Consider the following 72,089-nt stretch of genomic DNA (forward strand, 5'->3'; position numbering starts at 1 on the left):
CTCTTCCATTGCGCTAAGCTCCATTCAGTACTCATGATTCTCTATTAAGTATTAGGTATAAAAAAATGTAGTCCAATTGTGAATTTACAAAGAGAAAGGAAATAACATGAACACGTACCTGAAATAGTCTCCGTCAGCAGAATAATTTGTCTCCTGTGTTCACTCAGACTATGGATCCTACGGTGGCAGAACTCATGCAGTGCATAGTTATTCCGTCGAGAGTTCGGAACCACTGCCACCGCAGATGGTTCTCAAACGAATGAAACAAAGGTAATGCGACGATGCAAGGTTTGAGGAATATGGGGCATACACTACCTTTACCAGACCAAGTCTGATGATGTTAGTAGTATTGGCCTCTCCGGAGAACATTCGGCTTCTATTAACTGTCTACAAATGACGTTTCTACAACGGGTTGGACCAAATTTCTTACATTCATTACAACAGTCAATGGTGATAAATCGTTTCAAGTTGAGCTCATCATTTGTAAAATTACCTGGTAGTGCTGTCGAGACAGGCCAAGCAAAGCTGAATAAAATGTTCGATGAGTTATGTGCGACGCAACAGGATGGATACATACAAGGTCAGGATGAAGTTTATGTTTAGACTCTAACTACAAATTACAAACGAATATTGACTTTATACGAGCTTATCGGGTCCCAACTGATCTAATCTGTATCTACCCAACTGATCAGTAACATAAAACAAGCTATTTTGAATATAAAGAACCGTCAAATGTCTCCTCTCATGGATTCCAGCAGACTTTTAATGCAACTTCTCGAGATCTTCATCTTAATGAAATATACCATTAATATATTTTGATGCCATTTAGCCAGAGTTTCCAAAACATCCTGTTTCTCGTATCACTTAACAGATTGTAACAAAATTCATCGCGAGACGAATTCTGACCCGGGCCAAATGAGCAAAGGATAACAAACACCCAAATGCCCATTACACAATTGTTAATTAATACTCTCAGGCATAGTTTAACTAATTCCAATAAAAGTGAAATTAGAAGGTAGGAGGAATGCTAGTAAAATATTTTACTTCATGTAAGTTGTTTAAATTTTGTGTTAAATCAAAGACTTCCATATAAGTAAGGAATACGAATTATTTCCCATAGCTAATATTCCTCAAACTCTATATAAGTAACCTGGGGTTATGTACGGCAGGCATAAATGAAAATTTATGAATTTAAAAGGAATCGTCTTTATAATGAAGAATTTTCTCAGATGAATACAAACAATATACAATAATTCCCAATAATAATTTTAAAAATACAAAGAACAAATAGGGAAATTATGGAAAACCAAACTGTGTTTCAGCTATTATTCTTACGTTAGGTCTTTTGATTTCAAAGTGAACTCACAACATACAAGGATTTGCTTCCTATGTAGCATATCCTCAGTATTTTGACAAAATAATAATAATAATAATAGAATTTCTCTTATTGAGAAAATGATATACAATATTACAAAGTAAATCAAGAACTTACCTAATATAGGGCATAGATTAATTTATGAACAGCAACTCCTCGCGTTATATATATATGACTCCACAATTCAGCCTAGGTGCTTATTAAAATAGTATAGCAGGCACACGAAGTGTGAGATAACTAACCCTACTTAGCTTTGTAGATTGTTGAATATAATAGTTGAAGAAACAATTTCGAATAATTTACTTAATTTATACATTTCCACTCGATCACCCACACGAACAATCCACTCGTGGAAAATTCCATACTACCAACAGAAAATCAAAATGGTAATATGTATGATCACTCCATTAAAATTACATTATAGTAGACATTCTGTGGAAATTATTTCTTTAAACACCATCTTATGCATTGGATTGCACTATTAAGCGGAGAATCACTGCCACAAACTCTACTCCTTTCATATCTAACAAAACTTTTTGGTACGCTAGTATATATATATATATATATATATATATATATGAATCGTAACAGACCTCTTCTGAAAAGTGTTGCCCGTTACTAATTTCACACTTATTATGCCAGTGCCTACTGTAGCGTGCTTTTTCTCTCCAGCCATACTTCGGCATTCCACCACCCAAACCAAGTGGCGCTCTCAGTAATATTATCATGTATAGCGCGCTGGTCTTCCAATAATGTCGAAATACAAAAAAAAAAAAAAAAAAAAAAAAGGAGGTCAGATAGATCCCACTCTACATAAATTGTCTTTTTTATTATTATTATTAAATTACCATATACTCGATTAACGAGAAATAGTTACAAGATGTAAAGGTCAAACAGAAATACACTCGAGTTCATCATACCGCTGCATGGAAGAGGGAGACATACGATGTACTAATCCTATTGACCTCCTGTACGTACCTAAGAGTTCCAAAATTCCCACTACTGTTTAATCACCTGTTACGTTTTGTTAGAAAACAAACGACTAGGCATCGTGGTACCATATATATTTGTAGACGAAGCTTATGATTTTACACTAATTCCAAGCTAAAAGAACTAAGATATATAGACTGAAATAGTGTGACGTCATATCCTTTTCGTTGCCATGGTGATCGCCATTTTATTTTCTATACAAACACGAGCGAAGGCTGAGAAATAACGCATAAATGATGATATGTTATGTATTTGATTGTAAGCATTAATGTAATTGAGCAGAAATGGAACAAGCAATATCCTAGAATTCTTTACTAAAGAGTTTCGATATCCTGTAGGCAACATAAAATTCTTAATCGTAAACGTAAAATTACTAAGGCAAAATAAATGAGCAAATATGATTAAATCAGAACACACAATTGTAATATTACATGATACAGACAAATCAACACGATCTTTACATAAGGTTTGTTCCCCTTCTGTGCAATACATCGAGGCATTTATATTAACAAATAATGGATACAAACTTACCTCAACTTCAGTACTTTATGTTTGCCTCCACTCTGCCTTTTAAATATTTAAATTCACCATCATACATTACGGAAGACACGTGCTTCGATTCAAGAGCATTTTTGCCTTTTTCCACCAAATTCACTTCGTTCTCAAAGTATTTAAAAATTCTAAATAATTTCACAGCCATTGTTTACTCAACAACTCATTTACACACTCACGTTTGTATAGAAAACAAAATGGCAATCACCATGGTAACGGAGAGGAAATGACGTCACCACTATTCCAGTCTATTTACACAACATTAGCGTATTACACATCATTATGCCTGTGTCAGGAGAACGAATCAAATTTAGCAATTACAAAGCCTTGTTAAAAGCTGATGTAATAGTTGATTTCGAGTACTTTCTTAAACCCATAAGTGGTTATGAAGCTGATCCGAGCACTTTATTTACACTTAAGATAAGATTCAACATCACGAACCATGTAGTTTTGCATTTGTGATTTATTGTACTAACAAAGATCCCAAATTGCGTAGACTTGTCTGGTATAGATAAATCTTGTGAAGGAGTGGAAGTCTGATGAAGACACAGTTATTGTGTTCAAACTGTTACGTAATTGTGTGCTTTATATAATCACATAGCCTTACTCAGTGTGTTGTTGTGGTTTGTTAATTCGTTCCTAAGTTATTCACAAAATATGTATCAGAAAAATATACGTTCGGTGGTTTCATTACAACTATGCACAAAATGAAGAAGTTCAAAGGTATGTTGATGGCGTAATGGCAACATTTCCTGAGGAACTGTTCTGTAAGTTATAAGTGTGACGAACTATGCATCTATGAAATACACTAACAGATCTTTCTTCTCAAATTTTTATTAGCATCATAAAATATATATAATATGTATATAAAATTCTATAAAATACAAAAATGATTTAACAATGATTTACAGTCTTCATTATTAACAATATTCACAAATAAATGTTAAAACTGAGTGAAATTTTTACGTTCTTTGACGATCCCCTCAAATCTCGTTTGAGAAGGTGAAACGAGAGAAATGGCAATTCTGAGATGATATACTATTTTTAAAACTACATTTCTCATCTTTATACAGAAGATAAGCCACCATTCAAGTATTAATGTTCATACGATTAAACAATGCGTAACAATACGTGACTAATGTTTTCAATTTTTTAAAAAGCGTATTTTATAAGAAATGTTCTTCTGTTTTATTCTTTTTACCCCTCCTAGTTTTCGTCTCTACCTACTTTTCCTGAAAACACTACGCGCGTGTCTCGGTGAAAATTTGGAGAGAGATTCCACAGGATTTCAAACAATTCGAAGAGGGTTCACAAGGCACGTAGAAATTTCACTTCTATTAATCCTCACCGCTTGTTCATTCTATAATGACGATATACGTGGACTGTGTCGTGTTTATCACCTCAGTCAAATAACCCATCTCCCAACACAACAACAGAAAGGAACACATGCGCAGTGACAAAGCGAACGATTGATCTGAGTATTAGAAACATACTGCTTTCATTTACAATCACAACACAAGCGGAAATTTAATGTATGTAAAGTACAATGTTTGGTTATTTGATTGTATGCAGGGAACCAGAAAGAAAAAGGAAATAATTTGTTCCTCACTTATCTTTTCCTTTATCATTTCTATTTCGACAAATTATCCTCCTCTGACTTTCTGCAACTTGTGTATTCGTTTGTGAAAATCTATGAATATCTAACTTCTACATTATTATTTTTCTCTTGTTTTAGCTCAGAATATCTGACTTCATATTTTCCATATAGGCAGGTTCCCATTTGTAGCTATTCCTTCCGCTGCATTTATTTTAACTTTCCCTTTACACTCTTGAAATTATAAGAAATTAAAGAACATTACTTTTATTAAGACAGATTTCAATCAAATTTAAAACTCAAATTTTCAGTAATAGCACAGCGGAACTAATTGAGTGTCCCCCGCTAGAAAAGGAGCTCAAATGTTGAGATAATAAAGATGTGTCGATCCTACATACATACCCTCACAAAGACTATCAATACATTTACACAGGATGACACGAGCTAAGAGTTCATCAGCAGCAAACGAACTGAATCTGCGGGCGTCCCATTCAGCAGAACGTAGTAATAGAACAACCCAAACGCAATGTATTCCTTTCTCTTTAGTGTGTATACCTGGATTTAATTACATGATAAATCTATTTTACTTGCTGCAACAGTCAACAGTTGAACCAATATACAAAGGAATCCATTGGGACATTCCCGGTAGAAATCCCTCTCTGAATGCATCAGTCTGGCGCTGCTACAACTTAGACTTCAACTGTTTCATCAGCTTTTCCAAATGCATTGCTTTCTGAAGATTGCCACTGATTTTCAACCTTCCAGTCATGAATGCGTGAGTTGTTTTCAGTTTCCCTGCAGAAGAAATATCCAAATATTTAGATAAAACGGAAAATGTCTAAGAAGAAGCTAAGGCCATCACCTTGTACAGCAAAGAAGTAACAACGAAATTCCACAATAAGTAACGTAATCAACTAATGACGGAGACATTTCTAAGGTTTTTCTGAACAATTATTGACGGAAATATTCTGTTTTAATTATAACAATACTAAGTTCCAAATATCTAAAATAGCTTAGCACTGTTTGGAATTTGAAACTAGGCAACAATCAACACAAACGCTTAACTGTGGAAGTAGCAAAATAGTCTAAAATATCTTCAATCCGATTTTTGAAAAATCTTTAAATTCTTCTTATATGATAATGACACATGTACTAGAAAATGCAATTTACTAAGAGTTCTCAACAAACAATATTTTACCCATTGCAGTATCCATTTACAGAGATCGTTTTGTTCTAATTTTTCACCTCCTTTGGAAAGCTGTAAGATGAAATATTTTTATGCTGGCCACCGAGTTTTAGCCTTTCAGCAGTTGGAATCAGGTCAACCACAATGTTTCAACAAAAATGTAGCGTAAACTCCCTGAAAATATTACTTCCTTTGTGTGTGTGTGTGTGTGTGTGTAAGGGGAGGGGGTGAAACACGTGACTTATTTTAAAAAATAGAAAAGTATGACTGCTTGAATCTCTGACTTATGTAAAATTTCTAATTAGTTTACAAGTTAGTCTGAAAAAAATGTCAAACAGATATTAAGCAGCAGTTGGTTATTATTTGCAAACTGAGTTTAGAAAATGAGTTAAGATGTAAGCTTTTGTTTTAATAAACAATTTGTTTTCTCTTTTATCTGTACATTTTCTGTAGAACATTCTGGCACAAATTCCTAGTTCTAATTACTGTATTATAGTGAATGATATTACCTGCGAACATATCGAAGAAGTCTTTGCTGTTCATAGTAAGAGTGGCGTCAGGCGTATTAGGAGGTTCCCCGCGGCCAACCGCTCCTTTACCACTCTTCAAATCCAAGTACCACGTTCCGGCCTCTGGACCTACACAAACAAAGAACATCGCTGCTATCATACATATAAACATACACATTTCTTTCTTTTGCTTTCCAAGATAATAAATGGAACTTAACACTACTGCAACAACAAAAGAATACAGGCTTCTTATATTAAAACCACACAGGAGGGTCATGGAAGTATCCTAATTAGTGCTTAGCTGGTATAGCTTAGCTCACGAATCTCTGCCGCGATTCTAATACGTTTATGCCATCAGCCGCGGCAGAGATTCGTGAGCTAAGCTATACACCTCAAACTTTTGCCAACTCCAACAATATCCCTTTTTTAAATCTTCCCTGGTAGGTGTCTAGTATTGTCAAGGGCGAAAGATAAATGTAAAGATGGAACAAGATTCGATACATGGCATCATTTAGGATCATCTCTATAACTACAATTCCTAGAAATCTTCCACGTGCATGTATAGTTGCTCTTAATCGTGTCCGGTTTTTCTTTCTTTGCTTTCCACACGCAAGTGTTATGCCTAGTTGTTCAAAATTTCCGGAAAAATCTGAATCAACAATTTTCTTTTTTTTTTTTTTTTTTCTTCAGGAAAAATTGGAAAAGAGTGTGGTCAACAAAGCATTAGCCTTTAGTCCCAATTTCATCTCTTCATTAATTTGCTCGAACTTGAGTGCAAGCGATAGTGTCAATGCATAGAACACGACTCTGAAGGAATCAGAGTGGTCATATGCACAGTTCCTGCGATATCGTCTTCCAAAGGTGTGGGATGCCACGAGATGGTGCCAGTATAGACGCGCAGCTACTAGATCACCTCTTCACGCCCCAAGGATATTTGTATAAAGTGTGAAGCTAACACATTACAGTTGTCACAGACATAACTCCGTATCGTATTAAACTCGTTGCTTCTATCTTGGCATTCAGATTGATTTCAGGACTTCCATTCTCGTTAAGGCAAAAATGAAGTCGAGATTTCGCAATCGAACCGAGCACTACATATTTGTGTTGACGGACAAGGCGAAGGCAGGTCGAGCGGCAATCATTGCCTACTACAGTACGTGCGAGTCTGGTGCTTCATACGTGGCCACCATTATTTGGTACTTCTCTTATGGCCACAACCGTGAGTTTGTTGTGCCCGTCATCGATTGTCCAACGTTTCTCTTTGCATTGAAAGTGCTTCCGATAATGTTGTTTATGAGTGAAAAAAAATGAAATCTTTAAGTTTTACGTCCCACGGTTATGCCGGTTAGGCTAAAGGAGACTGTGATGATGAGAGATGAGTGAAATGGTGGAATGAAGAAAGTGGGAGGAAACGGGAGAACCCCGAGAAAATCCACGAGCAGGGCGTTTGTCCACCACAAATTCCACACGGCGCGAGCTAGGATCGAACCAGGGACTCCAAGCACCGGAGGTGAACGCGTTTATGAGTGAGTTTCATAAACTGAAGTGCCATGTCGATCTCACCCTCGATGCTGGCGCCATCTAGTGACATCCCACACTTTTGGAACGCGATAACGCAGGAACGATGCATCTGACCACTCTGGTTCCTTCACAGTCGTGTTCTACGCATCGGAAGCTATCGATTGCAATCACGTTGTACGCATATTGTATATACAGTAAGACGGGTGTTAGCTAAATTTGACTCCTAAAGGGAGAAGGGGGAGGGAAGTAGACTAGTTTCTTCTGACTCCGAAACTATTACGAATAGAACCACGAGATTTCGAAGAAATTATATTCTCATACACTAGGTTGCAGAAAACAGTATGTTGCGAGATACAACCCCTAACGCAGCGTTTCCCAACCTTTTTCAATTTGCGGCACACTACGGGTATAACTTGAATTCTCGCGGCACATTTATAGATATTATTATTTGTAAATATAAAATACCGTGGTATTTTTTTTCTCCGATTATTGATCTCATTCTCACAGAGAAGAAAGCTCGATCACTGATTTTCTCCTGTGGTAAATCATTATGCTTATTTATCATTCTAATTTAAAAACAGAAAACAACTGCAATGAAATATAGGACTCAGGTTATTAAAAATACACTTTTTCAAAAACTTATCCAACTTTTGACTAGGAAGGAAGATCACTAAATAACGAAAGAGCAAACAAATCTCTTGTACTTTTAAAACATAAATGTAGGTAACTTGTATGCATGTTTACTTTGTCGAAAGGAATTAGTGAATGATATCTTAAAACTTCAAGTTACGAAATAGTCTGCAACAATAAAGAAGCAATAATGGTCAAAATGATAACAAATACCTTTTTCAAATTAAAAATGTACAGAAAAGTAACACAGTATGAAACTTATAAATTATTAACATGGTTAGTATACGTTACAATTTTTAAATATTATATGAAGATTAGAATTCTTCAATAATATCTATTGGAGGTTACAATTGTTTAATATATGAAGGTTATAGTTTTTTAAAAGTAAGTAAAACAAGTTGGTGCAAGAAGGAAAATTAATGTGCAACTTGAGTTTGATGTTCTTTCATAATCATCTTCAATTGTGGATGAATAGTTGATAAACAGATCCTTATATCGTGTTCCGGAGTTAACAGTTGTGGTCTGTTCTTACACTTGATTGTGTTCATTGCAGAAAATCCTACTTCACTTAAGTAGGATATAGAAAACGGAATGAAAAGTTTCACAGCCTTTGTAGAAATAGCTGGATATTCTCTTCGGAGAGAAATCCAGAATGATACCATGTCTTGCTATGAGTGCTGGAGCTTCTTCAAACCTCGATTATTCCTCACACCAACAGGTTCATAGTAATGTGAATACAAATATACATTTTTCCTAGGTCTTGCAATTTGGTTGATACAGAATTAATAATTTTGTTTTGATTTCCTCGCGGCACATCAGCGGCCAATTCGCGGTACACTGGTTGAGAAACGCTGTCCTAGTGGTTAAAAAGGAAGTTTTGAAAGTTCTGTTCTGTTCTTCAGATTTCCGAAACTATCGGTGCAGAACTTAGAAATTTTGTGTATAAATATTCCCCTTGCAATCCAAGCTGACGATCAGATGTTTTATGAAATGTGATCCTTAAAGGAGGACGTAACTTCAATGAAACTGAACTATTTTGAAACTGCAAAATAATGTATCTGTCAAATGCTTCCCATAAACCTTATTCTTTCCGCACAAAGAATATTTTATAATTGGTATAAATGTAAACATAAATATTGTTTCTCATAAATCAAAGTATTTTCATTATTTGCCATAGTCTAAATAACGAATTTTCTGTATTCTATTGTCCTTCATTTGAATTCAGTTTTAAACTAGTTGAGAATGCTCCAAGATCATTGCCACAACGAACTTAAAAAGAATTAATTTTTCTTATTAACTTCTACAGACTTTATACCAATTGTTCTATGTATTTTATTATTATACTCATTAAACAATTCTTGTAATATATCTATCCACTTATAATTATCCTTGAGTACTAATTTTTCGCACATGTTTTGTTTAAGAGTTTTGTTAAAACGCTCTACGATATGTTGTTTTTCGAAGACACATGCTCAAAATTGAAATACTTGCAGAATATCATCTGTCTATGACTGACGGTTCTCGAGATATGGCTCCTTAAATCTCCCGAAATCGGAACTTTTTGGCTAATATCTGCGGAACGGTGGGCACCGGTTACTATTTGGTTCCAAAATGTTCACCATCCTCTTACGTATTGATCAACACCAATATCATCTCTCTATGACTTACAGTTTCCGAGATATGGCTCCTTATCTAGCGAAATCGGAATTTTTTGGCCAATATCTCGGGAACGGTAAAAGTGACGCGAAATATTCCATCACTTCTTACAGATAGTTTTTGATGCTCTATCGAATGAAGGATTCAAAATTGGAAAAATTGTCAAATAGACATAAGCATAGACACACACACACACACACACACAGACATAGAAAATTCAGTAACGAACTTTTTAAGTTCGCTGAAAATCAATCATGGTATATGGTGTACGGGATCTACACAATTTATTTGATCTGTACCAAACTTGGCATTAAGGTTGATCTTAACCTGCTTACTAAGGATGTAAAATATTTTCCTGTGAAATCCTATGGTTCCTGAGGTATTTGCCATCCAAGCTGAAGTTTGGACTTCATCAAATTATCGCACAGAAATCTGAGGAACGTAAGTTACTTTAGGAATAGTTGGTGATATTTATGCTAAGATCTATTGAAATTCATAATACACACACTGATTATAATTGAGATAGTATGTTTTTATATCCGAAATTTGAGTATTAAATATAGTTGGTTAGGTGCTTGTTGAAATTGTAATATTGTCAGGATTTCTATGGTTGACTAATATAAAAGAAAAAAAAAAAAAGTAAAAATACGGAATATTTATTAAAACGATTCGATGTTTGAATAATGTTCACTATTCTGATTTTGTGTAGAATATTAATGCTTTAAAGAAGATTTTATTACTAGTTTCTAAAATAAATTAACTAATGCTTTTAGGGAATACTCTTTGTAGTTTTAAACACGAAGGTGTGAAAATCGATCTCCCTTACATCAAAATAAGGGAATAAGTATTTTAGTGTCCACGAAAATTCCGATTCTGTAGCGGCAAGAGGGACTATTTGTATAACATTAGTGAGAAATGCTTAATTAAAGATTCCTTTAAGGTGGGGATGTGAAATTTCTAATGTAAACTCCTCCTTAGAATTGAGTGGACACGTGTCCTAGCGTTTTTCGAAACTCCAGAGTCAAGGGTAAAGGACATTTTCTACTTTTCCTTCTCCGCATTAAAAGCGACATTGTATGTTGTTTCTGACCGCATCACGGAGAACGGCTTAGTCCTTTGAAATGCACTACTTATCGCAAGCGTTTTTATTATGTCACATTGATCAATGGGCGTTTACTACAGTGGTTGAGGAATTCAAGATTTATACCGAAAGTAGAGTATCTTATGAGATTTTATAGTTGCACTGGCGTTGAAATGCGAATCCTAAGGTTGGGGAAGGGGTTCAAATAGTTTCCATAAATATTTTCTTTCCTGTACAAAGAACCGCCGCTTCAGCTGGTATTTTATGAGTGAACATTTCACCAACAATTGTAGCATGTGATGTCAGTGTCCTCTCAAAAAATAAATAAATAAATAAATAAATAAATAAAAAATAAAATAAAATAAATAAATAAATAAATTAAATAAATACAGAACTGGTAGTTTACTCTAGGGGAGAGGGAGCGGTTCAGTTTCCTTTAGGACTACTTTGATAAACTACTCAGGCGGTTTTGTTCATATTTCTTAAAAATTTCGTTAATAACCGTATAATGTTATATAAAACACTTGAAATGAAAAATTTTAGAAGCCAGTAAGTGTACTTCGGACAAAGTTTTCCGAAAACTTCTTATAATTTTGTTTCTATTTAACAAATACAAGTTTCAGTAATAACTGCAGCGTAATAGGAAATACAAAATTGGAACGAGAAAGCTTTCTATTAGATTTTCTGTTATGTTTCTTTAATTTACTGTAATGATAATCTCTTGTTTTCGAAAAACAGAGACGATGCAGCATCCTATTTATTCTGTTTTTATTCTTTACACTTTCTCATGCTGTAAAGCACGCTGTTCTTCACATTTTAAGAGTCCCATTTTAGAGTTAAAGGGAAAATACACATTGGACTGAAAATAGGTAGAAACTAATTCTATTTGCATAAACGTAATCGTTACCTTTGACTACGAACTGATAGACTGCTTGCACTTTGGTGACAAGCTCTGGACTCAGGCTGTTCTCGATTGTCTTGAACAGCTGAGCTATTCGGCCGTCGTCAGTGGCTGCTGCTGTTGATGATGCCTTCGGTGCTGGTTGATCATTACTCGCTACTTTCATCTCATTTTGGAGAAATTCTTCATCCAGAAAGAAATCAAGTATCAAAGGCTCCTTACTTCCTGCAATTATATGAAAAATACTAACATTATACACGCATGTACAAAGTAAAATTAATCAAATAAATATTTTCAGTTATCAGTATGAAGAGATTTACATGTGTGTTAACTAATGTTAACATCATTAATTATATAATTGAAATACGGTATTAAAAACTTCTGTACATGACTGTACCTGAGATCAAGGTGCTTAAAAGTGAAGAAAACCGATTTCATTTTAACCCTACATTACTAAACTTATTTTTTGGTCTTCTAATACTAGACTGGGTAAAAATCACCCAGATTTTTTGTTTACCGTTTCTCTCTAGGTATCATTTACTTTATTTGAAGCAAATAATTATATTTTTTTGATAGATATATTTATGCTACTTACGGACCTTTTTTGGTAAATAATGTCAAAGGAAACCTGTTTAAAACATATATAAACTAAAATCCTACTTTCACCACAAACACATTAGTCAGCATTTGTCTGATCACTAATAATAAGACTTTTATGCTTTACCCAAAATGTTTATAAAACTGAAACAAATATTTTAATAATTTATCATTGTATGTATTTTATTTTTTTCGACATATATTCAAATACATTTTTTTTTTTTTTTTTTTTTTTTAAGAATACGAGAAAAGGTGCGTTTGACAAAACAGAGAGATTTTCTTTATATTCAATACTAGACTGGATGAAAATTCACCCAGTTTCTTCTTTAAAAGTGTGAAGTGTATATTAAGAAAATATTTATTTCTTGAGCACTTGTTACTATTACAGAATACGACTGGTGACTACGTGTTATCCAGTCATTGAAATGTGTGATTAATACAAATTTTTTAAGGCAGAGTTGTTTAATCAAAAGTAACGCAAACACTAGACTGGATGAAAAATCACCCACCCACCTGTATTTGACGCTGAACTAAATCTCAAAACACTCGGCCACATACTGGATAGGAAGAAAGGAAAATATCACAGGAGCTACATGAAACTACATGATGACATCCTCTAGTAACACGCTACGGAAGCAAAAACTCTGGGTGAATTTTCACCCAGTCTGATAATCTAGAAGGCTAAATTGTGTGCCACTTGTTTACGGATTTCACGCGAGTGAAAGTGTTTAGAAACAGCATATAAATAATACTTCCGAAAAAAGTGACAGTGATCAGACAAAAAAGAAGACAGAGCAGAAGAACAAACTCATACATCGAAACAAACTACGTTGATATGAGTCTAAACTTTCGAGACATGAGAATGCTACCGCTTCTCCTGATTCATGTAAGTTTTACCTTTCTTAAATTATTGAATTTGTCTTGAACTGAGTACGTATTTTGAACAATACTCATGGAGATCTCTCGAGAAGCCCAAATTTTAATAACTCCATTTTGTTTAATGTTCTCTTCTCAAGTATTCAGAAATCATGAATATTCAGTGTAGCAGATTTCTAAAGTGCACTTACTCAATATTCGGTTATAAATATGTCTGCTGAGATTTTGTAATTATTTGTTTCAACAAACTAACTTTTATATTGCAATAAACACACATTAATTGAATTCTAATTCTTTGACAATTATTCGTAACTTAGAATTCATGTAAGAATAAATTAAAACAAAGGATACTTCTACTATTACTACCTCACATATTTAATTACCCAATTTACTTAATAAATTACCCAAATTAAACTTTCTAATTATTGTAACTTCCATGTTAGTAACTAAAACATATGGGTGGCAGGGAAAAGCTTAGACACACACTTCTATACTGGAAAAACACAGATCCGGAGGTTTTCCTGTTTCCTCCCACTTTCATGATTTCACTATTATCATCTACTTATCACAGTCTTCTTTAGCCTTGGTGGAACGATAAACTAGAAAAAAATCCTTTACAATGGTATTATACACAGAAATTATGAACACAGCATTCAGATACTCCTGTTTTCTATACACAGTGTGTGTAACAAATTCCAAAATGAAATTTCCTGACTTTTTCGTGATCTTTTCTTTACCAAACCATAAAATTTCGTAACATTCCAAAGCTAATAACAGTACCTATATGCTTTAGCACTTATCTCTACTTTCAAAGTCTGATCCCTGAAGCGATAAAAACTTGGTATCTTCTCACATCACTTTCAGTATATTCACTGTATATAATCTGTTTTGTTCGGTAACTGACCAACAACACTTACAAATCCAATAGTCTTAAAATTATATATCTAAATACACACAAATTGACAAATCCTTACCAATCCATTAAAAATGTCACACTGATTGTAAACAGTTGTACTGATGGATTCTATCTCTGTTTTAACTTGGTTAATATTGTTTTATTCTTTTTTAGGCCTAATTTTCATGCATGCGATAGAAGCGTATTTTACTTGCGATTTGGTAGCGTCTAAAGCCGACCATAGATATTTTTGGCGGTGAATTTTCACGTTTTATGGAACAACATATTCCAGTCTCTACTTATATTTGTACAGATAAAAATCCCGACCCAAAAGTTATATAACAAATCGTTTTCATTCATTGTGTTTTAACGCTGTAGCCAATTATAAACAACACCATCTCAGGGTATTGAAAAAAAAAAATCAAGGTTATATTAGACTTAATGTTCAGGTTGCATTAGCTTTAGCAAAAGAGAAGGAAGACACAACAACAAAGTTATTATTTATCATCAGAAGATTTCCAAATTCTTGTTTTGTGGCCAACCAAGAATAAGAGTCAACATTGTTCAGCTTAATTAGTACATTTAAAAAAAAATTAGAATTGCATAAATTCTAGTTTATAGATTATATTTGAAATCATAAAGTTAAATTTTTCGTGATTAGTTTATTCGTGCCATTTGTTAACATTTACATTATAACAGATTAAAAAAAAAATATTATTAAACATTTGCCTCCATCGTGGTATCTCAAAGATACTTTATCAACATTTTATGAAATTACGTTATCATAGTGGTTTAACATATTCAGATTATCAAACATGATTCTCATCGTTGATACATATAGGAAATTCTTAATACTAAAACAAAATTTGGCGATCCATCCTCTCTACTTCTATATTTATAAATAAACGTTTTAATCGGGCGTTCGTTCTTTATGATATCCCTGTCGTTTATCAAAGGAAATACAAACGTAGGCCGTATCATTGCTACTACAATGACATTCTTTTAACTTACAGTAAATAAGTAGCATCATTACTTTATATTAGCCTACTCATCATTCTCATAATATCTCTAATATGAAAGCACTACTATTAATGGAAAAGGATATATTTACAAATGTCTAGCGAGAACGAAAAAAAAAAAAAAAAAAAAAAATGAAATCTACATATACTCGACAGGGTCCAATTACCGAAACGCCTTTTAAAGAATTATTATCATTTTTAACTTATTATCTTTGTTTGCAACTAATTAACTTAAAGAGGGATGGATATGCATAAGAGCGAAGCAAGTTGAGACATATTTTAATGTTATCTGTTTCGATGAGGCAAAATATATGTTCGACAAGCAGGCACGCAACTGCAATCATGGCACGTTCAGAGTACTATAACAAAACAATATCGCACGAAATGGTAATTCTAGGACTAATAATAATATTAAATCCGGAGGTACACTATGAAAGGGCACATGACAACATATCAAAAGGCACGCTCAAAATATAATTTAATTTACTGATTTTATACGTACTGAGCATATCGAAACACGTGACAAAGTAATATCAAAGGGACACACGACAGAATATAAAACACACGTTTAAAATACAATTTTACCGGCTCTACACGTATAAAACTAGAAATTTTACTAAATGAAAATGTATCACAAGGTAATGTCACAGAGCACACAACAAAATATGGCAATCACGGATACAAAATACATCACAAATTAATATCAGAGGGACACACGACAAAATATGGAAAAACACGCTCGACTTACAATTGTTATCGGCTCTACACGTAAGAAATGGAAATCTTATCTAACCTACACGCATGTATTACAAATACGACTAAAAGGGACACATTAATATATTATGGCACTCTCAAAGAAATTTCATCATAATATTTACAGTTTGATATACATCACGGAGCAATATTAAATCAAATGACAAGGAGTACGGAACACTTAAATTCTCGGATACAAAATATTCGTGGGTGCGTTCATAGTAAAGGTTCACCTAACAAAATAACATATATCCTATTGCGATATATAAGAGGCACATATTAAATTTAGAAACACGGATACACAAAAAAAAAAAAAAAAATCTCCTAACCTAACCTACATAAATACTATGGATCACACATTTACAATTTAGACCTAACCTAACCTACAACAAATATTTCACGAAATAAAACATCATTATGACATATAATTCAGCAAGGTGTTTAACATAACCCTATCTAACCTAGACATTTAAAATTCTCAAGGTACATTGTTATCGAAAGGTGCGTATAAAGTAAAGTATTACCCTAATATTAACATACACATTTTCAAATTCACGTAGAGACACACATAAGATTTAGTAATTCAATTATACATGCTTGTATATGAGTGGACGACGATTGATAAGTTCAGAGACGCGTAACGCCCCTTTAATTTAGTTACACATACTACTTCTTAAAGATGCCATTTGTTGAACTTTTCTATACTGTTTATAAAAAATAAGAAATGATGTTACCCGGTTTGGTCAGAGTCCCTGTTTAATCCTCAGGTTCGGCTAGACTATCCAACCTGTTTAAGTGAAGAGTTGACACTAATATCCCCGGATTGTTGGCTCCACATACTACCATAGTAGGATGTCGTTCCACAAATCGATGAGATTAATCTCAACCATTTATACCTCCTGACCCATCATTTTAGATTCCTAATGATGGCGGAGGTAACACTCGATGGTCTTTGTCCGAACAAAGGTTTTACTGAATTTTGACTTCGGTCAGACTCCTCAGTATCTATTTCCTCCAAATAATATCGCAGGTTATCCTAAATCATAATTTTTAACTAGGTTGCAGGTCGAATTTGCACTTTTAGTTGCGAAATTTCTAAATTTTTAAGGAGCTAACCTAGACCATCGTTCTTATATACTGAAAACCCTAAATTCACTGCGTCATCATACACTCGTAGCCAGGCCTCGATAAACGCGGTTTTTAATATTATATCTTCGACTATAATTATCACAGTTTTACCATAAATACATATCGATACAAGAATCTAACCGTAAAAATCATGAATCTCTATATCTATTTTTAATATCTAACTTACCACAAATCCTATCTAATAATTTATAAAGAGTCGTTAATTTCTTCAGGCACTTGTTTATTTTTTACTATAGCAACGAGAGAATTATGATTACTCTTAAACCGCCATATTTGAAACTATTAGTTTCACGTATAGCGATTCGAACGCCCTCTTGCGGCAATAACCAGAACATCCGCCATGACATAAACAACAGCCAAAGCACAAGCAACACAGTGAGTAAATATTTTAAGTAAAAATTTAGTATTACTTGGTTTTATTTATATTAATTGTTCTAAAATACTGTATAGACTGTAAAGAAACAGTTACATGGGTTGAAGTGAATCGGTAAGAACTAGATTTAAAGGAAATACTCAAAATTTTAGACTAAATTTCCGGATGTGTTTACGTGCGTATCTCATATCAAGATTGAGTACATGTATTCTTTTGTGCCATCCTTTGTACTAACAATACAAAACGAATTAACATTAAATTAGTGTAAAATTACACGTAACCAAAACTGTGCACAGTAATACTATGCGGGAACCAACTTCGACTTCAACCGGTAAACATTACAATACGGACCCAATGTAACCAACCGGTAATCGGTCCGTCACAGTTAAATTTCGCGACTTTTTCTTGACTTTCATGACTGTTTCCCGATTGCGTGACTTTTCCGTGACCGATAGACACTTTGATATATCTCCGCGTACTTCTTTCCAACCATTCATAGGATATAACTGTATGCTTGTGCTAGGCTGGCGGTAATGCTTATTAAATGTTCCACTGTCCCAACTGTAAACAACAACGACTGTCGGGTTTATATACTGTGCTGTGATAACGTCTCACAGAGCCTCGTTTATCAACGGGACGATAAATTCGGAATCAATCAATCAACGCCAGAACCAATGGCGTGATCTTGAAATCCATTCCCTTGGAAGCTGGATAGTGTGGTGGGTAATGCTTTGTTTGGTTGGATTGATGCTTAGTAACATTGATCCCTTTTAGCATTGAGGCTTTATCAGACGTGGATCTACAGTTTAACGTAGAATTCGAACCACATAAGCTCCGCTGGAAATCGAAGCCGACTCATTGATCCCTTTTAGCATTGAGGCTTTATCAGACGTGGATCTACAGCTTAACGTAGAATTCGAACCACATAAGCTCCGCTGGAAATCGAAGCCGAGTCATTGATCCCTTTTAGCATTGAAGCTTTATCAGACGTGGATCTACAGCTTAACGTAGAATTCGAACCACATAAGCTCCGCTGGAAATCGAAGCCGACTCATTGATCCGTTTTAGCATTGAGGCTTTATCAGACGTGGATCTACAGCTTAACGTAGAATTCGAACCACATAAGCTCCGCTGGAAATCGAAGCCGAGTCATTGATCCCTTTTAGCATTGAGGCTTTATCAGACATGGATCTACAGCTTAACGTAGAATTCGAACCACATAAGCTCCGCTGGAAATCGAAGCCGACTCATTGATCCCTTTTAGCATTGAGGCTTTATCAGACATCGATCTACAGCTTAACGTAGAATTCGAACCACATAAGCTCCGCTGGAAATCGAAGCCGAGTCATTGATCCCTTTTAGCATTGAGGCTTTATCAGACATGGATCTACAGCTTAACGTAGAATTCGAACCACATAAGCTCCGCTGGAAATCGAAGCCGAGTCATTGATCCCTTTTAGCATTGAGGCTTTATCAGACATCGATCTACAGCTTAACGTAGAATTCGAACCACATAAGCTCCGCTGGAAATCGAAGCCGAGTCATTGATCCCTTTTAGCATTGAGGCTTTATCAGACATCGATCTACAGCTTAACGTAGAATTCGAACCACATAAGCTCCGCTGGAAATCGAAGCCGAGTCATTGATCCCTTTTAGCACTGAGGCTTTATCAGACATGGATCTACAGCTTAACGTAGAATTCGAACCACATAAGCTCCGCTGGAAATCGAAGCCGAGTCATTGATCCCTTTTAGCATTGAGGCTTTATCAGACATCGATCTACAGCTTAACGTAGAATTCGAACCACATAAGCTCCGCTGGAAATCGAAGCCGAGTCATTGATCCCTTTTAGCATTGAGGCTTTATCAGGCATCGATCTACAGCTTAACGTAGAATTCGAACCACATAAGCTCCGCTGGAAATCGAAGCCGAGTCATTGATCCCTTTTAGCATTAAGGCTTTATCAGACGTGGATCTACAGCTTAACGTAGAATTCGAACCACATAAGCTCCGCTGGAAATCGAAGCCGAGTCATTGATCCCTTTTAGCATTGAGGCTTTATCAGACATCGATCTACAGCTTAACGTAGAATTCGAACCACATAAGCTCCGCTGGAAATCGAAGCCGAGTCATTCATCCATTTTAGCATTGAGGCTTTATCAGACGTGGATCTACAGCTTAACGTAGAATTCAAACCACATAAGCTTCGCTGGAAATCGAAGCCGACTCATTGATCCCTTTTAGCATTGAGGCTTTATCAGACGTGGATCTACAGCTTAACGTAGAATTCGAACCACATAAGCTCCGCTGGAAATCGAAGCCGACTCATTGATCCCTTTTAGCATTGAGGCTTTATCAGACGTGGATCTACAGCTTAACGTAGAATTCGAACCACATAAGCTCCGCTGGAAATCGAAGCCGAGTCATTGATCCCTTTTAGCATTGAGGCTTTATCAGACGTGGATCTACAGCTTAACGCAGAATTCGAACCACATAAGCTCCGCTGGAAATCGAAGGTGAGTCATTGATCCCTTTTAGCATTGAGGCTTTATCAGACATGGATCTACAGCTTAACGTAGAATTCGAACCACATAAGCTCCGCTGGAAATCGAAGCCGACTCATTGATCCCTTTTAGCATTGAGGCTTTATCAGACGTGGATCTACAGCTTAACGTAGAATTCGAACCACATAAGCTCCGCTGGAAATCGAAGCCGACTCATTGATCCATTTTAGCATTGAGGCTTTATCAGACGTGGATCTACAGCTTAACGTAGAATTCGAACCACATAAGCTCCGCTGGAAATCGAAGCCGACTCATTGATCCCTTTTAGCATTGAGGCTTTATCAGACGTGGATCTACAGCTTAACGTAGAATTCGAACCACATAAGCTACGCTGGAAATCGAAGCCGAGTCATTGATCCCTTTTAGCATTGAGGCTTTATCAGACATCGATCTGCAGCTTAACGTAGAATTCGAACCACATAAGCTCCGCTGGAAATCGAAGCCGAGTCATTGATCCCTTTTAGCATTGAGGCTTTATCAGACATGGATCTACAGCTTAACGTAGAATTCGAACCACATAAGCTCCGCTGGAAATCGAAGCCGAGTCATTGATCCCTTTTAGCATTGAGGCTTTATCAGACGTGGATCTACAGCTTAACGTAGAATTCGAACCACATAAGCTCCGCTGGAAGTCGAAGCCGAGTCATTGATCCCTTTTAGCATTGAGGCTTTATCAGACATCGATCTACAGCTTAACGTAGAATTCGAACCACATAAGCTCCGCTGGAAATCGAAGCCGAGTCATTGATCCCTTTTAGCATTGAGGCTTTATCAGACGTGGATCTACAGCTTAACGTAGAATTCGAAACACATAAGCTCCGCTGGAAATCGAAGTCGACTCATTGATCCCTTTTAGCATTGAGGCTTTATCAGACATGGATCTACAGCTTAACGTAGAATTCGAACCACATAAGCTCCGCTGGAAATCGAAGCCGAGTCATTGATCCCTTTTAGCATTGAGACTTTATCAGACATGGATCTACAGCTTAACGTAGAATTCGAACCACATAAGCTCCGCTGGAAATCGAAGCCGACTCATTGATCCCTTTTAGCATTGAGGCTTTATCAGACGTGGATCTACAGCTTAACATAGAATTCGAACCACATAAGCTCCGCTGGAAATCGAAGCCGACTCATTGATCCCTTTTAGCATTGAGGCTTTATCAGACGTGGATCTACAGCTTAACGTAGAATTCGAACCACATAAGCTCCGCTGGAAATCGAAGCCAACTCATTGATCCCTTTTAGCATTGAGGCTTTATCAGACGTGGATCTACAGCTTAACGTAGAATTCGAACCACATAAGCTCCGCTGGAAATCGAAGCCGAGTCATTGATCCCTTTTAGCATTGAGGCTTTATCAGACGTGGATCTACAGCTTAACGTAGAATTCGAACCACATAAGCTCCGCTGGAAATCGAAGCCGACTCATTGATCCATTTTAGCATTGAGGCTTTATCAGACGTGGATCTACAGCTTAACGTAGAATTCGAACCACATAAGCTCCGCTGGAAATCGAAGCCGACTCATTGATCCCTTTTAGCATTGAGGCTTTATCAAACGTGGATCTACAGCTTAACGTAGAATTCGAACCACATAAGCTCCGCTGGAAATCGAAGCCGAGTCATTGATCCCTTTTAGCATTGAGGCTTTATCAGACATCGATCTACAGCTTAACGTAGAATTCGAACCACATAAGCTCCGCTGGAAATCGAAGCCGACTCATTGATCCCTTTTAGCATTGAGGCTTTATCAGACGTGGATCTACAGCTTAACGTAGAATTCGAACCACATAAGCTCCGCTGGAAATCGAAGCCGACTCATTGATCCCTTTTAGCATTGAGGCTTTATCAGACGTGGATCTACAGCTTAACGTAGAATTCGAACCACATAAGCTCCGCTGGAAATCGAAGCCGACTCATTGATCCCTTTTAGCATTGAGGCTTTATCAGACATGGATCTACAGCTTAACGTAGAATTCGAACCACATAAGCTCCGCTGGAAATCGAAGCCGACTCATTGATCCCTTTTAGCATTGAGGCTTTATCAGACATCGATCTACAGCTTAACGTAGAATTCGAACCACATAAGCTCCGCTGGAAATCGAAGCCGAGTCATTGATCCCTTTTAGCATTGAGGCTTTATCAGACGTGGATCTACAGCTTAACGTAGAATTCGAACCACATAAGCTCCGCTGGAAATCGAAGCCAACTCATTGATCCCTTTTAGCATTGAGGCTTTATCAGACGTGGATCTACAGCTTAACGTAGAATTCGAACCACATAAGCTCCGCTGGAAATCGAAGCCGACTCATTGATCTTTTTAGCATTGAGGCTTTATCAGACGTGGATCTACAGCTTAACGTAGAATTCGAACCACATAAGCTCCGCTGGAAATCGAAGCCGACTCATTGATCCCTTTTAGCATTGAGGCTTTATCAGACATCGATGTACAGCTTAACGTAGAATTCGAACCACATAAGCTCCGCTGGAAATCGAAGCCGAGTCTATGGTAACATTATAGCCACGAGGGAACTCTGGTAGATAACAGGCTTATATGTCAAGGTTTTTCTTATATAATGGTCCTACAGCGGATTCAAGTCTCAGTGGATGTTACTACTCGGGTATTCACCAAGAGAAATAGCGATATATATATATATGTAGGGTGTTTCAAAACAACACCAACGTTTGGGAGGTGATTCCTGACACCAAGATAAGACAAGAAGTACAGACAAACCTGGGTGCACAAATCCTTCCTTTCGGAGTTGTAGCCTGCCGAAAACATGAAAAATGAATTTTAAAGGTCCATAGGTCCAACACTATGGGACCTACCGTAGTTGGGTCAAGACTTCACTTACGAACTAGTATGTGCTCCATCCAAATATCCATGTTTCAGAATCCTGCGATACTTCCGCAACAATTTTTATAGAGTAGTTGGTGAATACTTCCAATTATATGCCCGCAGCCAAAATCCCTTTATAAAAATTATTGGTTGAGTACCTTAGGATTATGAAACATGAATTTTTGGATAGCAAACAAATTAGTTCCTAAGTGAAGTCGTGACCCGACTACGGTAGGTCCAATAGTTTTGGAGCTATGGACCTTTAAACTTCATTTTTTCATGTTTTCGGCAGTCTATAACTCGGAAAGGAAGCATTTGTGCACCAAGGTTGCTCTATACTTTTTGTCTTATCTTGGTGTCGGGAATCAACTTCCAAACATTGTCGGTGTTGTTTTGAAACACTCTGTATAAACAACTGTTATATATTTGCAGTCAATGCTTTACTAAGCATCCCTAACCGAAGTTCCAAATTCTTTATACACAATGTGTCTGAAAGTTTAACTCCACCTCCTTGGAAATGTTACCTGAATGACAAAGAATCATAATCACCTGGTATGGTCAAATATTGATCGAAATCTGTGATTCCTTCCTCTTTCAAAATAACGTCATCGATGCAGAAGTTTCCAGTGAAAGTGGCGCTGTCACGGAGGAGAATGGCGTACGCAGCATCCGCCATGATTTCAGGCTTCCGACACTGCCTCATCGCTGTTTCGGCACCTGCTAACATCTCCATCGCAGCCGTCAGAATCCCTGTTCAACACAGAAAGAAAGAAAATGCAATTACTTGCTAACTCATTATTCAGACAGATCACACATTCTCAACTGGATTTCAGTGAGCCTATGTTACGGGAGCAGTGATAATTCTAAAATATTTTATTCTTTCATCTTGATGAAAGTCAGTGAAATATTCAACACAAAATGCAAAGGTTAGTTTGGTAATACTGATTTCAATTCGTACGTTCGCTATCACAATCATATATGTGTTACATACCCGCCAGGAAGGACGAAGAAAAAAAAAAATCTGTTATCAAGTGTTTAAAACATTTTTAAGATAGTAGATGGCTAAAGGCTACATTTAAAGAAAACATGGCAATAAACTGCGATAAACTGGCAGTAAACGAAAACCATAATGGAAATGAATTAAACCTGATCTCGCATGCGAACACTCAACCTTTAAATAAATAACTAATAAAGTAACTTTTAACAACTAAATAAAAACTAAACGACAAGATAAACTTTGAAATAAAAAGGTGGGTGGAAGCAGCGGGGATCATCAATTCAACTTTCAACAGCCGAACATACAAGCTAACAAGGATCGAACTATTTCTGGAGAATGGAACTGGAGGTGGTTGTGTATTTTTTTTCTTTCTGCCTTATTTTTGAGCTATGGATAGGGTAGTAAAAATTGGTATCCCGTGAGGGGACAATATATTCTATTTGTTACCACTATACTATTTATTAATTTTGTATAAAAACGAAAGCTGCAACCATCAATAAATCATATTTTGTTTAGTTTGAATTTATTATTCAATAGCCAACTTCTTTTAATAATCAAAGTCAACAGTCTAAAACACTATATATCAAAAAGAAATCAATCAATGTTTAAAGATCGAGAGATATGATTCATACTAAAAGCCTCTAAATCTCATGCATCTTTAAAGGAGTTCAAAATTTACCTTCTCCCCTCCTTCACACTTGAAAACTAGATTCAGAAGAAGTACTTAAATTCCTCTGATCAATGTTCGATTTTATACTAAAAGCTTGAAAAATTCTTCAACAAACTAGATTACCTTCAGTTCTAAGTCCTACAAACAGAAGGTGGTTGCAGGGAAATCAGTACGGCGAATGGAGAGGATATGCATGGTGTCCACAGAAAATTCCATCTCAATTTCCCTGACTTTCCCTGACTGCATTTCCAATTTTTCCCTGACTTTTTCTGGCCTCCACCCTCCCCATAGCCAGCCAACTCTCACCTTATTTACTGTCGTATTATTACATTTTATTACACATTATGCACACAAGATTACAAAGATACAGAAAGATTTTTTTAACGTACATTTACAAGTTTACAAAATGTATTATATTAGCACATGTTGACATAAAACTGAAAAATATCATGGTTTAAAATAAAAAATAATAATGATAATAATAATAATAAAGCGTCTTCTGTACAATATGGAGAATGTGTTCACATGAAAATTTCTCACTTATGATTGCACAACTATCCATAAAAGTGGGGAATAAAAGAGTTTATATTTTTAATAAGTGTTCCATATTACAAACTGCCTTTCTTCTTTTCCAGCTCATCGATTCTTGCTTGAAGAGCACTTTCTTCTGATTTCAAGTTATTCTGCAACTTTTGTCTTTTGTCATTTAAATCTTTTAGCTCTTGATTAATCCTTCTCTTTTCTACAACTTTCTTTTCTTCTTCGCGCTGTACACTTTTCTGTTTGTCCAGATAATCTTGGTACCTTCGTCTGGAACATTTTACAGACTGTAGTAAGCTCCTGGTGATGGATATATTACCTACACCCCCAGCACTGCTGATAGCATCATGCACAAGTCTTTGAGACACCAGAGAGTGTTCTACAAGATTTTCTACAAGTAGTGATTTGTTGATGGAGAAACCACTTTCAACCGGTGAATTGCCATGTGACATTATCAAGCAAATTTTCACTACATTCAAAAGGCTAGCAAACTTGACATCATCCTTTAGCATCTTGTAGTAAAACTCATCTAATCCTACAGAATCGTCGTGTCTTGCAGTAAACTCGCAAAAGTATGATTTCAAGGAACCTTGTGCTTCAACACACAATACACTGAACTGTTTCTTTGCCTGTTCAGCCACATCTGACGAAATCCTGTTTGCACTGTGAAGGTCTTCAAGAACAATCTGCGCTCTCTTTTTTGCTAGAGATGGCTGCTCCAAAATAATACTTGGGGCAAAACAAGTGACACCACGCACAAACCTCTACTTCAGCGGGCTTCTTTCACGCAACTTCTGAACTAAACCTATGATTAATTTGCGAAACTCAAGTTTGAATTCTGCTTTTTCCTTGTCTGTACATACGGTTTCTCTTAATACTTTCCTCGTAGCAAAACCAATGTCAATCATTGCTGAAGGAAGAAGGTTCTCATTTGAAAGTTCCAAAGACATCAGTTTTTGAGCAGAGTCAGCTTGCTGCAATATTTCTGGTTTCACACATCGAGCCAATAAACTATGCATTAAGTCCAAAAGTGCTGTGTGCAAGAAAGGCATTAGTGGCTTTGGAGACTGAAATCTTCGAAGAAAAGTTTCACATTCTGCTGAAACAACTCTATAACCAGCCAACTTACTCTTCAACAGAGGGTCTTTCATCTGTTCCTTTAAAGAAGATTGTTGCCGACAATTAGGTAGTGTAGAATCTTGTATGAATTTCTTCACATTGTGATAAATTTTCACAGCCCTTTCCAAGCAATCCACATTCTCAAGCCATCTGATAGAACAGAACTTTTTTGGGAAATCGGTGGATCCTGTAATGGTAGTATATTCCGCCCGGCGAGCTGGGCTGTTATTAAAAATGTAATACATATCCCTAAGAGTCTCGTCTAAATGCCACTGTGATGCCTTTAGCCCATTTTTCATGCTACCATGCAAAACATGTAGTCCACAAACACCAGTGTCTATCAAACTTTTTCCATCGGGATTTCGTTGGCACATTTCACTCTTTAGTTTTTCCCTGAAGAGGAGATTTACGTTTGGTCCATCCATGGAAACCTGCAGTAAATTGTCTAATGAAAGACCTATTCCCTCTCTGAATCTCTCCAAAAGATCATCGGCTCTTGCCCGTCCCAAAAATACACTATTTAGATATGATGTAGAAACTTTTTGTTGATTTACATTCCAGAATCTTACGACTAGGTCCATCTGGCCTCTCTGAACTACTTTATTCAGAGATTCGTCGAAATATATGACATAATCTGAAGCCTGTTTAACTCTATCCATAACACAATCTTTAAAATATGGAGCCAAGCCATGATTTACTAGATAAGAGGCTTTTGTCTTCCCAAGGGTAAATTTGGAAGCAATAGAGCTGTCAGGAAACATCAACTGGAAAGGTTGGCTAATGTTCTGGCAAGCATTCAAGGATATTTTCTTTGCAACCAACTCCAAAGTCCATATTATTTCTGCCTTCATAACTTCTTCGGTCTGTATGTATGAATGTAAACCACGCTTTTTATTTTTGCTATTGATTTCACCACTTCTTTCACTTGATTCTGGCTGATCATCTTTATGCTTACACACAGTTTGATCGGATTCCTGGCTACAGTCACTTGTACCTGATGACTGACCTGTTGAACTGGAAGGCACAAACACACTGACAGCAGGTTGCATGAGTTTAGCTTTCAAGTTCTTAAGATGTTAAGGTCCTTTAGCATGAGAGGACACTGCTCTTCGTCCCATGTTACTAAGCTTGAATGATTTTGAACATACTTTGCAAAACGCACATCCACTATTTCCATGTACACGTCCAATCCAACATGAAAATTCCGGGTACAACTTTTCATCAAGCCATTGATCATTGAAAGAAGTTAACTTATTAGCCATTATGATGACTCATAAGGTCAGATTATTGAGTTGACATCCCACTTAAACCTGCAAAAAGAGAAAGTGATATTAATTTCTGAAGCAATGCAAAGAAAGGCATCTAAAATATTTTTGGAAGTGAAATTAGAAATTACGTACAATGATATACTTACCAGACAAAAGGTACTGATAGTAAACTGTTACCACAATTTGATTACCATCACTAATATATGTACGAGCTTTCAAGAACTAACTCACTGTTCACATCATCGTCCGTGCTGCCCTCACCCATCCTATTCTCCCATCTAAGCCTGATGATGAGAACAGTGAGTTAGTTCTCGAAAGCTCGTACATATATTAGTGATGGTAATCAAATTGGGGTAACAGTTTACTATCAGCACCTGTTATCTCGTAAGTATATCAATGTTAGTAACTACAAAGCGGTCCAACTTTTGCGGTTTAGAAATTATGTAGATAGGTAGATACAATAGAATATTATGCTCTGAAGCACAGAAAAAAATATAAATGTATTGTAAGAAAAGGTCACCCTTCACCTCCAAGGGCAACCGGAAACAAGATTTAGATTAATACAAAATAAGAGTATCTTTTTACTTTTTAAACTTAGTAGACCTGCTGTATCCTTAAAAAAATAATAATAAAATAAATATGGACTGATCACTTAGCCACTGATCGCAAAATCGAGTTTTTGTTGGCATTGTAAACTAATGATCTATACAAGAAAAATTTAAATACAATTAAATTAGCAAATATGTATAGCTCATAAAGGCATATGCATATTCTAGTCCCTCAGAAAAAATCCTAAGACACAATTAGCATATTGCTAATATGTAGCAATTTAAATCATCATTGGGACTGCACTTGAAAAATAAAGGAAATAAAGGACATATATATTTGTCCTATAATAATTGTCACAAATTTCCAAAATATAGGAAAACAGGACAAGTGGGAGCCCTGTTTATATAAAAAACACTGTGTTCAAAGGAATAGTTAACTGATAAGGACTTTGGACTGACAGCTAGGCCAAGTTTGTTTACGGGAAGCAAGCGCTCACGGAATAAGCAAGCCCATTATGCTTGCATCATTGACTCACAATCACATGTTCACGGATGTAGTTTATGGTGCAAGTCTTTTGAATCATCCTGTTGCTTTTCATCATTGGGTACAGGGCATGCGAAACAATCTATTAAGTATCTAGACAAGCCCTCAGTTTTGGTATGTTTCATTATTGGGCTCAGGTCGTGCGAAACATTTCAACTGATATTAACAACTGAAATTTTTTCGCTTAGCCTACCAAAGAGCCTGAAATATTGACTTGGTATTCCTATAGTACAGGTGTTAGAAAAAGATGAAAATAAAGTATGTATGAAACCAAGAAGAGATTCAAAATACTCTACTGTCAAGTAAAAAGCAAACAAACAAAACAAAACAAACAAAAAAAAAAACGGAAGAAAAAAATGAGCCGCTAGGAAGGCGGGAAAGTACCTTCTGATAAGCATCAGAAGGTGAATACAAAAATACTTGTACATTTCCATCAACATATGGTGTTCGTCCCTCCAGGAATCAACTGCAAAACATACAAGAAATCTTTCTAATTGTAATGTTTGTAATTGATCGTACAATTTCTTGTGCATTTTCCCTGACTTGGCAAGCTTTTCTTGTGATTTCCCTGACTAAAATCAATTTCCCTGACTATCCCTGATTTTCCCTGACTTTCCAGAATGTGGACACCATGATATGGTGCTTTGGTTTCAACCGACTCAAGTAACCCAAGAGCTATCAATGAATTAGTGTTACTGTGATGATGGATTTCATGAAACCAATGAAAATGGAGACTTCATGAAACCTGCCTTTCGTCGCCATCTGATCAATTCTTTGAAAGTACTGTGATAAATTGTGCATCAAAGTGCAGTCACAATCCTTCACATTTCAACAAAGGAATACATTTCACCAGGTATGCACTCCGAAGCCGTCAGATCTTTCATAGAAACAGGATCGATTAAAATTATAGCGACTGAACATCGGAATGCCCAATGCCAAAGGTTGTAAGTGTGAACAGAGTTGCCATATAGCAAAGTAATGTTACCAATCCAACAAATACTATGATACGGTTACTGTGATCCGTTAGAAGCGCACTTAAACAAGGAGATTTATGTGTCAAATCCTGCTATACTGGACTCTAAACTGTTGGAGAATAACGAAACTAAATCTTTAGTTTTACGTTCTACGTTGCACTTTACGCTACAGGAGAAAAACTGAAGAGAATGGACATGGATGAACATGATGTACCTGCACATTGTCTGGGACCCTGTAAACTGTTGAAGATATTGAGATACAAACCAATGAACTCTGAATCTACAATCCCTCGTACCGGAAATAACTGCTCTACTCGCGAGGCACCGTTTTTCCTGTAAACTATTGGAGATACCGGAAGTAAATGCTCTATTCCTGAGCAAAGCAATAAATCCTGCACATAGGGTCACTTGTACCGGAAGTAAGTGCTCTACTCGTGAGCTATCGTTCTTCCTATAAAGTGTTAAAGATATTCAAGCCTTGGATTCTGTGCGTTACTTCGTGTTACTCTGGCTCTGCAATTGACGAAGCTATTATCCCCTCATAGAAGTAAAGAATATCATTAGGATTATGCAGGTGGGCCTTAGAATATCGTACTGTTAGTAGGTCCATTATTCCACACTATAAGCAAATATTTGAATTCTGTTTTTCGCAATAAATACTTACAGAGATTATCTCGGCCGAGTCCGTTAATGGACTCAATCTGTTACCATTTTAACGGATAATGGTGTCTTTAGCGGTAGTTATCCTTACCCCATATATGTAAGTCCGCACGACAACTCTTGAACGAAAGCAAATTTCTTATTTCTATTTTTGAAATAGATAGCTAGAGCGATTCTCGGTTGAGTTCATAAATGAAATCAATCCGAATAAACATCTTTAAAATTATATTATATATTATTTTATCGTATATAATACATTATCGTCTATCATCTATTATACCGTCTATATCGGTATTCTGCCATTATTGAGAGGTCACTTGTCGCAGCTGAGACGCTTCCATGCTTCACAACTTTCGCTAACCTCTTCGTCGTCAGATACGATTTTTCTGTTTTAATATCGTCCATTAATTGTGGTCTGCTTCGCCCTCTCCCTCTATTTCCGGCCACCATATCCCCTAGCACATCCTTCATCATACAGTTCCTTCTTAGCTAATATCCCAATCACTTTCTCTTCCTCTTCTTGATAATATTTAAAATTGTTCTTTTCTTCTCTGCTATTTGTAACACTTTCTTATTCGTTTTCCGCTCGACCCAGCTAATTCCCTCCATTCCTCTCCACACCCACATTTCGAAAGCTTCCAATCGATTTTCATCCCTTTTGCGTAAGTCCATGTTTCTGATCCATACAGTACAATACTCCACACGAAACATTTTATGAGTCTTTTTCTCAACTCTCTATTCAAGGTCCCACAAAGCAGAGTTTTCTTCCTCCTAAAGGCTTTTTTCGCCATTCCTATTCTTGCTTTTATTTCACGTTCACACTCTATGTCATCACTAATAGTACTACCCAGGTATCGAAAATTAGATATTTGTTCTATTTTTCCCCTAATTCTGTAATTGACACCGGCCGCTTCCTTCCAATCACCATGGCTTTTGTATTTCTCTCATTTATTTTCACCCCATATTCCTTAAGTTTTCTAACATTTTATTGATTTTCTCTTCAGATTCCACAACAAGCGTCATATGATCTACAAACCGTCTACACTTAATCATTCTACCTCCTACTTAAATGCCGTCTTCAATTTGTAGGCTCTTTCTCACTATCGAAAGCGAATTTTAAAATTCTGTTTTCTGCAATACATAGTCAAGCTACTATTTGGGCCGAGTTTGCTAATGTGTAAACATATTTACGGATAAAGGTGACTATCAATTTCCCATACGCGTGATCTTCTTTACTGTCTTCAGCCGAGTTTATGTGATACTTTTTTTCACATACTCTTGTTTCTATCTTACAGGGTGGTTCACAATTATGTCCGTATACCATGTTTGATGATTGACAATAGTATCTGTGATTCTGGACAAACTTCGATATGGCAACACTGTGTAGCCTGTCATAAACTCATTTATTCATTATTTTGGCTGTATGCAGCGCAAGCAGTTTAACTCTCTTTTTAATTTAAAGGGCTAGCATATACTAGCAGACGACGTTCTCTGTGTATGTATGTGTGTGTTCCCACTCATCGGATACATGTGGGCGGAGTGACCTTGATCAACACTTCTTCAGCCAATCACAGCTCTGTCTGCTCTTACGTCATTTAACGCGTGAAACTCACGCGAACAGCGAGAGCTAAAGAGACTTGGCGATAGGCGACGCCATTCGGCGCGAAAGGACTCATTACTCAACATCATGATTTTCTAGCTGCGACATATACTTCAACAGTTATATAATTATCCATTGATATCAGAGTATTAGAAATCCATCAATATGTAATCATCATAATAATATCCCATACTATAATATTGGGACTTGTAAGTATTTCAATCATTAAAATTTATGAATCAATTGACGAGTATTTTCTGCGATTGTGCATGTCATCCCCTCACGCCTCGTGGTGATTCGTTTAAGTGCATGGTGCAAAATTTACTTTTTTTACTCATTATTTGTGTAATTTGTTAATTTTCGAGAACATAATGCTAAATTTTTTTTTGTGTCTCTAAAAGTTGTACATAGAATTTTTGCTTATGTGTAGTTGATGTTGAAAGGAGCTTTCTTCGGATAACTTGTTTCATCGTCAACACTCGAGCAAACGTCCTATTTACGACTATATAATATAATGTTTGCTCTATCTGGATCACCATCCTATGGAGTAAACGTTATAAAATGGTGCCGGGATAAATGTGTCGAAGCAGAAACCTTTCTTTTTGTATAAATGTTCGGTTTTGTGTGTCTACGAACATAGGCCTAGGTATTCTTGATGTTCAAAACTTGCTGCGTAATTTTGCCGCCATCTCAGAGCTAATAAGTGCATGAAATTCGTGTCATTGTATCCTTGTCCAGTGCATTCATCCTTGCATATTGAAGCCTAAATCCTGTCTAAATTAGAATATTTTTATTATTTGCATTCTTAGATTTTTGCAGAAATTAGTCAATTATTTGTGTTAGCGAGTTTGTTATATTTGCAACACCATGGCTGAGGGTGATCTTAGAACAGTTCTCCTCGCCATGCAGAGGGAACTGAGTGCATCAATTAACGAAATTAAAGAAAATCAGAATAAGTTGAATGAGAGCCAAAATGAATTGAGTGATAATCAAAAACGTGTGAGTGAAAGTGTTGAGGCAATAAATGTAAACCAACAGAAAATGAAAGATGATTTGTCAGGTGAAATTAATAATGTGAATGTTACCATGCAGAGTGAAATTAAAAATTTGAATGCGTGTATTAGTGCAGTGCGGCAAGAACTGATAGAACGAATTGAGGCAGTGGAATTAAAGTGTTTTAATACGAGTGAAGACATACGTAGAAGTGTACGTGAATTAGCCGATGCAGTGTATGATATACGGGGCACAGTTGAAGGAAATACGCGCCAAGTAAACGACCAACAACGTCAATTAAGTGAATGTTGCAATAAAGTGGATGATTATGAGAAAAGGTTGCGTTTGGTCGAAAGTCTCGACAAGTACCGTGAAAGTAGAATTCAGAAGTGCGAGACCAAACAAAGTGAATACGGTATAGCAGTGCAAGAGTGTATTCAAGTGTGCCACGAGCAGAGTAAATTTAACCAGCAGTGTTTTGAAACATGTCTTCGCGCCAGTGAGTTAAGTGAACAAACCAAGCAAGAAGTGGAACGATTATCAGAGCGTGTGCAGCGTATAGAATTAGCAAATGAGCACCATGATACTGGAAGTAATATGTCACAAAGAAATACAGGTTCCGTGCACAGTGTGAAGCGTGAGAGAAAATCGAGCAGTGAGTCTCAAACGGCGTCCGATACAGAGGTGGAAAGTGACGTAATAAGGAGAACCGTGCCGAAAATCAAAACCGAAAGAGAAAGTCCGCGTATTAAGCGTGCAAGAAATAGTGAAGTGAATGCAAGGCGTTGTTCATTGCGATTAGCAGACATTAAGCAACTCTCTACATTTTCAGGTGATATGATGAAAGAAAGTGCAAGTGCATTTTTAGAAAATTTCGGTAGAGAAATGTCGTTCGCAGGAGTGCCTCAGAGTGAATATTTGACGATCATGCCATTGATTCTGAAAGACAGTGCACTTAAGTGGTACGATTTACACGGTAAGAAGTGTCAAACTTTTCAAGAATTTGTGATAGAGTTTCAGAATGCATTTGAGAGTCCTTTAGTGAAAGCCACACGTCTGCGTAACTTGCGTTCTATTCCGTTTGATCCAAAACGTTATAGCAGTGTTGTTGATTTTGTAACAGAGCGCTTTAGTCAAATTCAAGCTCTGGAAGAGTATGAAAATCCAACCATTACGTTGTCACACATCATCACTCTCCTGCCTAAGCGGTACCAATTAGCTATGATGGGCTCTATGCCTGATAACATAAATCAGTTCCTTGCGAGTGTGCAGTCCATCGAAGGATTGTCAGGAATTACTAATATGTACGACAATCAGCGTAATAAACAAAAACAGCAAGGTGGTACCGGTGTCAGCGTGAATAATGTGAAGGTGGAACACGGTAGTGAAGTGAGTAGTGATGATAGTGCACGTCCGAATTTCAAACAGGGATGGAAAAGGAAATTTCATAGACGTGGACGGCGAGGTAATTTTAACAGAAATAATAATAATTCGAACGGTGGTAATCAGTCGCAAGGTAATGGCCGACAAAACACGAGTGCAAATGAAAATCGAAATGAAACGCAAGGTGCAAGGGCAAACGAAAATCAAAGTGGTGCGTCGACTTCTCAAGGTAGTCCGAATCAAAATAATAATTGGTTTCCAACATTTAATAGAGGTCCTGGTGTAAATAACGGTAACAATCAGCAACGTCAATTTCCATACCAACAAAGTGGATTTTACCCTCAAAGTTCTGTGCCTTTAAACTAGTAGCGCCCTCCCACTTGGTAGCTGAAAAGGGGAGGGATTTCAGTAGTGTAAACAGGGTTACTTTTCCACATATGTGCAACGAGGAAGATTTACAAGCAGAAGATGATATAAGCAATGATAATGAAGAAGAAGTGATCAAATGTGAATTAGGTCATAATACGATGAGAGTAAAAATTTTGTTAAACGATCAACCCAAAATCTGTCTGTTAGATAGTGGATCAGAACTATGCCTATTACGGTACAATATTTTTCGAGAAGTAACAAAGTGTGTAGCAAACGTGCATTTGCAAAAAGGAGAGCATATCGTTTTGTGCGATTTTCTTGGAAGAAAGAAAAAGAACGTGAAGGGAAAGGTTATTCTACCGGTGCGAATTGAAAATGTGGAAGTGCCAGTTGAATTTCTTGTGTTACCAGAACTGCACGAAGACGTAATACTCGGTGCAAACTTTCTAGAGAAATTAAACAGTGTCATCGATTTTAAGCGAAGTAACTTGCGTGTTGAATTTCAGGGAATTAGTGGTGAAGTGCCTTTAATACAGAGAAATAGTGAAAATGTCATTGTAGCTAATGTAAGTGAAATTAAGTGCAAGGTAGCCCCTATTGTTGTGTTGTCCGAGATAAGGGACCTTAATGATTTTTATGCGAGAACGGTGAATGTGTTCCGCAGTGGGTGCGCCGAGCCTTTAGAGAAAATTGAAGCTAGTGACTTAGTGGAGGACTTCCCACCGGATCTATATTTCACAGTAGATGAAATAAGGGATGCAGTTACACGCGCTACGCTGTTTAGTGAAAACGAGAAAGAAGAATTATTTCAGTTGTTAATGAAACATAGGAAAGTGTTCGCCCGTTTTCCTGGCCTGTGTAATAAATTTCAGTACCGATTAGAAGTGGATACAAACGAACCCATTGTTGCTCGTCCTTATGATATTCCGCACAAATATAAGGAAGGAGTGCGTGAAGAGATCCGAAAATTGTTAAAGTGGGGTGTAATTAGACCTAGTTCATCATGTCATCTATTACCGTTGCACGTAGTATTGAAAAAGAGTGGAGCGTTAAGAATAGTTACGGATTGTAGAGCATTGAATGTGCATATTAAGAATCCAGCTCTGCGTGTAGAAAAGTTGTCCGACCTCTTTGCTAAATTTACTGGAAAACGTGTGCTAGGTACTCTTGATTTTACTAGTTCGTATCAACAATGTGGAATTACAGAAGATTCTATGCCATACTTAGCCTTCTTGTTTGAAGGAACGTTATATGAGTACACACGTATGGTGTTCGGTGTGAAAAATGGATCGTCTGTACTGCAATTGTGCTTGAATAAAGTGTTCCCTTTACCGCTACAAGAGAAATTAATCAGGTATATGGACGATGTAGCTCTTGGTTGTACAAGCGTACCAGAATTCTTACAGCAGTTAGATGAAGTGCTTAGTTTGTTAAGTGATGCGAACATGACGCTAAATTTGTCGAAGTGCATTTTTGGTGTAAGTGAAATTAACTATTTAGGCTATTACGTATCTGCAGAAGGTATACGAAAGGATCCGAAATCAGCTGAAGCAATCGAGAAGTTACCAGTGCCCAAAAATTTAAAAATGTTACGCTCATTTCTTGGTGCTGTGCAGTGGCATTCGCGAACAATCAAAGGTCATGCTGTTATCGCTAAACCCCTTTACGAACTTTTAGGGAAGGAAAAGAAATGGAAGTGGGAAGAAGAACACCAAAAGGCATTTGAATCATTAAAGGCTGAATTAGTGAAAGATGTGAAATTACACCATCCACAGTTCGATAAGCCGTTTTATCTCGAAAGTGATGCAAGCAAACTCGGGTTGGCTTGTGTGTGTTATCAAATTATTGACGGTGAGAAGTGTGTATTAGAATATGCAAGCCGTACTCTTAATAAACACGAACAGAACTATGCCATAATTGAGCTTGAGTGTCTTGCATTTGTGTGGTGTATTCGTAAGTGGCATGTTTGGCTCAAAGGAGCGAAAATATACATACGAACAGATCATAAAAGCTTAGTGCAGTTAAAACGTATGCGTAATTGGAATGCAAGACTGATGAGGTGGTCTCTTGAACTTCAATCTTACGATTATGAAATAGAATTCATCAAAGGCAAGACTAACACACTAAGTGATTGTTTATCTCGTATGTTACCAACTCAGGAAGATTTAATGGTGAATGTGAATCCTATACAGGCTGTTCAATCAGAAGTGTTCGATTTAGATCCGTCTACAATTGCAAAATTACAATGGGAATGTGACGAGTACCGTCCTATTATTAGTTACTTACAAGGTAATATAAGTGAAAGTGAAAGCAGTGCAAATAAGAATTCTTTTCGTAGTAGTGCTCGAAATTGGAAACAAAATTACACTTTGGAAAATGGTATTTTGATGGTGAGAGATTTTCACTTCCCAGACAGATTAAAATTGTGTGTACCTCCATGTTTGGTGAAAAATATTTTGATTGGCTACCATGATCATTACGGTCACTTTGGATTTATGAAAGTGTTTAGTATCATCTCCCGTATGTTTTATTGGAAAACAATGCGTAGTGACATTAAATCGTACATTCTTGATTGTGAGGTCTGCATGAGGACGAAGGTAGACCATCACCCAGCGAAATGTTTAATGCAATCAGTGCCAGCGAAAAACATACGTTATTTGGTCTCAGCAGATTTAGTTGGTCCTCTACCTCGAGGTAAACATGGTGAAACTTACCTGTTAACAGTGTGTGATGTATACTCACGTTATTTAGTAGCATATCCACTTCGTCGTGCAACAAGTGCAAGTGTCGCAAAATGTCTTACTGAGTCATACATGCTTCATCTTGGTATTTTTATGAACATCTTAGTAGATAATGGACCACAGTTTATTGGCAAGGAATTCGTACAAGCTATGGAAGCATATAACATCAAAATACATTATACTACGCCTTATCACGCACAAGGAAATGTTATCGAAAGATTCCATGCTGATTTAGAGAGAATTTTGCGTGTGTTGTGCCGCGATTCTCATTCCTCATGGCCAGAATATATTGTGCAAGCTTGTTTGTTGTTGAACTATACTATTAGTGCTAGTTTGGGAATAGCGCCCGCAGAGTTGCATCTTAACATCAAGCCAAAAGAATTTACATTGTCACATTTTGGAATTGTGAAAAACAACGAAACAGTCGATGAGCAAGAAGGTATAGATTGGAATGGAAAATTAATAATGGCTGATTTACGGCGAAAGAAAATCAGTCAGCAACGAAACGAAAAGTTGAACGTTCATCAGAGAGCTCGAAGAACTTTGTGTGAAGGTGACTTAGTTTTCTTACGTCAGTATAATATTAGTAGCTTGGTAGACAAACGTATAGCCAAACTGTGTGAAGTGTACCGTGGACCTTACTTACTGTGGAAACAAGTTGGTGAAAATGTGTTTGAAGTATTAGATCCGCAGAGTGGCAAATATATCGGATTTCAGAATGTTTCTAGAATGAAGCTGTGGAGACCAACACCAGCTACTAGGAAAAAGTGGCTAGAAATTCTGAAGAAGCATGTGGATGAAGAGCAGTTTAGTGACATTTTAGAGAGAGCCGAAAAGGAAGCCAACGGAGATTACATGAACGAAGAAGAAGAGGAAAGTAAAGATCAATTGTGTAACATCAATAATGAAGATCAAGAAGTGAGAGTACGTTCTAGTTTTGTCGACGAAAATATTTTGTGGTATGTACGACATGGTTATTTAGATGAGCGAAAGTTGTTGAGTTTATTAGAGAAGTATTACCATTAGAACTTCGAAGAAGTCAATTTGAAGTTAGAGATATGTCAGGAGATATTAGAGTAATATACACGTTTATTAGAGTATTCCTTTTGTTGTTATTGGAACAACATTAAAGTTTTACCTTAAAACCTACGACCACATTTCGCCATGAATTTCATGTGCATCGTTTTCTTTTTGTCTTCTATAAAATTCTATGGGGTTTCCTTAGTATAACTTGTTTGTAACCACATCTCTGTGTGTCTTCGTGGTCGTACTTGTAGTGGGTAGGTTTATATGGTTTTTGTGGGTTGGCTCTTCTTCATTTAGTCGTCAGACCATCCCTAAGATGGATACAGGTTGGCATCTGTAGACATCTGACTTTGCCTCAATATAATTCTCCATCATTCGAGTTTATATTGGTTTATTTCTCTCTTCATTATAGTAATCATGTAACAGTCATCATTAAGGTTATATCTATAGGCTTATCATATTATCTATATATATATTTTTATTCAGCATCATGTCCTATATAGGTATATTTTAATATTAATTTATCGTGTACCATGTACTTATTTGATGAAGTTGCATGAAGGCGTTGAGGATTGGGGCGTGCTTGTCGTAGTTTATGCTCGTGAAGTGATTTGAAAAAAAAAAAAAAAAAAAAAAAAAAAAAAAATATGAATGAATGAAAGAAGAAATACTTACATTTCTTTTGTTAACCCATCCCAAGTCAACTTCCTTTTAACCATAATTATGTTATTTTAACCTTATTATAGTAATTACATGTAACACGTAGAAACATACACTTGATATCCATACACGAAGAATACAACACAAGGAAGAACACACGTAGGTCCAAACAATAAGAAGAACACACATTCTATTCACTTCCACTTAATACGAATGCAGCAGAAATAAATGCAGCATATTTTAAGTAAAAAAAAAAAAAAAAAAAAAGGGAAGAAAGATGCAATTATACGTTAAATAAGTTTATACGCAATAAGTTACAGTATTCCATGCATCTTCATATTGGCGCCGAATTTTGAAAAAATAGTCCTGTATAGGGGACTATAGCATGCAGAGACCTTCTAGAACTTCCACCGATGGACCTAGCCCTATCCAATGGGAAGAGGATAGGAGCAGAAGATTTAATCGCCGAGTGTTCATTCATGGGAAGAGAATGAACGAAGAGGCTGGCTTATGGACTGGACATTGTTCTGGAGCATGGTGTAGATTGTGAATAGTGGACAACATGGACAGTGTGACATGTGCAGATAGTAAAAGTATAAACAGTGTGCTATAACTAAACTGTGAAGTGTTGTTATTCGAACTAAAAATATATATATATATATATATCTATACTCATTCTTTCTTTTTGTTTTGTTCAATTAATTGCAAAAGTGAAAGTGTTTTAAAGGTTGAAATTAATTCATTGTTTGAAGTGTTTTCTCATTTTATTCATATTATTTGTAATATTTTATGGTATGTGTTAAATATCCAATTTCTTTAAGTATTGAGTGAACTTACATTTGGACTAATAAGACTATAATAAATATTTTTATGCATTTATTGATATATTACATATTAGTGGACTGAATAAACATTTTATTTTAGTGAGTGCAGTGTTAACCAAGCGTTAATGTGAACTATGGCCCAAGTGAAGAGTGCTTCAACAACTTACAGTGTGTCCTCGTCATACGCAGACACAAACTATAAGTGTTGCCAGGGTTCTTAGGATAAACGTATCTCACCAGAACTTTACCTATCAGCTGTTCGGGTGCCATTTGTCATAAACTCATTTATGACATTATTTTGGCTGTATGCAGCGCAAGCAGTTTAACTCTCTTTTTAATTTAACCCTTGTATGCATATGCAGGGCCTCTCAGGCCCTGTAGGGTTTCCTTTTCAAAGTTATTGCAAATCTAGTCAATCAAAAAGCCTTGCACATTGTGTATTCTTTTAACATCCTTTTACGCATTCATGAGTAGCTTTAGAATATTTTTTGCATTATCTGGAAAAAGTAATTTTTGGTTTAATTTAGTAACCCCTTAAATGCATATGCAGGGCCTGGGAGGCCCTAATGAAATAATAATGGTATGCAAATTATTTGAAATCCATTGTAAATAAAATTGGTCCTAAACGAATATTTTACTTAGTTTCATTACTTCTTTTTATTATTATTGTACTTATTTGCAATTAGTCCTATTTATAATTGCTTATTTTATGCCCAGTAGTTAGCGCTGCAATACATATGCAAGGTTTTATCAATCGTTTCTATATAAGATTGTTTATATAGTCTATCAGCCATTTATTAGAGCGTTTTGGTAACTTATTTCCTTTGTTCGAACAATTACAGCAACAGAGTTGATACAATAAAGTTCTTATATATATATATATATATATATATATATATATCTTCCACTGTTTTATATTGTGACTAGGTGCAATTTGCAATGCCCAGTTACATTGATGTGCAATTTGTGTTTTTTCAAAATGACATCTACGGCTAGTGGAAGGTGAACTACGAAGAGAGTGTGTGAGGATGATTTTGTCCGTTTTGTAAATGAGTGTCTTGATGATAGTGTACAGTCGAACAGTAATAGTGAGGAAACTGAGGATGAAGAATCCAATAATACAGTTCATCAAGGAAGTGTAAGGGTAAGTGTAAGTGATGAACATTTCGATCCGTCATCACGCTCTGAAAGCACCAGTGGGAATTAAGCTATTAGTGATTCCGATACACATTTTAGTCCAAACGACACAATTTGTAAAAAGAAAACACCTTCATCACGGACTCCAGCACATAATATAATGAAGTTTTCCCCAGGTGTTTCAAAGAGAGTGAAACGAATAAGTCCAAAAGATGCGTTTGACTGTTTCATTTGAAAGGAAATGTTGAATGGAATTTTATACTATAGAAAACGAGGGAAGAAGGGTTGCAACATTGAAACGAAAAGAGTGGAAAAATGATAGTCTGGACTAAATGAATGCTTTTCATGGCATTTTGCTACTAGTAGGAGTAGAAAAAAAGCTGGGATGTGCCAATCATTGAACTGTTCATCTCTATGAAGTCAAACCAATGTTCAAAGCATTATGTCTGTCGACAGGTTTGAAGACATAAAGAAAGCCTTACGATTGATCATAAACGTACAAGCAAAATCCATTTTGAAAATGATATACTGGCACCTATTCGTTTTGTGCAAGAAATATTTCTGTGAAACTGTACAAAAGTGATTGTTCCGTGTGAAGAACTTACTGTAGATCAACAGCTAGTGCCACTTCGAGGTAGGTGTGAGTTCATTGACACGTATATTCACACGCCTCGAAAATCTTGAAGGTACGTAATAAAAATATTTTGGTTGTGCGATGCTCAATCATCATATGCCGTTGATGGTTTTGTATACACAGAAAGAAAACCAAAAGAAATCAGTTGAAGAGGAATCTGGGAAGAATGTAGTAAAATACCTCTGCAAAACCGTTTCTGGAACTTCACGAAATATTTCTATGGATAATGTCTTTGATAGTGCTGATCTGACAGAGTATATGCTACAACAATGACTTACGGTTATGGAAACACTAAGGCAAAACAAACGCGACATTCCAGTTGAAATGAGAGCCTCATCTCTTTGATGAGTAGGTTCATCAATGTTTGCATTGAAGCAAAATTTCACTATGGTCAGCTAAGTGCCAAAGAAAAAGAAGACAGAGATTTTGATAACCACCATGCATCATGATAAGACAGTTGATGAAAATAGCCTCAAAAGAAAGCCAGTGATTATAAGCTATTACAACAAAACTAAATGTGGAGTTGATGTTTTTGGTAAGACGTTAGAGACTATACATGCAAAAGACAAACTAGAAGGTGACCCTTTGCTCTCTGGTCAAATATGATGGATGTGGCAGATAAATAGTCCCATTGTTTTCAGGATGCAGAATCAAAATTTCTATGAAAACAAGAAAGACAATCGTCCATTATTCTTGCAGGAACTGGCAGAAAATTTAATGAGAAACCAGGTGATTCTAAGATCACAAATACCCAACTTGCCACTAATAACAATTAGTGTTTTGAAGATATCCGGAACTGAAAAAGAATAAGCAGGTGAAACAATAAGATAATATGAATTTTGTCCATACAGTATTAATAGAAAGAGACCGTTGGTATGCTACTAGTGTGGCAAAAGGATTTGCAAAGAACACATAAAATAATTTGCAATTCATGCATTTTGTAGATACATTTTTTCTCAAAAGTGCTAAACAATGATGTCATTTGCATACAAGAATGTCAGAAATTATATAAATATTGTTCTTTTGATGATTATAAACCATTTCACACAGGTGTGTTTAGAATTTTAAAATAAACTAGAACATTATGAAGTGTATGAGTAAACTGACAAAAGTATATTTGAGGAAAATATATTGTTACAGTGTTTTTTTTTTTTTTTTTTTTTGTATTTTCTAATAATTGTAATAAATATAAAATAATTGTAAACGTTGTTTTAAAACTTGTATATTTATGAAAATGCCCATTGTTAGTCTATTGTGTAATAAATTAAGCTAAAATAGGGCTGCCAGTAGTAATTTGCATCAAATTCCAAATAGAACCCTTTAAATAACATACAGGGCCTCGGAGGCCCTGCATATGCATTAGCGTATATTTACTGAACCATGCGTACAAGGGTTAAAGGGCTAGCATACACTAGCAGACGACGTTCTCTGTGTATGTATGTGTGTGTTCCCACTCATCGGATGCATGTGGGCGGAGTGACCTTGATCAACACTTCTTCAGCCAATCACAGCTCTGTCTGCTCTTACGTCATTTAACGCGTGAAACTCACGCGAACAGCGAGAGCTAAAGAGACTTGGCGATAGGCGACGCCATTCGGCGCGAAAGGACTCATTACTCAACATGATTTTCTAGCTGCGACATATACTTCAACATTTATATAATTATCCATTGATATCAGAGTATTAGAAATCCATCAATATGTAATCATCATAATAATATCCCATACTATAATATTGGGACTTGTAAGTATTTCAATCATTAAAATTTATGAATCAATTGACGAGTATTTTCTGCGATTGTGCATGTCATCCCCTCACGCCTCGTGGTGATTCGTTTAAGTGCATGGTGCAAAATTTACTTTTTTTACTCATTATTTGTGTAATTTGTTAATTTTCGAGAACATAATGCTAAATTTTTTTTTTGTGTCTCTAAAAGTTGTACATAGAATTTTTGCTTATGTGTAGTTGATGTTGAAAGAAGCTTTCTTCGGATAACTTGTTTCATCGTCAACACTCGAGCAAACGTCCTATTTACGACTATATAATATAATGTTTGCTCTATCTGGATCACCATCCTATGGAGTAAACGTTATAAGCCTGAGAGTTCGGATAGCGGTCACTGAACTTAGAGTCGTTAGTGTACGCCAGACAAGATGGTGGGGCTGAACGGAATATTCTCCAACTACTGGTTTGATCGACGTGGGTCTGTGGAGTGGCCAGCTCGATTTCCCGATTTGAAACCACCTGATTTTTTCTTACGCAGTGTTTCAAACGACAAAGTGTATCAACATCACATACGCAACGGAAAGCTATCACAGGATACCATTACGGATATGTCAAGCTGGTTGTGACAACATTGCTCGAGGCATGTGTCGATTTGAATGGCGCATTGGTGGACCATGTCTTGGAGAACAGAGATTAAAATTCTAGTAAGGAAAGGTATGAGAGTAATGTGTTTTTATGTTGCTAGTTTCTTTACAGTAGTATTTGAAACGTCATATATATATATATACTTATGGGACACCCTGTATTTTATCATTCAGATTCTTTAGATAAGTGTATGTGTGTCAAATATAGTCAGAAAGTTTAAAATAAGAAAATAATTACCGTGACGCAGGTACATCAACTTTCTTGAAAACTGTACACTTTATAGACTCAGTTGATAATGTGACATTTTACCTGTTCTTGGCCACAATGCATTGACAGCTATCCGGTCGTCTCTGAACTCCTCCGCCATTCCAAGGACACACATGGACATCCCGTACTTGGCCATCGTGTACGCCACATGGTTCCTAAACCAACGGGGATTCATGTTCAGTGGTGGACTCATGTTTAGAATGTGAGGGTTCTTTCCATTCTTCAAATGGGGAAGGCACAATTTCGAACTGAAAACAACGACCAAATACCACATAATTATATTTGTGAAAAACACATGAAGCAACAAGTATTTTTAATACCAAGCCTATAGGTATACATTTAATGAAATTCATACAATATTCAGTTATACCATGTTATATATATATATATCCAGGGTAAAAGAACTTTACAAATTAGAAATCTCACATTGATTTATTTATTTGGCTAACAGACATGGTTTTGGTGTTATTTTGTAGCAGAATACATCCTTTTATTATTATTATTATTATTATTATTATTATTATTATTATTATTATACCTTATATTTAAAGAGGTTCAATTTGGCTTGCATTGGTGATGCGGCACACATCCCATCTGAAGTCTTACTTGCTCTACAATGTCTTCAGACGTACGGGGAAGATGTGAAAATTTGTTGTGTCTTACCGAACATCCAGTTTCAATAAAGCACTGATAAATAGTAGGCCTATTGGGAGGTTCTTTACCATACTTTGTACGAAAATTACGTTGCACAGTTGTAGCAGACTTGGATTCTTTAATTTAAAACACCCAACTAGTACACTCGGGACTAGTAAAGGCAGCCATCTTTGCTGCAACTGCCGCTAGCGCTTGCGGTGGTTTGTTTCTGAACAAGTGTACTACGTGAGTCAAAACTTCATATATTCTGCTACAAAATGACACCAAAACCATTTCTGTAAGATAAATGAATAAATCAAGGAGTTTTCAAAGTTGTAAAGTCTTTTTTTTATACATCCTATATATATATATATATATATATATATATATATATATATATATATAGGATTGTCCAGGTTTCACAGTATTTGTAAATTGCGATACAATTCATGTGTTCTAAACGGCCAAATACCAATCTGAAAAGTGTATGGCTTGAGGATGGCTAGCGTAGTGGTTACGGAAGCTATCATGTAGATATCACACTAAAAGCAGTTGACAGAACTAAAGCCATAGCGCCCTGGGGGATAAGATTCACCAACTGTGGGATCTGTGTTCATGCCTAGTGTTCGATACGAAGCGAACCTACAACACTTCTCAACCAAGATGACGCCCTCTCGCACTATGATGGAGTGGCTGAAAAAATTTCCGGGATATTAGAAGTCAGCGAGCACTACTCGAGTGACCATCTCGTTCATCAGATACTCCTGAAAAATCTAACAACTACAAACTTACAAATTACTCTTTTAGTATATAGTGAAGTGATTACAAGAAGCAAATAAAATAAAAAGTTTTATGGCCACTGCAAAAATACCAATACTCAAGTAGCACTTTCGAGGAACACAATCCTCAGCTTCAGCTTAAATAAGTTTGAAAAAGGTTAGAAACGTCCAGGTAATTGCTGGAGATTGAGAGTCCTAGTAGCACAAACATGTTTAATTATTCTGGTACAAATATTCTTTTTGGTCTGACCTATATACAACTTTTCATGCTAGCAAATGACGTTGTTAACCCACTAGATTGTTGAGAATAGGTTAAATAAGATTTGAAGTCAGTCAGGTATCATCTGCGTAGCGAAATACTTTCTGCGGGGAAGTTGGGATAAAAGGCTAGTTTCGAACATATGTTGGAGAGTAACGGAGGAAGGGTATTGACCTAACCAAGTTGATCGTCTTGCCGAAGATGAGGACATCTTCATTCAAAGTGCTACTTAATTCGTAGGACTTTTGCAGTATGAAGCTCTTTATTTTATTTCCTATATTGATTATTATCACTGCTCGTTAGTGATTTGTACTTATACGGTTACAATAAGGCGTGAGAGACCGAGGTGGCTCAGTGGTAGAGGGCTCCCTCTGGCGCTGGGGCCCCTAGTTGGACCCAAGCTCCCGCCAAGTGGGCTTTGTGGTGGACAAATACAGTGTATATGGCTTTTTTTGGGAGTTCTCCCATTTTCTCCACTTTCGTAATTGCACCATCATCAGTATCTCCATTAGTCTCAGTGCATAATCGTTAGACGTAAAATATTAATAAATGAACACATAAATAAAATAATAAAAGTTATACCAGATCTATTTCTTGTCGGCTCAAAGTCTTCCAAGTTATAAGAATAACGCAGAGAAATGTGCATCATTATAAAGAGTAATGTTATAACATGGGTATTTGTTGGTATTTACAGAGTGAATGTAAGAAGTGGAACTACTTAACAAGAAATATTAATAACACTAACTTTTTTCGGTACAATTGGAGGGTATTGATAATAAAATATGTATGTAGCTCTACTAGCAGCATAATTTTTTCCTAAAAAATACACACATGAAGATGACAGACGTAATATCGGAAAGCTGTTTTGACAGCTGTATGCTTCAGTGACACAGACTTTTTCTATTTTATTATTAATGTGCATCCTATTATGCCATTAAGCAAAATATATGTCGCTACGAGCGATATTCCAAGATATACTGAAATAATCTAAACTCAAATTTTCAATAGGATTCACAGGTTAGTACCTTTTATTCATTTATCCAATATTTATCGAATAGCGTCCACTAGCCAATACATTGAACTGTACAACTTGTAGGCCTACGCACATACAGGTAAATCAAGAAATTGTTTTCCAGAGTCTAAAACTTATGAAAACCAAATTCGTTCAAATCCAGAATTCAAGTCTTTTTCCTATTACAAGATCTGTTTCATTACTACCGTAGTTCGGAATAAAATAAATAAGTCCATCAGCACACATAACACTAAACGATAGAGGAAAATTTTTAAATAGTTATTCTAAGCTTACATATAGAACAATTAAAGCCAGCAGTAAGGGTTTTAAAAGGAGTGTGTTCCTTACACAAGATATGTTCCTCTGGTGTTGATTTGGTGCATTAGATCGTATTTCTTCATAGGCGTATCCAACGTCCCTGTGAGAGAAATGGCACTGGCATTATTCACTAGAATATCAATCCCTCCGAATTTCTGGACGGCTGAGTCGACCGCTGCCTGCACCTGGGACTCGTCTCGAACATCCACAATGCAGGGCAAACACTTGCCACCCGCGTCCTCAACTGCAAAACAACAGTTCATACATTAATTAGAGAATCTTCACAATTATAATTTTCCATCAGATTCTAAATTACTATGTCACATTCTATACAAGTGTTCCTGGATGATAAGTAAATATTCTAGCACATTATATAATATATGTTTTCAGAACATACAACAATGTTTATAAAATGGACCTAGTATTGAATCAATGCTACTTTACTTACTCTCTGGCTCTGCCACGTATCATAAATATTGACTGCTAAAGCCTACAAATATTTTCTTGGAATAATGGCGTAACCACTGCATTAGATAAGTAAAACTAGAAATTATATGGTCTCATTTATACTTTTAACTGTCATTTTTTAAATGAAGACTTAAACGCCTGCCGGCAAAAGACGTCGGCTAATATCGGATATACCTTATTTCAAGAAGAACGCGAGCCACACTTGTTATTGTTAATTCGAGCCATACTGATACCATAGGACGAATGGAGATTGCCAAAATGTCCATATTTCTATTATACATAGTTGCATGGTAGAAACCGAGAGATACGAGTTTTGCTCTTCAGGCGACAGGCGTTTAGTATTCAGAGAATTTCGGAAAATAAATCAGAAAATAAAAAGTTACACACACAGAATAAAAACTCATCTCACCCCGTTAACTTATGAATGTTGGTAGAGTTCATAGTTCTCTGTCACATTCTTAATATGAACAAGCTTAGGTGCAGAAAGACGGGTAATGACGAAAACAGAGTTGGCAGAATACACGAGATAAAAGTCGTTTATATACTCTCGGAAAGGTAAGAAAAGATCGAAGAGGAATTAAATTAGTACAATTAAACTCACCCAAGAGACTGTCCAACAAAAAGTACGAAAATCTAAAGTACGTTGCTAAGGACATGTAGAACGAATGAAAGCAGAAATCTGTACAAACGAATGCGAAGACCGAAGAATTAATGGGAGCAGGAAGTACATAAGGATGTAAAAACAAGAGAAATTAAAAGAAAAAATCCTGGAGGATAAATAGTGGGACGAAACCATTGGAAAGCCCTCGTACACACACACACCCGATAGGATGACACACGGTAATGCAATACTGAACTCGGAAGTGCGAAGAAAATTTGTAAGTAAAGAAAACTGTATACTTACTGTCTTTTGCTGCTGTGTAAATAGTTCCTGGAAGTTTTGGATGTGGTTCCGCCGTCTTTGCGGCAATTACAACATTCGCTCCATCCTTCGCCACTTTCATGGCTATGGCTTTACCAATCCCTCGACTGGCGCCCGTGATAAACACAGTGCGACCTGCTAACTTCCTGCAAAATAAGGAAAAGTTATATTTAGACATTTTTCCAGGATAGAAAATTGATCATGATCTTATATGCTGCAGTAATTCTATTTTATGTTATCTATTTCTATTTAACCTTGTAGCCTAGTGTGTCCAGTATTTTACTTGGTTTATGTAAGTCCGCTTACGTAGAGACTGGCGAATATATTTATCCTACCACATTATATAATCTGAAGTAAATTTAGAATATGAAGGCTGTACGAAGTTTGGGTGGCTTAAGGTTTGAGATCCAGCCGAAGGCTATTTAGACTGAAAATAATAAGAAAAAGGAAGAGCCTATATATTAAAGGGATTATCTTGCTATACAAGTGCTGCCACTTTTTCTTTCATTCATCATGGTCTCCAAAGAGTCGTTTGCACTTTAGTTGAGTTTTACTGACAATCGCTCTTGATCCTTACGCTGTGGGATCTAGCTTTCCTTGGCTGTAAGACAATGGCTTGAATGCTTCGCAAGACGCTAGGGTCCCATAAAATGGCTAGCGAGAATTCCATGCGATTTCTTTTTATGGGCTAAGGACAAAGTGTATCGCAGCAAACCATAAACTCTTGGCAAACGTGAGAATAAGATCCATGAGATTATAAGTGGCGTTCCTTCTGAGATCTTAAAGAAGGTCGTAGCAAACGTACCTGTTCGTGTGAGACAGTGTCTACAGAATACTGGAGCACAAACTGAGTTGTAACTTTTGGAAAGATAACAGTATATAATAAACTACATATGTGCAAAAAATTGAGTTTATACCTACAATATTTTAGAACGGAAAACATATTCAACACAGGTAGTTACTTTCCGACCACCTGGTATAGTGCGCTTACGAGAACTTGATCGGACGGGAGTCCAAGGATCAAAATGGAAATTCTTTCACGAGGGTTACTATTGGCGAAGATCAATAACTAATATGGAAACACTTCCTGCTTGGAGCTTTTGTTGTGACTTATTCGGTTCTAAAAAACGTCAAAATACTAAGTTAGTTTTAAAACATTAAAATGATATATCCGTAAACTTCCGTTCAATACTTCCCGGCGGGAGTTCATTTGGTACGAATTCCACGTTAATCAGTAGGTCCACGTCTCATATAGCCTCGCTGCTGAAAGGGACGTTAAACCCAAAATCAACTCAACTCTTCTGTTTAATACTGCCGTCTCTCTTGTATCTTACAGGGAAGAAAGAAATCTTTGATTTAATGTTCCACGCTTATGCCGTATACAATAAAGAAGACCAATGATTATGAAAGAACTGATGGAATGGCAGGAAACAAGAATCTGGAGAAAAGCCACAGCCGCTATTACCAGAGGTGAGTACTCTAACCAAAGAGACAGAAAATAATATGTGAGAAAAAGAAATATATAATAATAATAAATATGTATTTATAAAGATAAAAAATGACAACAGAGAAAATATATAATAGTAGTAACAATGAGGAAAATATATATAATAATATTTTTTAAGAAAAATATATAAAACATAAATCAACGTTTCAAGCTAACTTTTCCACGTGGGCAAGTACCGTAAGCTCAGTGTCTATTAGTTTGTCTTCCACCATGTCAGATTCAAAGAAACTGCAGGTGGCTTACGAACACGTGAAGAACAGTATCACTTTTGTCTTTTCGGGAAAAGAATAGTATCACTGAGTTGGCGTATACACTTCCTTAACTTTAAGCCGGCATTGTAAGGTGAGCGACGATGAGATGGTGTTCGCCGAAGATTACCACTAACAGAAACACGTGGAGACTTGCAGAGTTCGATGGGCGATGCAACTCGGGTCCTGGAATTACTGGACTTTTGTCGTCAGAAGTCTGTGTTCCCACACATTTATGAGAAATAGTTTCAACAGTAGCAAAAGGCACAGACAGCAAGGAAGGCGTCTTCCTTTAGGATCGAACCCGAAACCCCATTCGTTCTATGGCGATAGATGTTAAATTGAATAAGTGAGTGCATATCAAAGATGGTTATGTAACATATTTAGTTTATTCAACAATGATTGGCATTCCCCCTATAACTGGTGCCAAGTAGCAGTTTGAAATGTTTGTTGATATATGCATTAAGATAGACAATATAGTACTATCAAACCCCACTAAATGGTTTTGTTTCTTTCCGTAGATAGCACATTATAGCAGCAGTAGTTCCAACTTGCCAGGACTCAGGTCGACAGCGAAAAGACAGCATGCAAGCAGACACACATGGGCAACAGTGTACAGTGTGGTTTCTCTGGAGGGAAGGACTGAATACTTCAGACATCCACAACAGATTATTAGCCGTATATGGGGACACAGCACCAAGTCGCAGATCCGTGTTTCGTTGGGTATCCGAATTCAAAGAAGGCAAATACAGTGCTGCAAAAAACAAAAGCACTGGGCGTCCTGCAACTGCACGCAGACCATGCAATGCAACGCGAATGAATGATTTGATAATGGAGCATAGGAGAATCACGTTTGATGAACTAGAGAAAGAAACAGGTCTATCACGGGGTTTCTCTACACTGTCATTCATGAGGATTTGAAGCTGCACAAGGTGTGTACACAATGGGTGCTTCATAACCTCACCTTTGCACAGAAACAAAAGCGCGTGGAGATTTACCAGCAGTTGATGCAACAGTACAGTGAAAATCCGACCGAGTTCTTTGAGCGTCTGGTCACCGTCGAGGAAGCATGGTTCCTCTACGAGAATCCAGAAAAGAAACGCCAGTCTATAGAATGGAGGTATACTGGAAGCCCTCGTCCCAAGAACGCACGGATACGACTATTCGTGCGGAAACAAATGGCGACCGTTTTCTGGGATCAAGAAGGGATACTGCTGGTGGAATGGCTTCCTCCCAATAAGTCCATCGACAGTGAGAGCTACTGCAGTTCGCTGCATAGAGTCCGCCGACGCATCCAACCAAGGAAAATGGGGCCGTGGCGATCTTCTCCAACACGACAATGCACGGCCACATGTCAGTCGCCAGACAATTGCCACAGTGCATGAACTAGGGTTTAGTGTACTGCCGTATCCTCCATATTTGCCGGATCTGGCTCCTAGCGACTATGCTTTATTCGACACAATGGAAGAGGGCATGAGAGGGAAAATGTTCAACACAAATTATGAACTCCACGCATTTGTCCGCCAGTGGCAGAGAGATACTCCTAAAGAATCGTTTGCTACACAAATAAGGAAGCTTCCAGAACGGTGGCAAAGGTGCATAGACATTGCCGAGAAATACCTCTAAAATAAACTGTAATCGCTTGTTAAATAAATGGTTCCTGTGAAAACAAATTAATTGTAGTGCCAATCATTTCTGAACGCCCCAAGTACTATTTCTGCACAACGTACGAAAGCTGTATCTTATGACTACAAGTTACTGGTGCAAAACCAATACAAGTGCTCTAGCCTATGTGATTTTGTGTGATATCAACTAGCAATTTACACTATTCTTTTTTTATACACATACCTTCCGTCACTGACGACCTGTTCTTTACGGATGCAACCTCGCGCAAGCCCTCCCCCTCCCCTACAGCACTGCTGCCCTAATTATTTGGACTTACTAATTAGCATCCTCGCTTTTAGTGTCAGCCTAGCACAATTTTTTTTTTAATGGTATACATCATGTGTCCGGGCGTGAATATCATACATGTGTCAGGGCGTGTATTTATACTAGTAAGGGGAAGAACATCAATTTACACCCATATTTCAATCTGTACACAATTATTTCGGCATGCGCCACAGTAGTAACAGGGCAATCATTTGAGGTAAAAAAAAAAAAAAAAAAAAGTGAGATTTTTTTTTTTTTTTTTTTTTTTGTAATTTCACGCACAATCCTGCACTGGCATAGAAACGATATAACACCAGAACTTGTACATTTCAACCACTTCCGGCTTCGGTAGTGGCGATATGTTGTCTTGACACCCGAAATCGATTGCATAAAAATAAAAGCTTGTCGCTATTTTTATTATCCCATGGCAAAAAAATACTGAAACCGGAAGTGGTTAATTTCGACTACTTCCGGTTTCGGGTTTGCCGCAGATGGCGGACCCGCAAAACAAAATTTACGGAAAAATGAACAGAATCAGAAGAAGTGTCACCATGAGAGTAACAAAGTGTTACATTCTGGACTAGGTGAGTTTGCGGATTGGTGCGATATTAGGTACACAAGCAACAGAGCATAATATGAGGTTTCAAACCCACTGCTTTATTAACAAACCTAGTACATATTTACTGCTGTAATGGAGAGAAAACAGAAATGTAGAGTTGAGTGGAAACTTGCATGTGAAGTGGGAAATTGCATGTGAAATGGGGCTAAATTTTGGGTACTATTCAATTTTATGTGAGGAGAAGGGGAATTTGTAAAGCCCACAGAAGAAATGTTACTTGGGCATTTGTGCTGTATCACTGGATCTACGAAAATTTAAAAAAACATTTGGTGAGATTAGATTACGTTACAATAGCTTAGGTTAAGTTGAGTTTCAAGTCAGTTACCTTCAAAACAGAGGCGTGTAGCTTTTACAATTTAGAAGAGAAAATTACTATTTAGAAGAGAAAATTACGCGTCCACATGAATGGCAAAAAAGCAAAAAGCAAACCGCATGTTAGGTGGACACTAAAAAGCATGAATATTATCTAACGGAGTCACGACAGTGCGAAGCTGGTGGGCCCGCGCGAAAACGCGTGAGTGCGTCAGAAGGGAGCATACACGTGAGCGACGCGGCGAGAGTGCTGAAAACAGGTGGGTTTTGGGAATGATACGAGTTTCAATAGCTCTTGTCATTGTTCCATACTAGTAACGTACCATTTGTAATCATAAAATACAGCTGCTGTACACTTTGCAGATATATACCGCAGTAGTGGCCACTTAGCAGATTAGGTCGGTTAGATTACACGCTCGTTATTTTTGTACAATTCTATGAAAGTCAAATACGATATGTTACTTTGACATATAAATCGTAAGAAGTGTACCTCTCCCGTCTCTCCATACAGTGCCGTTTAGAACATCGAAAACATTACAACAACAACCACCTTCTTAACTTCAATTTCCTAAAACTGGTCCGGCGATACAGTACTTAACTCGTCACTTGGGAGTTGGAATAGGATTACACCAGTAATGAAAATACATCGGGCATATATACTAAGGTAGAAGTACGAAATGCAAAGTGCCCTTTTCACACATAGTTCCCCATAACGAAAATATAATGATGAAGTGTTATGTCAAGGCACTATACAAAGTGATCATACAAGTGTCTGAAAGCCTTACGACACAAGGCATATATTTTATGCTATATGAAGTATTTTTCTACTATCCTTCTATATGTGTATAACAACCAATGCTGACACGCCTGCACCCTATGTAGCACCCTATTGCTGCCGGTCGAGCCTCCCTGCTCCCCTGACTCAATTAGATACCATTCGTGCCTTTTAGTGACCACCTAGCAGAAGTTGGTTTGAGTTGTATGCACTGTAGTTTATGCCAAAACCTCTGATTGTATTAGCTGAGGCCTCTTGAAGTAAATCTGCAACTAGTAATTTAGAGCGCATTATGCTTTTTTAAAAATCTATTTTTTCCTGAATAAAGGTGTGAATGGGAAGGTTCTAGATTACGGGACCCCCATGTAGGATATTGTTGGGTGGGTTTCTTTCTGTACTAGTTTATACATTTAATTTACATAGTATTACCGAGCGAGCGGTAGCGAGTGAAGGCGGGTTAGAGCCCCGCAGGGCACGTTGTTTTCTGTCTTTATTACTGCTCAATGGAAAGAGGGACCAGTAATCTAGGACCTTGCCTGCGTCTTCACAGAATGCGACAACACGCACGAAACTAGTATCTTGGTATCAGTTTTGTAATTTTTAATATCCCAAGGACGTGTGTGATAGGACCCATTGTTGGTGCAGGTCTAGGTTTGGCGCACCACATTTTGGAAGATTTACAGGTAAAATACTATACTTTTTATCAAAAGACGTTTACAAGGAACTAATTTTTGCAGGCGATAGAATTAAGAACAAAGTAATACATGCGTTTTTTAGGTTTACAAGTGTAGGATTTCTACTGTAAAATCATTACAAGTGCTTTACAACCGAGGAAATAAGTGAGTGCATATGAAAGACAGCTCTACTATATGCTATTTTCTACTGGCGGTATATTTCTGCATAGTGTACAGAATCAGTATTTTATGTTTACAAGTACAGAGTTACTAGTATAGAACCACGACTAGTGCTATATGAATTCTATCATAGCCAAAACCCTCGTTCTTTCCACCACCCTCGCTTGTGCGTATACCCACCATCGCTGACGCACCTGCCTTCAAACGCATCCCATTAGCTTCACCCTGCCCTACCTCGGTTAGGTAGCATACGTGCTTTTTAATGGCTATCTAGCACAGGCTAGTTTCTGTCACTAGCTACACATCCGGAAGCCTTATTTATACGCATATCGTAAAAGAATTTTAATTATTTCAACAATTACTTCTGGTGGTCCCCTTACATTTTATCTATGCCGAGTGAAATATTTTCATATCGTCCAGTGAAAACCATTTCGAGGGCAATAAGAAGGAAATTAATGAAAGAATTTTTCTAGCGGTGCGCCAAATGTAAACCTGTACGTTATACAGATGGATACGGATGTAGGAAAGACCAAAAGAAGCATTAAATAAATAATATATGTATTATCAGTAAAAGTGAACGCCGGAAATGAAACAGGAGTAAAGTTTACTAAAATAACGGTGTAGTTTTTCTATACGGACCCCAGATTGTGAAATGTTTGGGGGTCTTTAATTTACCCATTTTATGTCGAGATCAGAACCCAACGAACCCCTGCGGGGCTTCTAACCCGTTCCTATCCCTATCCTATTACTACTTATACTATGGACCCCTATAGTAAAACTGCACGAAAATAACTGTAAATAGTAATACAACGTTGCAAACAGGTTAATGTGCGTCTTATCCTGGGCCGCCATCTGCGGAACGTTATTCCCGGTTTGAACAGAGGACTTGTAGTTGAGATGGAAGTTATTACTGAAACGCCGAATAAATTGCTAAAAACACTTTACGGAATATTACGGTTTCTGCTATGATACCTTTTGAATGGACGAACCTAGACGTCCTGTAAGACTTCCTACACTTATGCATTGCCTAAATTGGACGTATAATCATTACTTCTTTCTACACAATTACAATAATTGGTACGATGCAATTACATAACCTTCATTTACATAGTATTCATGCCATAAATATGAGATTAAAGTTGATGAGTCATTACTATGCGCTTAAGAGTTTTAAAATTTACTGTATCAGACCGTTTTGTTAGTTCATCTGATTTTCCTTATATGATCACTAAATTTGACTTTCATTTAAAATTTCGAAATAACATTTCGCCACTTTGTTTTCTTTACCATTTGCACTGTGAAGTGCGATGTCATATCAAAAAATATTACCCCTACATTTCACTTTCTAATATTTATTCTTATTTTGAAAGGAGTTCATGCTCAACTATATTAATATATAAGAATAAAATAGGTTACTCCAAAAAAGTAAAGAAACACCGGACATACTTACCCTGTATTGATCATGCTTAGAAGAAATTTTTCTTGCACTAGTACAAGAGATCGTTACTTAGATCTTTAAGTATAAATGGAATGACAATGTTCTCTTCTAATCAAAAGTTAAGCCAAATAACTACTGATAAACTCCTAGAGTAGTTTCGCCTGCTTGTGTATTACATATCTATATGTGCCCTTCGTACTTTACTCCAGGATCTAATAAGGAATTGAACTTTCAGGTAAATCTACGAGTCATTCTGTTCAGTCACAGGTACCACATGACAGGAACTATGGAACTGAACCACACAGAGTCATAGTATCAATACAAAAGTAGCGTTTGTTTTCTGAAGAACGAAAACATTATTAGCTCAGCGAAATTAGACAAAGATGGGCAAACTCGAAGAAATTCCGAACACGCTGGACTTTTGTGGAGACCATTATTTTGATTTCCTCAGCATATTCTGAAAGTATCCTTGATTTGTTCCGTGAATTTTTGTATTGCGGGGGAAGTCTAGTTTATAGCAATTATCTCGAAAATTATAAATTGTTTGCAAGAAATAGTTATGAAGAAAATTGTACTTTATAAAATTCTAAACAAAAAGTTTTTCGTAGAATCTATTGCTTTGTGGATATGTCTGAAGAGAAATATGGTGAGGCTTTTAAATGGAGACTGCAAAATATCTTTTTAAAATGTATCAGACGGATATAATACTCGAAAGGGGGGAAATTCACCTTTGATAAAAGTAGCCCTCTTTCCCTCCGACGGAGTAGGATGAGCAGGGGTGGATTACAGTGGTGTCGTCTTATGCAGTTCAAAGAGCACGCGAACCACCAAATATTGTTCGCTGTTTCTTGCTCCTTAAAATATTTAATAATCATTATATTCAAATAGTTTCGTTTCATTCTTTTATTTCTTTAAATTTAAAATACACTCTCCGCTTACTCTACCCTTGCGTATATGCATCCCATGATCGGTTTACAATGGGGCTGCAAGCGTTGTAGGCTACTTAAGAGGCCTCATCCCGGCGAAATTAAAATACCGCTAATTTTATAGTAATTATGTGATATCTTCAAATAGATAAAAGATAATTGAAGTGTGGAACAAAAGCGCCCTAGACAATATTATTTTGCGTGAGGTGCCGTTATCACAAGTCATCTAGTGGCTTTCCGTTTTCAGTCGTCTAGAAACGCGAAAATAAATGCTGATTTCAAAATGGCTCGAAATCGAAAGCAGATAAGTGAGTTGTGATAACGGTATCTTATGTAAAATGATATTGTCTAGGGCGCTCTTGTTCCCATTTCGATTATATTTTATCTATTCAAATATATCACATAATTACTGTAAAATTAGCGGTATTTTAATTTTGAAGGGATGAGGCTTCTTAACTGTGAGTAGTACTGAAGGGAAACACAGGCAGTGGGGCAAAAGAACTGCTGTCTCCTGATGTTTAAAGGGAAATTTGAATGTACAGTACAGCGTTGACAACTGTTGTTGACTCATTTTCAGTAATGTGACACTTTAAACAAAAGCAAAGAATGAACTTCTGCAACTGAAAATAGAGGAATATAGTAGTATATAACTCATTCAATCAGTTATCTCCATTTGTTTTTATCTCAATTTCTTGTAATGAAAATAAACTAATGGAACAAGCAAAATTACGGCATTCCGAGGTCGTACAGAGGGGAATAGGAGGTTTAGAACCCTTCCTCTGAGGTTCTTCAGTTAACGCAGATCAAAATTAAATTTTAATTTATTTTCAAGAGTTCTTTCTAAATATTTCTGATTTTTATTTAGGGAACTTTTTTTTTTTTTTTTTGCTTTAACTGAAAGTTTATAAGAAAAGCAAATAGCTTATCAAAACATACTGTACTTTGTACATTGCTACAATGATAAAATCATAACTTCTATATTGTGAATCTGAAGAAAATTTTGGAACTGATTGTTTTATTTCAACATTCATCTTTAACATATGCCAAATAAAAAGACGAGTATTGTTATTTGCAGTGGATTATCCAAAATGATTAATGTAGCCTAAAGATTTGGTGTTAAAACTTCAGCTGTACTCTTTCTTTTCTTAGGAAAAAATTCTAATTCTATATATTTTTTCTAAGAATATAGATGGCAGAACTTAATAATTACGTATCGTTTCTCGGATGTAGAATTACGTCGGATCAATAATACATAATAGATATAGTGTCTTATCCTCCTGGGACCCGGAATCATCAAAAATGTTTCATTATTTTTTAAAAGATAATGATGACCCACTGAAACGTAAAGTTTCAGTTTTTTTGAAAAACATGTAATTGTAAGCTGAGGGGGTAAGTTGCTCTAGCTACTTTAAGGTCTCATTGCTACGCAATCTTTTCAAGATAGAGTCATTTTTGGCGTTTTCGTAGGCTTTCAGTTAATGAATTATAAATTAAACACTATATACTCAATTGAAATGGTTAAAACCTTGTTTTTAGAAGAAGGATGTGGTAATTTTATGGCGTAAGTTTGAATGCAGTGTTCCCAGCCAAAGGGAAATTATGGAAGGAAATGTAGGGATGAAAATTCACAAAAATTCCCTAACTGAATTTTAAGAATTTTTGCAGCTAGCACCACTGTCACCACATGGGTCAACGTCTCCAAAAATTCTTGGGTGTGTTGACAACACACAGTAAAAACACGAAGTCGTTGGCTGCTATACAAAGACAGAAATAAAAAAAAATTCTCTCTTATTGTACACACGAAATTTTAACATCTTTTCCGTCTCAGAAGGAAAAATCGACACCTATCAGCAAAAATCAACAACAAAAATCAGAAGCTAAAGTCGGGAATTTAAATTTTCTGTGGATGGAAACACTGTTACCAGAGAACACAAACCATCTTAAAATAAACTTATATACCCTACTAATATTTCCTAGCAGTATCATGACGATATCTAATAAACTAAGCATGTCGTTTAAAAAAAATATTTCATTCTATCTAAAGAAATGCCAATTATCTTTCCACGTAGAGAACAAGGGCTACTCTAAACCTCAAATGTATTTCCCCTAACAATTCAAGTGAGTGTGATACTTTCTATGGTGCGTTGTGTAGGACAAAGACGAGGCTTTCAGGTGCTGGTTCGTTTGTTCCAGTGTAGCCAACAAGAGGGAAATTATAGAGTAGAGAAAAAGTATAGAGTATAGAGTAGAGCGATATTTTCCGAATTTTCCCCCTAAAATAGAGATTTAAAATGTTCTATAGCATCAAATTCTGCAACCAGACAGACGCAATCTATCTTAAAATAAACTTTTGTACATCAATAATATATCCTACAAGTATCATGGTGATATCTAAGAAGCCAAGCTTGGATTGTAAAAAAATAGATTATTGTAAACAGAAAAATAAAAAAAATTAAGGTTTGGAAATTAAATTAGAATTTCTCGTGCGCCCCTAGAAACCCAATTATAACGATTTATATTTGTTTTTGTTCAATAAACACTGAAGTTTGATTGGCGTAAGTTGACTTGCATTCGTACGTATAGGTACGGATTTACAGATATAACTTTCGAAAATATAGAATTTTTTGACCGAAAATAGAAAAATTGTAATTTCTGTAGTTAGCAGCACTGATTATGAGTTATTCAAATTTGGGCGAAAACTTAGGTATCTACCAGAGGTATATACCTCACATGTCCTTGTTATATCTCTCTAAAACGAAGGAAGTTATACTGAAAAAACTAATAAAGAAAATTAGAAATTTGCAAATTTTCGAACTTTTTACTTCTGGCTCAAATTTGAGAAGGTAATTCGACTCTCAGGAAACCAAATTACCATCAGGATAAACTATGGTCCAACTATATTTGGCATAGAAAAGAATCTCTAGTGTTCACACAGCAGAGGATTAAGAAAATGACAACCCGTGTGCGCCACTTTCCCGACCCTGTCTCGAAAGGGTTAACAACGTATTTTCTGAAGTTATTTTCCCTTTACATTGCTCCCTTCATTAGAGAATGACATTCACATTGATATCTATCTATCTATCTATCTATCTATCTATCTATCTATCTATCTATCTATCTATCTATCTATCTATCTATCTATCTATCTATCTATCTATCTATCTATCTATCTATCTATCTATCTATCTATCTATCTATCTATCTATCAATCAATCTATCTATCTATCTATCTATCTATCTATCTATCTATCTATCTATCTAGATAGATAGATAGATAGATAGATAGATAGATAGATAGATAGATAGATAGATAGATAGATAGATAGATAGATAGATAGATAGATATCAATGTGAATGTCATTCTCTAATGAAGGGAGCAATGTAAAGGGAAAATAACTTCAGAAAATACGTTGTTAACCCTTTCGAGACAGGGTCGGGAAAGTGGCGCACACGGGTTGTCATTTTCTTAATCCTCTGCTGTGTGAACACTAGAGATTCTTTTCTATGCCAAATATAGTTGGACCATAGTTTATCCTGATGGTAATTTGGTTTCCTGAGAGTCGAATTACCTTCTCAAATTTGAGCCAGAAGTAAAAAGTTCGAAAATTTGCAAATTTCTAATTTTCTTTATTAGTTTTTTCAGTATAACTTCCTTCGTTTTAGAGAGATATAACAAGGACATGTGAGGTATATACCTCTGGTAGATACCTAAGTTTTCGCCCAAATTTGAATAACTCATAATCAGTGCTGCTAACTACAGAAATTACAATTTTCCTATTTTCGGTCAAAAAATTCTATATTTTCGAAAGTTATATCTGTAAATCCGTACCTATACGTACGAATGCAAGTCAACTTACGCCAATCAAACTTCAGTGTTTATTGAACAAAAACAAATATAAATCGTTATAATTGGGTTTCTAGGGGCGCACGAGAAATTCTAATTTAATTTCCAAACCTTAATTTTTTTTATTTTTCTGTTTACAATAATCTATTTTTTTACAATCCAAGCTTGGCTTCTTAGATATCACCATGATACTTGTAGGATATATTATTGATGTACAAAAGTTTATTTTAAGATAGATTGCGTCTGTCTGGTTGCAGAATTTGATGCTATAGAACATTTTAAATCTCTATTTTAGGGGGAAAATTCGGAAAATATCGCTCTACTCTATACTCTATACTTTTTCTCTACTCTATAATTTCCCTCTTGTTGGCTACACTGGAACAAACGAACCAGCACCTGAAAGCCTCGTCTTTGTCCTACACAACGCACCATAGAAAGTATCACACTCACTTGAATTGTTAGGGGAAATACATTTGAGGTTTAGAGTAGCCCTTGTTCTCTACGTGGAAAGATAATTGGCATTTCTTTAGATAGAATGAAATATTTTTTTTAAACGACATGCTTAGTTTATTAGATATCGTCATGATACTGCTAGGAAATATTAGTAGGGTATATAAGTTTATTTTAAGATGGTTTGTGTTCTCTGGTAACAGTGTTTCCATCCACAGAAAATTTAAATTCCCGACTTTAGCTTCTGATTTTTGTTGTTGATTTTTGCTGATAGGTGTCGATTTTTCCTTCTGAGACGGAAAAGATGTTAAAATTTCGTGTGTACAATGAGAGAGAATTTTTTTTTTTATTTCTGTCTTTGTATAGCAGCCAACGACTTCGTGTTTTTACTGTGTGTTGTCAACACACCCAAGAATTTTTGGAGACGTTGACCCATGTGGTGACAGTGGTGCTAGCTGCAAAAATTCTTAAAATTCAGTTAGGGAATTTTTGTGAATTTTCATCCCTACATTTCCTTCCATAATTTCCCTTTGGCTGGGAACACTGCATTCAAACTTACGCCATAAAATTACCACATCCTTCTTCTAAAAACAAGGTTTTAACCATTTCAATTGAGTATATAGTGTTTAATTTATAATTCATTAACTGAAAGCCTACGAAAACGCCAAAAATGACTCTATCTTGAAAAGATTGCGTAGCAATGAGACCTTAAAGTAGCTAGAGCAACTTACCCCCTCAGCTTACAATTACATGTTTTTCAAAAAAACTGAAACTTTACGTTTCAGTGGGTCATCATTATCTTTTAAAAAATAATGAAACATTTTTGATGATTCCGGGTCCCAGGAGGATAAGACACTATATCTATTATGTATTATTGATCCGACGTAATTCTACATCCGAGAAACGATACGTAATTATTAAGTTCTGCCATCTATATTCTTAGAAAAAATATATAGAATTAGAATTTTTTCCTAAGAAAAGAAAGAGTACAGCTGAAGTTTTAACACCAAATCTTTAGGCTACATTAATCATTTTGGATAATCCACTGCAAATAACAATACTCGTCTTTTTATTTGGCATATGTTAAAGATGAATGTTGAAATAAAACAATCAGTTCCAAAATTTTCTTCAGATTCACAATATAGAAGTTATGATTTTATCATTGTAGCAATGTACAAAGTACAGTATGTTTTGATAAGCTATTTGCTTTTCTTATAAACTTTCAGTTAAAGCAAAAAAAAAAAAAAAAAGTTCCCTAAATAAAAATCAGAAATATTTAGAAAGAACTCTTGAAAATAAATTAAAATTTAATTTTGATCTGCGTTAACTGAAGAACCTCAGAGGAAGGGTTCTAAACCTCCTATTCCCCTCTGTACGACCTCGGAATGCCGTAATTTTGCTTGTTCCATTAGTTTATTTTCATTACAAGAAATTGAGATAAAAACAAATGGAGATAACTGATTGAATGAGTTATATACTACTATATTCCTCTATTTTCAGTTGCAGAAGTTCATTCTTTGCTTTTGTTTAAAGTGTCACATTACTGAAAATGAGTCAACAACAGTTGTCAACGCTGTACTGTACATTCAAATTTCCCTTTAAACATCAGGAGACAGCAGTTCTTTTGCCCCACTGCCTGTGTTTCCCTTCAGTACTACTCACAGTTAAGAAGCCTCATCCCTTCAAAATTAAAATACCGCTAATTTTACAGTAATTATGTGATATATTTGAATAGATAAAATATAATCGAAATGGGAACAAGAGCGCCCTAGACAATATCATTTTACATAAGATACCGTTATCACAACTCACTTATCTGCTTTCGATTTCGAGCCATTTTGAAATCAGCATTTATTTTCGCGTTTCTAGACGACTGAAAACGGAAAGCCACTAGATGACTTGTGATAACGGCACCTCACGCAAAATAATATTGTCTAGGGCGCTTTTGTTCCACACTTCAATTATCTTTTATCTATTTGAAGATATCACATAATTACTATAAAATTAGCGGTATTTTAATTTCGCCGGGATGAGGCCTCTTAAGTAGCCTACAACGCTTGCAGCCCCGTTGTAAACCGATCATGGGATGCATATACGCAAGGGGTAGAGTAAGCGGAGAGTGTATTTTAAATTTAAAGAAATAAAAGAATGAAACGAAACTATTTGAATATAATGATTATTAAATATTTCTGTATATTATTAAATATTGCTGTAGGAAACTCTTATGTCGTAGGAATTCACCCTGTACATTTTAAAATACAAATATCGTAAAAATTTATTTTGTATTTTTTAAATATTTCTTTCATGTTTATAGTAAGGAGTCCATACTATTGACGCATACTCTAACTTGCTACGTACTAAGCTATTAAATAAAACCGTACAAGCTCTTATGTTAGTAAATTCATTTGTATTTCTAATTAAAAATCCTAAAGATTTGTATGCCTCATTAATCATTTTATGTATATGCTGATTGAAGCTTAGTTTAGAATCTATAACGACGCCTAAATCATTTACATGTCTAACTCTTTGTATTATAATATTATTCATAGAATAATTGGAATTAGGTAGGGTTACCTTTCTCGAGAACGTTATTACCGAACATTTATTTATATTAAAAGGCAACTCTATCCATCACGACTCTGGAACTCACTAAATAAGAAAAACTTCTGACCAGAGTATATACACTTGTTTATTAAAAACTAAATTCCAGTGTAACAGTTTCAACAACGTAACGTTGTCTTCATCAGACACTAACTGCAGTAACAGTATCTGTAACAGCTATCTAAATCCATTTGTAACTTGAGTACATCATCGTTGTTCTTAATTTCTTTATACAATTTCATGTCGTCCGCATACAACAAACTTTGGAGTATTTTATAACTCGAGGCAAATCATTGATAAACAACAGAAAAAGTAATGGTCCAAGATTTGAACCCTGTGGTACACCCGGTAGGACTCTATAGTGTGACGAACTTAACAGATTATATAATACATACTGTACGCGATGTTTAAGATACGGTACAATTAATATCAATAATTTGTATGATGATCCAAAGGAAGATAATTTTCGTAGTAACATATCATGATTGAGTCTGTCGAAAGCTTTTGCAAAATCCGTATATATGGTATCAACCATAAAATTATTACTTATGTAATCTGAGATGTTTTGGATAAATGTAATTAAGTTGATCATAGTTGAACGTACTGGATAAAATCCATGTTGATATATGGATATGTATGATTTAACATGATTAAAAATTCTATTAAAAATTATGTGCTCAAATATTTTAGCCGGAGTTGATATAAGTGATATTGGCCTATAATTTTCAATTAAATTTGTATTACCCTTTTTCAGAATAGGACAAACTTCACTGACTTTCCACAATTTAGGAAAAGTTGACGTTTTCAATATTAAATTAAAAATATAATACAAAAGTGCAATTAAAATATCACCACAATCTTTGAACATATAGCTAGGAATAGAGTCTGGACCACTTGCCTTAGACGACTTTAGTTTTTTGATGGATTTTTTAATTTCAAGTTCAGTTATAAAATCAATTGTTAAATTCTGAGAAACTTCCATAGTACTTATATCAGGAATAACATAAGAAGAAGAATCAGAACTATACACACTTCGGAAATACAGCGCAAAACTGTCTGCAATATCTCTGTCAGAGTTCAACTTCTGATTATTGTAAAACATACATTTATTTACAAAATTATTATTTTTCTTGGATTTAATAAAATTTCAAAAACATTTAGAATTCTTATTTAGAGTATTTTCAGTTTGTAATATATAACTTGTACGTAGTGTTCAACATACGATTTAACTGTCTACGAAGTTGAATAAATTTATTGTAATTATATATATATATATATATATATATATATATATATATATATATATATATAAATGTGTGTGTGTGTATTATTAGCGTTTGTTCTTGGCCCCTCTCAAAAATTTCTGGCGACGCGCATGACAACAGACGCTTGCTAGCATCATTCCGAGAATGATATACACATAATTACACTTTTCTTGTCCGCCATACTTCATACTACTAGTAGTATGTCTTCTACAACACTACGATCCGCCTGTCATTTATAGTGCACAGGTGCTGGACGTTCAACCTAAGATCAGTATGGCCTTTGCAAATATATTCGTTGATGCGACTTTCACTCTAATCGGACGATGTACTTTATATTGACAGATCTAAAACGCGTACCACCAGTTGTTAGCTTCACACCAAATATTCAGTAACGAATATGAAAGAAAAGTAAAAAAAAAAAAAAAAAAATTAGTGTTAAGATTTGGAAGAAGACAGCACACAGATGCAATTAGTTTTCATCGAATAAAATAGATGTTAGTTTTTCAGACAACCCGAAGTAAATCTATTTAGTGTTCATTGATTTAAAAATAACTTTTAACTACTTGAATTGGGAAATCTGAGAGATGTTTCGGATGAATTAAAAAATCAGATTCGGAAAACTTACATTTCAACCAACCATTGAAAGTTGGGATATAAGAAATGATATGGGATAGTAAGTTGGAAAAGATATTGGACAAAAACTTTACTTTTCAATGACATTACTTAGGAAAGGAGACTCAAAAGAAACCGGACTTTTATTCTTTAAAAATTATTATTATTATTATTATTATTATTATTATTATTATTATTATTATTATTATTATTATTATTATTATTATTATTATTATTATTATTTAAGAAAATTCTTTTGGTCTCCTTCAAAGTACTCTCCACTAGATGCAATACATTTTTCAAGTCTTCTTTCCCGCTGATTGAAACAGCTTTGGAACTCTCAACTTTTATATCGTCTAGCTTTGCGAAACTATTTTTTTATAGCATCCACATCATCAAAACACTTCCCTTTTACATCTTTTTCGTTCTCGGGAACAGAGAAAATCGCACGGGCTAGAGCTGGAATATGAAGGGTGAGGAATAATAGCTCACCCCTGAGAGCCTAAATATCAGTTCACAAACAAGGCCGTGCTGGAGGAGTTGTCATGCTGAAGCAACCAACCATTTGATCGCCAGAGTTTCGGACGTTTCATCCGCACATTCTTACGCAAACATCCTAAAACTTCCAAATAAAAGTGCTGGTCTAACTAAAGGAGACGAATTCCCGGTGCACAATTCCACAAACATAAAAAATGATCATTGTCTTAAAATTCGATCTCACTTGTCTTGCTTTTCTTGGTCGGGGTAGTCAGAGGTCATTCACTGGCAAGCCTTGCTTGTTTTCGGAGTCATATCCATAACACCAACCCTCATCACCTGTAGTGACCTTGGTCAAAAAGTCTGGGTCACTTTCAATCTGATTTTTCAAGTCTTGGCTCAAATTTAGAGTAATGTTCTTTTTTCTATCCTGTGTGAGCAGGAGAGGAACAAACTTAGCGGCAAAAGTCCCATTTGCAAATCCTCAGTCGAAATCCGCTAGCAGAGCTCCAGCTCACTCCTCTTTGTTCTGAAATTTCGTCGATCGTGAAACGATTATCCTTGATGATATATTGGCAGATTTTTTCAATTTTTTTGTCGTGTCGCGATTATAAAGGGCACGTATAAAGTAAAAAAAAATCGAAAACGTGTATGTTCATAGTATCAGTAGGAATAATGTTCTTGGGTCAGGCGTGGGAAAATTTTCAAAATTTTACCATGGGAACGTTCCCTGGACGCTGTTGCTAAGCTGGTATACGTATGGTCATAGTCTTGGATGCCTACCAGATGTGAAACAAGATGAAACATGACTTTTTTCGTCTCCTCATCTTATATTGTCTAGTTATTTGAACCCCCGTCACCCCCTACCCCTCCTGGGAAGCCAAAGAGCATAAGCGATTTAGCCCCTTGGACCTATTCCCACGAAATGTCTGTAGGCTATGAACTGAAAGCATGGTATTCAAATGATCGAAGCTTCTCAGCAGATTGTATGAAATTGGTCTTAGTTGCTAAGGTAAATATTATATTTCATAATTTTTTTAAAAACGTGTGATTAGAAACAATATATGAGTCTCACAACGAAACACATACCCATGCAAAATCGTGTTGCTTAGCCCCTTGGTCCTATTCCCACAAAGTGTCTGTAGATTATGAACCGAAGACGTGATATTCAAATGATCAAAGCTTCTCACGAAATTGACTTAGTTGCTAAGGTAAATATTGTATTTCACGATTTTTTTAACACGTGGGATAAGAAACAATATATGAGTCTCATAACGAAACACATACCCATACATTCCTCCCCAGACCTCCTGCGAATGGATTCCATTGATTGAGCATATTCTAATAGCGGAAGCTTCTCATAGCATATCATATTGTTTAAAAACGTAGGATGTGAAATGTGTTATATGGATATTCACATGATGATGTCTGTTATGACAAGTAATTAAAATCACTTATGTAGAGAAATTAAAGATCAGATTATGCCAAACGAATTTGCTGCTTATGTTAAAGCCGTGACGAGAAATTGCAATATAACATATTCCCATAGCACAAAAAACTACGTCAACGAAATTTAGAATTGAAATACAGTCCCATATAGCTACCTGTATAAACAAAATGAAACATGACTTTCCCAAGTCTTGATGTGAAAGATATTATCTTATGTATTGAAATCGTAACGAGATATGTTTTCGATTATGGTAGGCATGATCGAACTTGTTCTGACATGTATTTTGTAAGGCAAACACGCGCGCGAGCGCGCGTACGTGTGTGTGTGTGTGTGTGTGTGTGTGTGTGTGAGTTTGTATACAGAGAACATTTGTGATTCAGTGTAAACGTGTGTGTGTAGATCCTCTTCCACGTAAAAACTTTCACTTCATATTTGTAATAGTGAGTGTGTGTGTGTGTCTTTCTGCGTGGTTGATCCGTTGGATGACTAGAGGTGTGAATAAGTGTTATCATAAGACGATTTTATTAAAATCTGTAAGTAAAAAATATATTATTAAAAATATTACGGTCTATGATTATTCCTGAAAGAATAAAACAATATGTTAGGTCTTCATTTAACTATAAATGTGCTTCAGACAGTGTATTTTCTTTGCGTTTCCGTGTTTCATAGAGATGAAATTCTAACGTTAAAAACACATACATATAAGCGAGTTTGTATAATGTATGATGCTCTGTTCGCTGTACGTTGATTTCTGAGAAAACGATAAGATGGAATTCTTGAATGTTTTCTGACTCGCATTGCAATTAGATATCAGCTGATGCAAGAAATGTCTGTAGACTTGGTGTTTTAATTTTGATAATATAATGCATATCTGTCTGTCTTTCTGTCTGTAAACGAAATCTTTGAACAATGAAATGAATTCTTTTGAGTTTTACGTCTCACAATAAAGCTAACAAGGTCTGTCTGTCTTTCTGTCTGTAAATGAAATCTTTGAACAATGAAATGAAATCTTTGAGTTTTACGTCCTACGGTTATGCCAACAAGGTTAATGGGAAATCTTTGAGTTTTACGTTTCACGGTTGGAAATCTTTGAGTTTTACGTCCCACAGTTATGTCGATTATGCTAATGGAGACGGTGATGATGAGAAATGAATGAAATGTTGGAACGGAGAAAGTGGAAGGAAATTCACGTACACGGTGTTTGTCCACCAGAAAGTTCATTTGATTGGAACAGGATTTTGAACCTGCGACCTTTCATGTATACGGTGTTTGTCTACCACAAAGTTCACTTGATGGGAACAGGATTTTGAACCTGTGACCCCATACACCAGAGGTGAACGCTCTACCAGTGAACCACCGTCACCCCCAACCTCCCGAGCTAAGATCGAACGAGAGAAACAATGAAATGAAATCTGAGTTTTACGTCCCACTCTTATGACGATTAGGCTAATGGGAAATCTTTAAGTTTTACGTCCCACAGTTATGTCGGCTATGCTAATGGAGACGGTGATGATGAGAAATGAATGAATTGTTGGAAAGGAGATAGTTGGAGAAAATTCACGTACACGGTGGTTGTCCACCACAAAGTTCGTTTGATTGGAACAGGATTTTGAACCTGCGACCTTCCATGTATACGGTGTTTGTCCACCACAAAGTTCACTTGATGGGAACAGGATTTTGAACCTGTGACCCCATACACCAGAGGTGAACGCTCTACCAGTGAACCACCGTCACCTCAACCCCTCGAGTAAGATCGATCGAGGGAAACAAGGAAATGAAGTCTGAGTTTTACGTCCCACTCTTATGACGATTAGGCTAATGGGAAATCTTTAAGTTTTACGTCCCACAGTTATGTCGGCTATGCTAATAGAGACGGTGATGATGAGAAATGAATGAAATGTTGGAAAGGAGATAGTTGGAGAAAATTCACGTACACGGTGTTTGTCCACCACAAAGTTCATCTGATTGGAACAGGATTTTGAACCTGCGACCTTCCATGTATACGGTGTTTGTCCACCACAAAGTTCACTTGATGGGAACAGGATATTGAACCTGTGACCCCATACACCAGAGGTGAACGCTCTACCAGTGAACCACCGTCACCCCAAACTCCCCCCCCCCCCGAGCTAAGATCGAACGAGAGAAACAATGCAATGAAATCTGAGTTTTATGTCCCACTCTTATGACGATTAGGCTAATGGGAAATCTTTAAGTTTTACGTCCCACAGTTATGTCGGCTATGCTAATAGAGACGGTGGTGATGAGTGTAAATGTTGGAAAGGAGATAGTGGGAGGAAATTCACGTACAGGCTGTTTGTCCCCCTCAAAGTTCACTTGATTGGAACAGGGTTTTGAACCTATGATCTTCCACGTACACTACGTTTGTCCACAATAAAGTTTACTTCTCGGAAACAGGATTTTGAACCTGGGACCCCATGCACCATAGGTGAACGCTTTACCACTGAGCCAGCGAGGACCCCTGCCGGAAGGTATCAAAATTTGGCCATGGTCTCAGAACAAGACGAAACGAAGATATGTGTGTATTAGCCAATGATAATATCATATGATAGTTTTAAATAAATTGTATATCTGTCTGTTTGTTATCTGTGGGTGGGGTCACAGAAGGGAGCCAAAAAGTTATCAAAATTTGGTCATGGTATTAGACAAAGACGTGGCGTTTTGGGAAGTTCAACCCGGGACCCATGCATCATAGGTGAACGCTCTATCAGTAAACCACCGACTACCCCCTGATGAAATGTGTCAAAATGTAATCAGAAACATCCCCCAACCCCGAGCTAAGATCGAACGAGAAAAATAATGAAATGAAATCTGAGTTTTACGTCCCACGATTATGACGATTAGGCTAATGGGAAATCTTTAAGTTTTACGCCCCACAGTTATGCCTGTTAGGCTAAAGGAGACGGTGATGATGATAGATGAATGAAATGGTGGAATGAAGTGGGAGGAGGAAACGGGAGAACCCCGAGAAAACCCATGAGCATGATGTTTGTCCATCACAAAGTCCACACGGCGCGAGCTGGGATCGAACCTGGGACCCCCATGCACCATAGGTGAACGCTTTACCACTGAGCCAGCGAGAACCCCTGCCGGAAATGTATCAAAATTTGGAGTGATAGTTTTCGTAATCATTCAGACATCATACCATGTTAAGAGAGAGAGAGAGAGAGAGAGAGAGAGAGAGATTTCAGTTTAATGTCCCACAAATATGCTCCTTACGTTGTAAAACGGACGATATTAGTGTTAAATACGTATTTTTCGTGGTCGTTGAAACTCTGAAAGAATAAGTATAAAATTTACGTACAGAACGTTTATACATTAGACAACACACTTGAAGCAAACTGTGAACATACATTTGTTTCACTCCCAGGGAATACGAAAAAAAGTTACAATTAATCTTAACTACTTAAAAGGTATGCTATTTTTTCCCTTGAAATTTCTGCTTTTTCCGTATAATGAATTGAAATTTATGTGTATATATACTGTTTATATTTATTTGGAATATGGTTATAAGTAACCAGTTCATTTTTTTTATTTTAGGTTGAATACAAATAAAGATAAGTGTATCAGACTTTCCTTATCCTTACCGATATTATTATTCCATTGTTAATAACTTATATATAGCCATTTTTATTTATTCATATATTCTTTTAAAGCGCTTTTATTTATATTCTATTGGAAATAATACTCATATATCCACTATTTAAATATACATATTGGAAAATTTTTGTTTTGCATTACGTATATACATCCGAGGAGTAAAAAGGGAAAACAAGTGTACGCAAGAATTATTAAAAGAGATTACCGCATTTATTAAAGACATAGAAGAAGAAGAAGAGATGATCGAAGTAAATTTAGAGACGCAAGTTCTAAGAGAAATAGATGCCGTAATCGGAATAGAAGAAGAAGAAGAAGATCATCATGAAAGGAAGGAAGAAGATGATGAAATGAAGAAAGGTACACAAAAGGAGGAAGAACTCATTGAAGA

The 72,089-nt window shown here is 36.2% G+C and overlaps 1 protein-coding gene across 1 annotated transcript; it reads right to left on the reverse strand.

The window, feature by feature from the left end:
• Positions 1-3,735: 3,735 nt before the first annotated feature.
• Positions 3,736-56,757, reverse strand: Hsdl2 (Hydroxysteroid dehydrogenase like 2). Its single transcript, XM_081766818.1, has 8 exons — positions 56,471-56,757; positions 48,759-48,922; positions 47,417-47,630; positions 44,428-44,633; positions 23,611-23,811; positions 12,002-12,220; positions 6,207-6,335; positions 3,736-5,306 (listed from the first exon to the last, which is right to left on the reverse strand). Exons 1-8 carry the CDS (start codon positions 56,482-56,484, stop codon positions 5,194-5,196), a joined length of 1,260 nt encoding a protein of 419 aa, XP_081622944.1. The 5' UTR covers positions 56,485-56,757; the 3' UTR covers positions 3,736-5,193.
• Positions 56,758-72,089: the final 15,332 nt, after the last annotated feature.

This window comes from Thermobia domestica, chromosome 7, assembly GCF_964235325.1.
Source record: "Thermobia domestica chromosome 7, izTheDome1.hap1.1, whole genome shotgun sequence".
NCBI lineage: Eukaryota > Metazoa > Arthropoda > Insecta > Zygentoma > Lepismatidae > Thermobia > Thermobia domestica.

What these genes read in the sequence shown, in the direction of transcription:
- Hsdl2 (XM_081766818.1), bottom strand. An exon ending in TGCATTGTGGCCAAGAACAG is followed by an intron (nt 23,812 to 44,427) that starts GTAAAATGTCAC and finishes TGTGTTGAACAG; the next exon opens with GGATTCTGACGGCTGCGATG. An exon ending in CTATCAGTTCGTAGTCAAAG is followed by an intron (nt 6,336 to 12,001) that starts GTAACGATTACG and finishes TTGTTTGTGTAG; the next exon opens with GTCCAGAGGCCGGAACGTGG.